This window comes from Ovis aries, chromosome 15, assembly GCF_016772045.2.
Source record: "Ovis aries strain OAR_USU_Benz2616 breed Rambouillet chromosome 15, ARS-UI_Ramb_v3.0, whole genome shotgun sequence".
NCBI classification, from domain to species: Eukaryota; Metazoa; Chordata; class Mammalia; order Artiodactyla; family Bovidae; genus Ovis; species Ovis aries.
Genome location: NC_056068.1, coordinates 81,935,187 through 82,007,275, shown reverse-complemented (window position 1 = coordinate 82,007,275; position 72,089 = coordinate 81,935,187). Strand labels below are relative to the sequence as shown.

The following is a 72,089-nucleotide window of genomic DNA, read 5'->3' as shown; positions in this document are numbered from 1 at the left end:
GTTCAGTCCTGCCCACGACCCACTGGGGCCCCAAGGGCACCAGCAGCGCCTTGGCATCCCTGCACCCAGACGGAGCCCCCCAGACTCTCCCGTGCACAGAGTGAGGGGCCCCGCTGTGAGGTCTGAGGCTCCTGCCTCGCGAAGGTCGCTGTCCGCCCACGGGCGCTCCGTCCGCAGCACAGATGCCCGCACCCGCCCTCTTCCCAGGGCTTTCACCAGAGGGCCAGCCTCAGTTTCCCACGAGGGTGAAAAGGCTGGGACGAAGCGTCACATTAAAAAACTAAGATCGTGGCAAATAGAAGAGGAACACGTGGAAGGCCTGGCAGACTTCTCGGGCCCCAAAATCTCATGGTTGGTGACTGCGGACAATGGCATGACAGACGCTTGCTCCATGGAAGGCGAGCTACGCAAACCTAGACAGCTTATCGAAAAGCAGAGATGCTGTGTTGCCCACAAAGGTCTGTATAGTCAAAGCTATGGCTTCCCAGTAGTCACAGACACGAGAGTCAGACCATAGAGAAAGCTGAGTGGCAAAGAGTCGACTCTCTCAGACTGTGCTGCTGGAGAAGCTCTTGAGAGTCCCTTGGGCTGCACAGAGGTCAAACCAGCTCGCCCTAAAGGAAGTCGACACTGAACAGTCACCATACTTTGAAGAGCTGACTCATTGGGAAAGACCCTGATGCTGGAAAAAATTGAAGGCGAAAGGAGAAGGGGGCGGCAGAGGAGAAGACAGCATCACCAACAGAGTGGACACGAGTCTGAGCAAACTCCGGGAGACTGTGGGGGCCCGAGGAGCCCGGCGTGCTGTAGTCCACGGGGTCGCAAAGGGCCGGGCCCAGTGACTGAACAGCGGACTTTCACAAAAAGTGGACACCTTTTGTGCTTCAAAGGACACAGGCGAGCGAGAGGACAGCTCACTGACCAGAAGAAGATCACACATCTCTGACAAAGGTCTAGGACACAAAATGTAAGAAAACTTGCGATTCAGTGAATTGACAAATAAAATGGACAAAGAATTTGAATAGACCTTTCTCTGAAAAGATACGCCATTAGCCGATTGAGGCGAGGAGAAGGGGATGACAGAGGATGAGATGGTTGGATGGCATCACCGACTCAATGGACATGGGTTTGGATGGACTCCAGGAGTTGGTGATGGACAGGGAGGCCTGGCGTGCTGTGGTTCATGGGGTCGCAAAGAGTCGGACACGACTGAGCGACTGACCTGAACTGAACATGAAAGATGCTCAACAACATTAGTTGTCGGAGAAATGCAAATCAAAACCACGGTGAGGATCCACTCCACATCCCTGAGGAAGACTGGAATGAGATGATGGATAATCACAAGTGTTAGTGAGGATCTGGGGTAGCACACGGCCAAGAGAGAGTAGAATTGCACAGCCACCGTGGGAGACAGTTTGGCGGCTCCTTAAAAAGCTATACCTGTGGTAGCATTAGTTCAGTGGGCGTACTCCTTTCCCAATTTGGAACCCATCTTGGTGGGGTTGTTCCAAGTCTGGTTCTAAGTGTTTCTTCTTAACCTGTATGCAGAGTTCTCAGGAGGCAGGTCAGGTGGTCTGGTATTCCTATCTCTTTAAGAATTTTCCACAGTTTCTTGCGATCCACACAGTCAAAGGCTTTAGTGTAGTCAGGGAGGCAGAAGTAGATATTTCTATGGAACTCTCTTGCTTTTCTGATGATCCAGTGGATGTTGGCAATTTGCTCTCTGGTTCCTCTGCTTTTTCTAAATATAGATTGAACATCTGGGAGTTCTCACTCCAGATACTATTGGAGTCTAGGAGCTAATTGTCTACGTGGAGTTTTACTCCATGATAAACTGAAAAGCAGTTAATGATTGTACTGGGTCTGAATGTTTTATGACCCTCCAGACCAGGGAGGCATTCTTCTGAATGCCTGGAAATTGGTACAAACACAGCTTTAGGCTAGTGGAGCCAAAAACGTTTATGTGAGAGAATTAAAACGGAAACAAGAGAAAAGAACCGAGGCTCTGACTTCTACACTGACTGACAGTCTCACCAGGGCAGCGCAGGGGTAAGCGAGACCCTCACGGTGCTCTGTCTGCCTCGGGGGAGTTGGTCCTAATGGCCCAGGAGCGAGGAGAAGGAGGACAGAGCTGGAAACCGGGTGCAAAGGCCCGGGAGGCCTGCAGCGTCTACTGGACTGAGGTGCAGAGTCCGCTCAGGCCAGCTTTAGTTCCTGATTGCGCACTACCAGACTGGCTCAGATCTTGTCTTTCTCAAGACGCCTGCTGTGTTAATCACCTCCTCCTGAGTGTCCGGGCCGACGCTGATGTGGCCCAGATCTCCTGTGTGCGCCCTTCCCTTCTGGGCTGGAACAGTCAGCAGGCAGCGCTCACGCCTGCCGTCGACCCAGTGTTCCAAGGTCCATGCTTCCCTGACCCCAGTTGTACCCCTTCCGGGTCTGGCCTTGGGGTTTGTAACAAGGAGATTTTTTCTTAATACGTGCTGTTTGTCCAGGTGCTATTTCTGTGGGATTTCTCAAGGCTGTGAAAGTACATTATTAGGAATTCCCACTGCAGGCTATGCTGTTGTTAACAGAGGATTTGATGTTAACCAGAGGGCATTGTCTCTTGAAGTCTTAACTTGATAGACACAGGGGATTGAAACACGCTTTCTCCCTTAAGGCAAGCTAAGCAACTTTCCACGTGTTCCCTGAGGAGTAACCACTCGGAAACATGTATTTAGAATACAACATGTTTAGCACAATCGTTGACCCCACAGAGACTTCTCAAGACTGTGGGGATCTCATGGTTCTGCTTATTTTGCTGTTAACAATGAAATAATGATTTCGAGTCAGGATTTAAAATTTTATCCCATCAACATTATGCTTCCTCCCTGTCTCCATCTTCTTATTATTATGCCTACTTTGAACTTGTCCCTCTCCCTGGGGCCTTTTTCCCCCTTCTTTCCTTTTCCCGTGTGGAAATCAAGCATATTTTATATACTACCCCATAGCCAGGCAAGCCTCAGTGCAGCGATCCCTGTGAGTTGGAAGAACTTTGCTTCTTCACAACTTATTTCTGGCAAACAGAATCAGGGACTGCCGGCTCTAAGTTCTCATTCTGACCTGGTGCTTGCAGCAACCACGGTGTGTGAGCCATCAAAGCATTAATGTTGTTGCCACTTCCCAGGCTGAAGAAAGCCTTTTTTAAGGTCTGTGGCTAAACTGGTGCTGTTTGGCAGTCCACCTGGCCATGAGTGTGTGAGACACTTGGGATCATTAGTGAATCTCTGAACGCTGAGTATTCAATAAAACACAGACTTGGGACTGTTTCCCTCTCCAGAGCAACCCACAAGGGAAAATGAATTCCTGCTCCCCACACGGATTTTCATAACATAGAACAAGAGGAATACTACTTACAAGGCTCTCTTCCTATTGAGAGATCAATGCGTCTCTAAGCCTTGAATCATCTGTATCATGGTTTAAGCACAAATTCTCCACAGCTCAGATTTGCAACATCTAAGACACAATTTTGTTAGTAGATTCTTTGCCTAAAGGGATATGAGGTTTTGCCTCCTGGTTTGGGGAAGGTGTGTGGCAAGACCGATCTGACGGCTGACAGTGTGTATCAGGCTAAGAACACTGGGAGGAGTCAACAAGCTAGAGGCCCAGCAAGCGTAAGATTCACATCAGTATTAAATATGGATGTGCTCAGCATCATCCGAGGGGATGGCTTCAAGGTGGAAGTTTTTATGTTCATTTTTCTCCAGACTGTTACGTTTTCTGTAATGCTATGAAAAGCCTTCATTTCCCTTTCCCCAATATTGAAGTTCAGAAAGCTAGCTCTCGGCCATAGACTAATGTGGATTTAGTTTCCTGTGTAAGAATCTGTGTTGGTTTTCCTCAGGGACATATCTATGTGTATAGAGCCCTCATCTTTCCGCCCGGCACTGCCGCCTGACCTGCGCTCTCACACGTGTTCCCCGGTCAAGGCCACTTGCCAGAGCAAGCTGGGCTTCTGGAGTCTCGTTTGGTGGGTGAAGGATCCACTGAGGGAGGCTCAGTTTTCCCCCTGTATTCTGATCCCCTGGACCTCAGATCTGGAAATGGGGAAGCTCTGATGTCCCCGACTAGCCCCCGGGGTCACGGGAATCTTCGCCAGTTGAGTCCCCCCTTTCTGGGCTTGCTGGGTTCTCCTTCTCCCTTGGGAATCTGGTGGTGTCTTCTAAGTGTATTACTTTGAAATAGGTTTGCTGCTTTTTGCTCTGGGATCTCTGCTTGGGGAGAAGGTCCAGGCTGTGGGTTACTGGGTTTTCTTGGATGAAAGAACTCTTTAACTCAAGATGACCAGATCCAAACTGAGAAAACATTCCATTCAACATTCCCCACAGAGGGTACAAACCGAGTCACCCATTTTAATGCTTTTTTACAGGATGGGGAAAAAGATACAACGAGACAAACTTTATTAAAATGGGTTTTTAGAAAGCCGCTTGCGGGCGTTCTTCATTCGCCTTTAAACTTTTTCCCTCTGGACTGAGGCCCTGATGGTTCTGCTCTTTAGTACGTAATAAAAGGAACTTCTTGTATCAAGGACCTGATAAGCAAAGTGTTAGTGGATTGGTTGTTAATATTAATACATTTTAAAAAGTGGTCTTAATCTAAGTCATTGAATTTTTCTACTAAATAACTTCTCAAGTTCTTCCCAGTTAAATACCTTGTACAGTGATTCAGAGACACAGCACGCAGGGGACCTACAGGGGGGACTCAGTCAGGTCAAGTACATCTAACTCACGTCTGTTCTTGGCTTGCTCTTGACTAAGAACGGCAATTCTCACTTTTGGGCCCTCAGAGACCCTAAGCCTCTTCCTGAGTCATCTCGTCTCTGAACAGATAGGTTCACAAATTGATAAGAGACGACTGTCTGTGTAGGACTACAGGATTTTGGGGGTCACTCTGGAAGGGATGTGGATGGGAACTGCCTCCCCGTTGAAGGTTTCTCCCCTCAGGAACCAACACATTTTGCTTGTGATGTTTTCCTTTTCTTTTAGGTTAGAAGCCAGTGACCATGCTTTATAAACACTAAACCTCTACACCAGACACACAAGGACGTTTATTTTTTCTGGTCAAACAAATCCAATTTAAACTATTAAGAACCTGATGCTCTGCTCCATGGTTACTATGCGGTAAAAGAATGTAGAACCAGTGGAAAGCGAGCAGTTACTCCACTGTAGTCAGCACAAGACTGTACTTTGTCCAGCGGCATCTGTTGTGGTGTAAGCGTAAACAACACACAAAACGTACTTTTACGTTCAGAATTTTCTGGATGACCCTCCCTTGTTCCTCGCATTCCATGGTCTATTGATTCTCTCCTTCCCATAAACCAGCTCTCCACAACAGGGTCAAGACTTAGGGACCCAGGGACTGAAATTAGCTTGCAAACTTTGGCACGGAGCAATGAATACAGACAACAGTATTACATCCTAATCGTCAAACTTAGGAAGAGACTAGATCTTAATTACGCCAGTCACAGAGAGACGGTAATTACGGGGCTGGATAGAGGCGCTAACAGTCACTATAATGGCGATCATATGACAACACACAAATGTTTCAAACCCACATGTTGTTCGGTGTAATCTTACACGAGGCTGTGTGGTGAGACGGTTTCACTTAAAGAAAAGTGGAGCACCTCCATCACCCGTTTGAATGCACATGTGACGGAGCGTGAAATAGAGGACTCCTGTGTTACTGTCTCCAACATCTCTCACTTCCATCTTCCTCTTCCCCACGCCCCGATTCCAGCTTCAGCCGGCGTCGCTCACAGCCTGAGGACCTGGGACCCAGCCCGGCAGCCACTGCTGGGTCCATGCCTCTCACTCCTCTCCATTACTGCATTTCAGCCTCACCAAGCTCCCCGCCCTGGTTAGATTTTTCTTCTCATGAAGGTTTTCAAAGTTAAATGATTTCCGTTCTGAATTAACCTGATACACTGGGTAAATGTATGTAGGGAACTGAAATGATCAGATGTTAACATTTGTTTTCTTGGGTAGGGACTCAGCTATTTCCTTCTTTTCCTTCCTGTTCTGAGGCTATATCTTTATTGATACAGCCCCAGATATATTTTATCTCAGCATGTGGACTGAATTTCATTCCGAAAAATACAGAGCTTAGAGATCTTGGTCTCTTGGTCAGTTCAGTTCAGTTCAGTTGCTCAGTCGTGTCCAACTGTTTATGACCCCATGGACTGCCGCATGCCAGGCCGCCCTGTCCATCACCAACTCCCGGAGTTTACTCAAACTCATGTCCATCGAGTCAGTGATGCCATCCAACCGTCTCATCCTCTGTCGTCCCCTTCTCCTCCTGCCTCAATCTTTCCCAGCATCAGGGTCTTTTCAAATGAGTCCGTTCTTCTCATCAGGTGGCCAAAGTATTGGAGTTTCAGCTTCAACATTGGTCCTTCCAATGAACACCCAGGACTGACCTCCTTTAGGATGGACTGGTTGGATCTCCTTGCCGTCCAAGGGATTCTCAAGAGTCTTCTCCAACACCACAGTTCAAAAACATCAATTCTTCGGCACTCAGCCCTCTTTATAGTCCAACTCTCACATCCACACATGACCACTGGAAAAACCATGGCTTTGACTAGACGGACTTTCGTTGGCAAAGTGACGTCTCTGCTTTTCAATATGCTGTTCAGGTTGCCATAGCTTTCCTTCCAAGGAGTAAGTGTCTTTTAATTTCATGGCTGCAGTCACCATCTGCAGGGATTTTGGAGCCCCCCCAAAAAATAAAGTCTGACACTGTTTCCATTTTTTCTCCATCTATTTGCCATGAAGTGATTGGACTGGATGCCATGATCTTAGTTTTCTGAATGTTGAGTTTTAAGCCAACTTCTTCACTCTCCTCTTTCACTTTCATCAAGAGGCTCTTTAGTTCTTCTTTGCTTTCTGCCATAAGGGTGGTGTCATCTGCATATCTGAGTTTATTGATATTTCTCCTGGCAATCTTGATTCCAGCTTGTGCTTCATCCAGCCTGGCGTTTCAGATGATGAGCTCTGCACATAAGATAAATAAGCAGAGTGACAACATACAGCCTTGACGTCCTCCTTTCCCGATCTGGAGCCAGTCAGCTGTTCCATGTCCAGGTCTCTTGGTAGCTGATGCCTTTAAAGTGTTACCTAAATCTTTAGCCTCACTGGTGATAGGTGTCCAGCCATATGCTAAATATCCTTCCGAGAGGCTTTCCTTTATTTAGGGCTATTTTGAAATGCATCATGCAAATCCCAGCTGTCTGTGAATGTTGACTAGCCGGGGCTTGCGGCTTGCTCCACCCTCAGGTAATTTGAGTTCGTTATTTCCATTCCTTCCCTCCTACCGCAGGCGGACACACTTTCAGTGAGTTGTGAATGAGTCTGAATGCCAAGGCCGCTGTTGGCCGACCCCCAGGAGATACTGGAGCAGACAGGTGAATAATCTGCTATCACTATGTTCCCAGGACCTGCCGTGTTTGATAAAGGGACCTGTCACTACCTACTTCTTCCCTCGTATCTCCCTTCTGCTCCGAGGTGCCTGCCTCCCAGGGATCTAAACTTTACTTGATAATTAGAGACCACACGGCCCGTGGATCACTCTCCTTAGGATTATACTTCAAATAAAACAGACTCCAGGCAGAAAAGGATGCATCTCCTACTCTACTTTCTCATGAAGATACAGACACATACACCTCAATCCTAAAATTTTATCTGAAGAGAACTGTTTATCTTCATTGCTCTATAGACATGGAATCCAGAAAGCTGCAGCTCATATTCACTATTCAGAGACAACACAAAGTCAAACAATTCCTGCTGCAACCTTAATCCTCTTGATAGGTTCATAACAGAAGCCAGTGCTTCCTAATTCACCAGATAAATGAAATACTTACGTAGTACGTATCTGTGGCGATAAAATGCTTCGTTCCCCCATTCGACCACTTTCCTCGCTATGATCAAGTCCATGATGGAGGACATCCACAAACACACAGAAAGATTCACTGCAGTTTTCTAAATACAGAAAATAACTCTATATTCCTCACAGACCTGTACATTTGTAAAACTTTTCGCATCATCAAGGTAACACAAAATTGCAAAATGTTTACACAATAGAGAACTTTACCTGTAATGTTCCACCATCTTAATAAATTATGATGTTTTGACTTGTTTACATGATAATAATTGTAACAACAGACTTTTTGTTTTGGGTTTTGTTTTGTTTTTTTTTTTTTTGAGTACTTACTATATGGCTAGACATTTTTGCTGTGTATTTTATATGCCTTATCATTGAGTTCACTCAACAACCTTTTGTGATTGAAGCATTAGTCTCATCTTAGAGAAAAGTGTGCCTTGAAGGGGTTAAAATGGCACAGTTGGTAGTCCTGCAGGGCGGAGGGACTCAGAGCTGGCTTCCAGGCCCCTTCTCTCCTCACCCCACCCTTGCTGTGGGGTGTCTCCCACCCTAGTTCACATGGCTCCCAGAATCCCGAAGATTTCTGTGTCTCATTTCTGTGTTTCCATAACATTGGTGTAGTTGAAAATGGTATATTATCCATTTTGTTCCATTTAATATCATGCCCTAAACATTATTTTCATTTATATAAAACCTTTATGTTTAGATGCTTAGTATCTATATAATGTTTATAACATTTAAGAATATATGCCAATATCAAACAGCAAAGTCCAATGTTAAACCATAATTACTTTTGTACCAACCTAATATATAGAATGCTCAAACTACCACACAATTGCACTCATCTCACACGCTAGTAAAGTAATGCTCAAAATTCTCCAAGCCAGGCTTCAGCAATATGTGAACCGTGAACTTCCAGATGTTCAAGCTGGTTTTAGAAAAGGCAGAGGAACCAGAGATCAAATTGCCAACATCTGCTGGATCATCGAAAAAGCAAGGGAGTTCCAGAAAAACATCTATTTCTGCTTTACTGACTATGCCAGAGCCTTTGACTGTGTGGATCACAATAAACTGTGGAAAATTCTGAAAAAGATGGGAATAGCAGACCACCTGACCTGCCTCTTGAGAAATCTGTATGCAGGTCAGGAAGCAACAGTTAGAACTGGACATGGAACAACAGACTGGTTCCAAATAGGAAAAGGAGTGCGTCAAGGCTGTATATTGTCACCCTGCTTATGTAACTTCTATGCAGAGTACATCATGAGAAACGCTGGACTGGAAGAAACACAAGCTGGAATCAAGATTGTCGGGAGAAATACCAATAACCTCAGATATGCAGATGACACCACCCTTATGGCAGAAAGTGAAGAGGAGCTAAAAAGCCTCTTGATGAAAGTGGGAGAGGAGAGTGAAGAGGTTGGCTTAAAGCTCAGCATTTAGAAAACGAAGATCATGGCATCCAGTCCCATCACTTCATGGGAAATAGATGGGGAAACAGTGGAAACAATGTCAGACTTTATTTTTGGAGGCTCCAAAATCACTGCAGATGGTGACTGCAGCCATGAAATTAAAAGACACTTACTCCTTGGAAGAAAAGTTATGACCAACCTAGATAGCATATTCAAAAGCAGAGACATTACTTTGCCAACTAAGGTCCGTCTAGTCAAGGCTATGGTTTTTCCTGTGGTCATGTATGGATGTGAGAGTTGGACTATGAAGAAGGCTGAGCACCGAAGAAATGATGCTTTTGAACTGTGGTGTTGGAGAAGACTCTTGAGAGTCCCTTGGACTGCAAGGAGATCCAACCAGTCCATTCTGAAGGAGATCAGCCCTGGGATTTCTCTGGAAGGAATGATGCTAAAGCTGACGCTCCAGTACTTTGGCCACCTCATGCGAAGAGTTGATTCATTGGAAAAGACTCTGATGCTGGGAGGGATTGGGGGCAGGAGAAGAAAGGGACGACAGAGGTTGAGATGGCTGGATGGCATCACGGACTCGACGGACGTGAGTCTGTGTGAACTCCTGGAGATGGTGATGGACAGGGAGGCCTGGCATGCTGCGATTCATGGGGTCGCAAAGAGTCGGACACGACTGAGCGACTGAGCGGAACTGAATATATAGAAATATAATTCATTCAAGTTTGCTACACATTTTTGGCTCAGAGCACTGTTTTCATCTTTTGAGTGATTAAAATGCGTTTCCAGAAAGCCGGCTCATGGTGAGCACCACCAGACTCTTCGGCACCCTGCCCCGTCAGCAGCAGCGTTCAGGAAAACTACTCAGGCCTCTTCCTTCTTTGCAGACTGGAACTAACTGGATTATACTGCATTGTATTTATCACAACTGGCGACATTTATGAATAGGACAGGACTGGGATGAGCAGAAATCGATTTTCTGACAGGTAATAAGGATCTGCTAATCAGCGGCATAAAGCGGCCTATGCATGGTCTCTCTTAGGTCTGAAATGATACCCTAATAACTGGAATACCTTTTGGAAGACATGTAGGCATCCTTTACATGGGGCAGAGGACAGGTGTTCTCCCAAATGCTAAAGACGTTGTTTAATTGCCACGAAGCAAGAGTGCTCTACTCTGATACCTGGTCGCGTGAACGATCACCACTAAGAATATTAGATATCGATTGCTTTTTAAAAATGATTGATTTGGGTAAATGTCCCTCAATTTCACTGTCTTACCTAATAATTTCATACAATTCCTGTGTCCACTTTATTTTTTTTAGCATTATGTGTTGCTGAATGAACACTCTTTAGTTATTTTTGGTTAATTTTGCCACTAATTTTCCCAGTGAGATGACTGGGAAGTTATGATCCTTGAATCTCTTTTTAAAAATAATGTTATTGTTTCCTTAAGCCTGACTTGAGTGATGTGATCCTCCCCTCCAAATTTCAGTCAAAATATTTTTGCACATGATTTGTGGAGTAAAATATTTGAAACTTCATTTATATGCTGGAATGTGGCCTTAAAAAAAGTCTCAGCTATAACTATAGATATTTCAGAGTTAATCAAGGCTCGCCATTCATCTATATGAAAACATTGCTCTTCAAATTCCATTAAAAACCATAAAACTTACTACCATCTTTTCTAATTTTTACAACTTTCAGGCCATTACAAGCATCTTCATGTTTGAGTTGTTCCAGAATAACATATAGCTGAGAAGGGCCTAACAACCCATTCTTATCATTGATCCAAGATTTATTTATGAAATACTTGGAGTACGTAATCTCATTAATGCTCCAGCTCTCCAGGCTTTATCTTTTGATCACTAAGAAGCAGCATTGTTGGTTCACAATTTCTTGGCACTTGATGCAAAAGTTGTGAAAGAGTTCAACACCCAGATAGGAAGACCAGGGGCCCCCAGGCGGCAGGAAGAATAACCTGCTAAGTGGCAGAGGTTCATCTTTACACCAGATTACAGGGGGCTCCTCCAGCCCTGCGTTGCCACGGCAGCACCGGGATAGACCTTGCCTTTGAGGAGCTAATGGCTCGCTAAACGAATGCGCTTTTCTTATGGAAACGTTTTTCCTAAACTATGTTAATGAAACTATGTATTTGCTTTGGAATCTGCTTTTCCTCAAAATCTGTTCTACCTCAGTTCAATTCAGTTCAGTCACTCAACCTTTTCTCAAACCTTGAGCTGATAATGACTCAGCAAACCAGTATGCTTACTCATGGAAATGTTTTTCTTAAACTATGTCAATGAAACTTTGTATTTGCTTGAAAATCTGCCATTCTTCAAGATTCAAGTCAATTGTTTTATGGCCGGATAACATGTCGTGGGAGAGGGCTCTGGTGCAACCCTTTCAGTCTTGAGGCATTTCTTTTATCTGATTAGCAGCTTGCTAACAGATATATAATGCCTTGCGACCCTGTGGACTGTAGCCCGCTGGCTCCTCTGTCCGTGGATTTCCCAGACAAGAATACTGGATTGGGCTGCCATTTCCTTTTCCAGGGGGCTTTCCAACCCAGGGGTCATGACCTGCTTCTCCTGCTTGGCAGGAGGATTCTTTACTGCTAAGCCACCTGGGAAGCCCATTTTCATGGACAGAGAGGGTGGGCTGTGTGTAATGACTGAATTTCATCTTCACGTTGCCATCAGGGAGCTTATAGCGATGGTGACTCAAATTTGAAAATTCATAGGGTCCTAAAACCTACAGATGTACATTATTATTTTCCTAATGATTTCATAAGGAACATACTTCAAACTGCATATGTTGGAATAATTTAATATGTAGGATTGAACCACCCTGAATTAATATTTTTTGTAGATAAGAAATGGTCTAGTATCAGCAATTTTCTTTTGAACTAATATATAAAACCGTACTAGATATTTGTGACAATGGAAGCTAATGAACATTTCCTTAATACTTGCTCATTTTAAATTAATTTCAATTGTGTTATAATTAATTTATAGATATTTAACCTCTTTAAAACTTATGTGGAATAAGATACAATATTAAAAATAATTCATTTATAATATATTACATCTTATATCATGTATACATGCCTCTTTAGTCAACATTTACTATGAAAACAGATTTAGTATAAAAATATGTCGCTGAGTGCCAGTGGAGAAAAAAGAACTGTTTTCATCAAGAAGTTGCTGCGTCTCTTTGCCTGGACAGACTCGGAAAGTCACTCGGCAGACCTTTTCTGACTCTTTCTTGAACACTCAGGGGCTTCCCTGGTGGCTCAGCGGGTAAAGAATCCACCCGCAATGTGGGAGGCCTGGGTTTGATCCCCGGGTTGGGAAGATCCCCTGGAGAAGGGAGAGGCTTCCCCACTCCAGTATTCTGGCCTGGAGAATTCCATGGACTCACAAAGAGTCAGACATGACTGAGCGACTTTCACTTAGAAGAACAGGTACTGAGAGCCTCAACAAAGATGCTCCTTTTGGTGAACAGAACTGGTTTTGACAGAGCTGGTTGGTGGGGATCATGTGGGCAAATCTTCACAGAGAAGCCTCCCGGGAGGAGACAAGCTGAGACCCTGTAATTTCCAAATTGGTATACTGCCAAGAAGAGGCTGCGGTGACAAGCTCCTAGTCTTAGAACCTGCTGTGTCTGATACGCGAGCCCTGAACAACATGTTCGTGGAACTTCAGACCTCCGGCATCTGGGAATGAACCTGTTACGCACAAATGGTGATGCTAGCATCTGGGAACTGACTCACTGGAAAAGACCCTGATGCTGGGAAAGACTGAAGGCGGGAGGAGAAGGGGATGACAGAGGATGAGATGGTTGGATGGCATCACTGACTCAATGCACATCAGTTTGAGCAAACCCTGGGAGTTGGTGATGGACAGGGAGGCCTGGCATGCTGCAGTCCATGGGGTCACAAAAAGTCAGACACGACTGAGCAACTGAACGACAGCAACATATGTGTAACATGTGTGTGTCATACATGTATTGACTGTTGTATTAGTTATCTCATGTGAGGCCCTTATTGAGGCCTTGCAGTTTTGGCAGCCGCAGGTTTCAGGATCTGCTCAGTCATTTGGAGCCACTGTTTGCGCCCACGGCAAGTGGGCATTAACAGTCTCCATCACTTCCACATCAGGGCAGCACCAAAACTCTCAGCTTAGTTTCAAATTTGAAGTCGCTGATTGTAAAAGAAAAAAATATGTACAGATAACACGCACTTACTTCTTGCCAAAAAACTGTTCCTCTTTTAAATAAAACGAGTGTAACTTCAAATCCGATTAGAATCAGACCAAGCGCTGCAAGGAGAAAACTGTTCATGTTCATCCTTATGGCATACTTCAACTGGAACAGACATGAACTGTCAGCTAGTCATACGTAAAAGCAACAAGCTGTGACGAAGTTATCAGTTTCCCTTCCTGGCATACATGTTAAAGTGGATGATTTGTTGTAATATCTGACGTTTCCAGAATCAAAGTTACTCTATGGGTTCCCCAACCTCCAGATTTACCCCAATAGCCTCTCTGGTTTTTTGTTTTGGATGTTGCAGATATGAACTTCATTTACTCCTTTAACAAAAAATTCTTAGATGCTGAAGCATAATAGTGATTTGGAGAAGGCAATGGCACCCCACTCCAGTACTCCTGCCTGGAAAATCCCATGGACGGAGGACCCTGGTAGGCTGCAGTCCATGAAGTCGCCAAGAGTTGGACATGACTGAGCGACTTCACTTTGACTTTTCACTTTCATGCATTGGAGAAGGAAATGGCAACCCACTCCAGTGTTCTTGCCTGGAGAATCCCAGGGACGGGGGAGCCTGGTGGGCTGCCGTCTATGGGGTCGCACAGAGTTGGGCACAACTGAAGCGACTTAGCAGCAGCAGCAGCGCAATAGTGATTGATACTTTAATATCTGCCCAGACAATGCAGAGACCTTAGACCACCTCACTCTATCTCTATTTCAGCCTTCATACTATTGTCGAGTATTTTGGTTTCTTCATATATTTTGAAAATTGCAAAGTATCATCTCTATTATCTCATGGAGTCAATAGTCATTTATATTTAACTACACACCTACCAGTTCCTTTGATTTTTCGTTGCTAAGACATGGCATTCTGAAAACATTAAAGCCATAAACATAAAAAGAAATTTTAGGAATCCTGTAACAATTTCCAACGGCAGCGAGGCGAATTTGGCCTTAAAGAGTATTTCCAACGGCAGCGAGGCGAATTTGGCCTTAAAGAGTATTTCCAACGGCAGCGAGGCGAATTTGGCCTTAAAGAGTATTTCCAACGGCAGCGAGGGGAATCTGGCCTTAAAGAGTATTTCCAACGGCAGCGAGGGGAATCTGGCCTTAAAGAGTATGCACTGGCTGAGCAGTTCTTTTCGTGCAAGTGCAGGTAAAAGCCACGCGTAATTCAGAGTGTGCCGGCTGCCCCCTTTCTGGCTCCCTCACCCAGCACTGCCGGACCCATGCTCGCTGCCGCTCTTCACCTGAGCTTTCGCCTCTTCACTGCTCCACAGCAGAGCGGTGTTTATATGCCACAGTTTAGTAAGTCATAAGCATGCTTCCCTCAGGGAAGGAAGGAGGATAAGTTCAGTTCAGTCGCTCAGTTGTGTCCGGCTCTTTGCGACCCATAGGACTGCAGCACGCCAGGCTTCCCTGTCCATCGCCAACTCCTGGAGTCTACTCAAACTCATCTCCATTGAGTCGGTGATGCCATCCAACCATCTCATCTTCTGTCATCCCCTTCTCCTCCCGCCTTCAGTCTTTCCCAGCATCAGGGTCTTTTCCAATCAGTCAGTTCTTCGCATCAGGTGACCAAAGTATTGGAGCTTCAGCATCAGTCCTTCCAATGAATATTCAGGGACTGATTTCCTTTAGGATGGACTGGTTGGATCTCCTTGCAGTCCAAGGGACTCTCAAGAGTCTTCTCCAACAACACAGTTCAAAAGCATCAATTCTTTGGCGCTCAGCTTCTTTATGGTCCAACTCTCACATCCATAGGTGACTACTGAAAAAACCATGGCCTTAACTAGATGGACCTTTGTCAGCAAAGTAATGTCTCTGCTGTTTAATGTGCTGTCTAGGTTGGTCATAGCTTTTCTTCCAAGGAGCAAGCATCTTTTAATCTCATGGCTGCAGTCACCATCTGCACTGATTTTGGAGCACCCCCAAAAATAAAGTCTGTCACTGTTTCCACTGTTTCCCCATCTACTTGACATGAAGTGATGGGTATGGATGCCACAACCTTAGCTTTCTGAATGTTGAGTTTTAAGCCAGCTTTTTCACTCTCCTCTTTCACTTGTATCAAGAGGCTCTTTAGTTCTTCTTTGCTTTTTGCAATGAGGGTGGTGTCATCTGCATCTCTGAGGTTATTGATATTTTTCCTGGCAATCTTGATTCCAGCTCGTGCTTCATCCATTCTGGCATTTCGCATGACGTATTCTGCATATAAGTTATATAAGCAGGGTGAGGATAGAAGCCTTGACGTCCTCCTTTCCCAGTTTCTTTTTGCTTTGGCTCAGCCTCTTCCTTCTTTCTGGAGCTGTTTCTCCACTCTTCTCCAGCAGCATATTTGGCTCCTACCAACCTGGGGAGTTCGTCTTTCAGTGTTACATCTTTTTGCCTTTTCATACTGTTCGTGGGGTTCTCAAGGGAAAACTACCGAAGTCCCTTCTCCAGTGGCCACAGTTTTTCAAAACTCTCCATCACGACCCTTCTGTCTTGGGTGGCCCTACATGGCATGGCTCATAATTTCGCTGAGAGACAAAGCTGTGATCCAAGTGATTAGTTTGATTAGATTTGAAGACTGGCAGCACTTAATTGTGGCAGCTTCACAGGACTGGGAAAAATAAAGACTTCACTGTAAAGAATCTCACATGCACCAGGATCCATGGCAAAAGCAAGAATTTGCTAGGAGCCTAGGCCAGGCCTCTCTCTGGTCTTGCAGAGTCTCTTGGAGAGGCAGGGGCGGCTGCAGCTCGTTCTGATGACATAGACACTGGTGTCTCACATACCAGGGAACACCCAGCTGTGCAAATGCTGCTGCCCTGCTGGCTCATTGGTGCCAAGAACAGCCCATAGGCGCCAGCGCTGAGATGCCTAAGGCCAAGCAACAAGCAGAGTCAGGACACAGTCATACCCATCACCAGAAGGGCTGCCTAAAGACGGAAAAGCCCACAGGTCAGTTCAGTTCAGTGGCTCAGTCATGTCCAGCTCTTGATATGTCTCCCGGCAATCTTGATTCCAGCTGGTGCTTCCTCCAGCCCAGCGTTTCTCATGATGTACTCTGCATATAAGTTAAATAGGCAGGGTGACAATAGACAGCCTTGACGTACTCCTTTCCCTATTTGTAACCAGTCTGTTGTTCCATGTTCAGTTCTAACTGTTGCTTCCTGACCCGCATACAGATTTCTCAGGAGGCAGGTCAGGTGATCTGGTAATCCCATCTCTTTAAGGATTTTCCACAGTTTGCTGTGATCCACACAGTCAAAGGTTTTGGTGTAGTCAATGAAGGAGAAGGTGATGTTTTTCTGGAACTCTCTTGCTTTCTCTATGATCCAATGAATGTGGGCAATTTGATCTCTGATTCCTCTGACTTCTAAAACCAGCTTGAGCATCTGGAAGTTCTGGGTTCACAGACTGCTGAAGCCTAGCTTGAAGGATTTTGAGCATAATCTTGCTAGCATATGAAATGAGCTCAACTGTACAGTAGTTTGAACATTCTTTGGCGTTTCCCTTCTTTGGGATTGGAATGAAAACTGACTTTCTCCAGTCATGGGACCACTGCTAAGTTTTGCAAACTTGCTGACAAATTGAGTGCAGCACTTTAACAGTAACATGTTTCAGGATTTGAAACAGCTCAGCTGGAATTCCATCACCTCCACTAGCTTTGTTCGTAGTGATGCTTTCTAAGGCCCACTTGACTTCGGGATGTCCGGCTCTAGATGAGTGACTACACCATCAGGATTATATGGTTCATTAAGATCTTTTTTTGTATAGTTCTTCTGTATGTTCTGGCCACCTCTTCTTAATCCCTTCTGCTTCTGTTAGGTCCGTACCATTTCTGTCCTTTATCATGCGATGGGCACGCATGAAATCTTGATATGTCCAATTTCCTTGAAGAGATCTCTAATCTTTCCCATTCTATTGTTTTCTTCTATTTCTTTGCATTGTTCATGTACGAAGGCCTTTTTAGCTCTCTGCGAATCTCTGGAACTCCGCATTCAGTTGGGGGTATCTTTACCTTTCTCCCTTGCCTTTCACTCTTCTTTCCTCAGCTACTTGTAAAGCCTCCTCAGACAATGGCTTTGCCTGCTTGTATTTCTTTTTCTTTGGGATGGTTTTCAACATTGTCCCTTGTGCAGTGTTACAAATCGTGGTCCATAGTTCTTCAGGCACTCCGTCTATCAGGCCTAACCCTTGAACCCATTTGTCACCATCACCGCCTATTCACAGCAGTAGTGGCGGTCACCGCATCACGCAACCCCCTGGACCTTCGTCCACCAGGCTCTCTGTCCATGGGATTTCCAGGAAAGAATACTGGAGTGGGCTGCCATTCCCTTCTCCAGGGATCTTCCCGACACTGGGATTGAACCAGGGTCTCCTGCATTGCAGGCAGATTCTTTACTGTCTGAGCTACTAGGTCATACCTGAATGGTTTAGAGTTTTCCCCTACTTTCTTCAGTTTAAGCCTGGATTTGGCAATAAGGAGTTCAGGATCTGAGCCACAGTCGGCTCCAAGTCTTGTTTTTGCTGACCGTATAGAGCTTCTCCATCTTTGGCAGCAAAGACCATATGGATCTGGTTTCACTATTGACCATCTGGTGATGTCCGTGTGTAGAGTCTTCTCCTGTTTTGTTGAAAGAGGGTGTTTGCTGTGGTCACTGTGTTCTCTTGGCAGAACTCTGTTCGCCTTTTCCCTCCTTCATTTTGTACTCCAAGGCCAAACTTGTCTGTTTTTCCAGTTATATCTTGACTTCCTCCTTTTGCATTCCAGTCCCCTACTATGAAAAGGACAATCTTTCTTGGTGCTAGCTTTAGAATGTCATGTAGGTCTTCACAGAACCAGTCAACTTCAGCTTCTTCAGCATTAGTGGTTGGGCATTGACTTGGATTACTGTGATACTGAATGGTTTGCCTTGGAAAGGAACTGAGGTAATCCTGTCGTTTCTGAGGCTGCACCCAAGCAAATACTGCATTTCAGACTCTTTTGTTGACCGTGAGGGTTACTCCGTTTCTTTGAAGGGAATCTTGCCCACAGTGGTAGATACAAATGGTCATCTGAGTTAGATTCACCCTTTCCGGCCCATTTCAGTTCCAATGATTGCTAAGGTGTAGCTGCTCACTCTTGCCACCTGCTTGACCCCGACCAACTTATTCTGATTCATGGGCCTCACATTCCAGGTTCCTGCGCAGCAGTGTTTACACCGCTGGACTCGACTTTCGCCACCACACATATCCACAACTGAGCATATTTCTGCTTTGTCCCAACTGCTTCATTCTTTCTGGAGCTATTAGTAATTGCCCTCTGCTCTTCCGCAACAGCGCATTTAACACCTGATACGGGGGATTCATATTCTGGTGTCGTATCTTTTTGCCTTTTCATGCTGTTCAGGGGGTTCTCACAGCAAGGACACTGGAGTGGTTCCTCATTCCCTCCTCCGGTGGACGGCGTTTTCTCAGCACTCTCCACTGTGATCTGCCTGTCCTGGGCGGCCCCACACAGCACGGCTTGTAGCTCCATTGAGTACACAAGCCCCTTCGCCATGACAAGGCTGTGATCCATGAAGAGGAAATCAACTCTACCTCAATTTAAAAACCAGATAAAATGGGTAATAATACTACCCGCTCTGATAGCGTGTGTGTGAGAGAGAGAATGTGCAAAAACTCGTCCTGAGGCATCGAGCACATAGAAACTGCTCGATAAATCTTAACTTGATTTGCTGTTACCATGCTATTCACACGTGTCTCCCCCACTGCTTCATATACCCGTGTACACACGTCTTCCATCGTAGCTGACATGTCAACCTGAAAGGATGGCTGCTGCTGCTGAGTCGCTTCACTCGTGTCCCACTCTGTGCGGCCCCACAGACGGCAGCCCACCAGGCTCCCCTGTCCCTGGGATTCTCCAGGCAAGAACACTGGAGTGGGTTGCCATTGCCTTCTCCAAGGATGACATACCTTATTTAAAATTTCACATCTGATTTTCTGGTTTGTTTCATGCATTCTACATTTTAATATTTTGTGAAATTAGCAAAGAATTCTGTTGAATTACATCTATTAAAAATAATTGCAAATATTATGAGACAATATTTTGCATTTTAGTATTTTGGGTCGATATCTACTGTTTAAGATGCTGCGGTATCTCCTCTTTATGATACTCTTGCTTTTTTTTTTATACTCTTGCTTTTGAAAAATTAAATTTAAAAAAATTCCTTCAGTTATTTTGACTCACCAAATTTGGGGAACGCTTCTTCTCTGTTTCTATTGTTAAAACTCCTGATATGATAAACTGAGGATGAAAAGAGGCACACATAAGTATTTTTTCATTATCATCCAAGGAATTCTTCTCACAACTTCAACAACAACCCCTTTTTAGAAAAATTAATAAGTTTAATGAAAAGTCAGTAAAATATAACATCATATCAACTTCATCAATTGCTAAATTTAGAATCCATAACAATTTTATTATATTTGAAAATAGTTTATAAGTTTTTATTTTCACTTAGTGAGGCTGTCCTCATTTCAAACACCAGCTACAAGCTCAGGGAATTCAGACAACCTGTACTTACAACCAAGTGGCTACAAATATCTTGTTCAGTTGCTAAGTCACGTCCAATTCTTTGTGATCCCATGGACTGTAGTCCTCCAGGGTCCTCTGTCCATGGGATTCTCCTGGCAAGAGTACTGGAGTGGGCTACTATTTCCTTCTCAGGGGATCTTCCCAGACCAGGGGTCAAAGCTCAGTCTCCTGTACTGGCAAGCGCTTTACCACTGAGCCTCCAGCGGAGCCCTCAGCAAATGCGTAAGTTCTCACTGCATCTCAGACTTGGTGACTCATAGAGCTCAGGAAGGCAGGGTACTTATGATTATACTTTTATCACAAAGGATACAAATCCGGACCAGCCAAATGAAGAGGGGCATCAGATGACCTCTGGGGTGGTCCTAGGCATGAAACTTCTGTGTTCTCAGCAGGGAACACCCTTGTGGCACATCAATGTATGTCATCAACCAGGAAACTCACCTGTTCAGAGTTTCATTATGGGGTTTCATTATCTACACAAGGTTTGTCTTTCTGGCATGGCCAGCCCCCGAAAACTCAGGTATCATATGAGAGGCCCACCATGAATAACAAAGATATTCTGATCACTTGGGGAATTCCAAGGAATTTAGAGGCTATCTCCAGAAACCAGGGAGTCAAGTTCTTTATTATATATCAGAAAGCCACATATGTCTTACTCACTGAAATAAGTTAGGGCTTTCTTCATTGTATCACAATTATTTTTTCTGGGTTCCCCAAAAGAGTAATCCAACTTTTAATCCCTTTTTAAGTTCTCTCTCTTGAGCAATTTGAACTAATTTCTTTTCTTTTTTGAAGTTTCTTCAAAGGGTAACAGAAGTTTGAGAGGAATTTGCATGAAATACCAAAATTCCTATTGTAGTTCTATAATGGCCCCTGGAAAAATTATTTAGTATTGATAACAAATCCCAAGGTTTTCTTTTACAGAGATGGAGAAAACCGTTACTGGAAACTCAAACAGGAGCTCTGCAGCTTAGTCTTTGAAAAATAAGAATCACGCATTGACTTGCAAAGGAACCTATCCTGAATATTTTATTATTTTCTGAAATTAGTTAAAGACACTTGGTTTTGGTGCATCAAAATAGATAGCTACCAGGAATTTGCTGTGTGGCTCAGGAAACTCAAACAGGGTCTCTGTATCAACCTAGAGGGCTGGGATGGGGCGGGAGATGGGAAGGGGGGTCAGAAGGGAGGGGATATATGTGTACCCATGGCTGATTCATGTTGAGGTTTGGCAGGAAACAGTAAAATTCTGTAAAGCAATTATCCTCCAGTAAAAAACTGATGTTTTTTCCGTTGGTAAAAACTGCATGTATGACGTTAAAAAAAAAAAAAAGACTGTCCACAGTGCAGGAGGCTTCCCCAGATGCATGGGGCCTCTACATATTAGGGTTTCCTGTCATATCGAAGTACGAAGAAAACAGAAAGGCATGATGTGATAGAGGGTACCGCGTGGGGGAATTTTAAGAGGGTGTTCAAAAAGGCCTCTCAGAGAAGCTGCCGTTTAAGCGGAGCCCTGCGCGAGGAGCGTTTGCTGCGAGCGAGCCTCCGGGAGCGGAGCGCGGCGCCGGGTGAGCGGCGGCGGGCGCGGCCGGCAGGGGGCGCCGTGTCCGTCAGGCCGCCGCCCGCGTTCCCCCGACGGCCGGGGCCGCCGCCGCCGGCTGCGAAGCTCCGTCCCCGCGGTGTCCGCCAGGCACTGCCCCTCCGGATGCCCATCGAGTTCCGTCTCTACAAAACCCTTTTCACGGGAAAAATTCAGTTCTCCGGAAGACTGCAAAAGGCACCTGGAACAAATCTTTCCTCAAAAAGATGGAAAGGTTTTGGGAAGATGGAATCATGAAGTTGCGTAAAAAATGGCAGAAGGTAGTGGAAGAAGATGGTGAAGACACTACTCAATAAAGTTCTTGGCGAAAGCGAAAAATGTGTCTTTTATTTTTACTTGAAAACATGAAGGAACTTTTTGGCCAGCCCAGTAGCTCCTCCCCTACAGCGCGGATCTCTCCAACCGGCTCCTCCCAGCTCCTCCTCTCACGCAGAGCCGGCCTCCTCTCCACCCGTCCTCTCTTGGCTCGGTTTGCCCCGACCGCACCGGCCTCCCTGGTGTCCAGTGAGCCCTGCAGGGCGGCTGCCAGTCCAGGCCCTGCTCCCCTCGCACGCTCTGCCCCTGGATATCCCTGGGGCTCACCGGGTCCACTCCTCCTCCAGGTCTTTGCTCAAATGTCTCTTCTCAACGAAGCTTCAATCTGCTGTAAAAAACTGCAACCCGCACTCACCTCATGGCTCCTTACCTTCCCCTAGGTTTTATCCACCCCCAATCCTCTCGATCTAAGGTGCGTAATGACCGAGGCACTTGGAACAGAGCCTGGCCCACATTAGGTGTTTGGCAGATATCTGCCAAGCCAGTGAACTGAAAATGTTTTCGTGAGATAGGGAGATACTACTGAGAAATTTAGGGGGAGGCCAAGAAGACGGACTACTTTACTCTGCTGTAAGACAATCTGCGAGCAATGCACGAGGCGTGGGTTCGACCCTTGGGTTGGGAAGATCCCCTGGAGAAGGAAATGGCAAACCACTCCAGGATTTTGTCCTGGGAGGACAGAGGAGCCCAGCGGGCTATAGCCCAAGGGGTCGCAAAGAGCTGGACATCACTTGGTGTGTAAGCGACAAGACAGCACAAATTCTTCAGTGATCCCTGTGGAATCCTTCCGAATTTCTCGAATGCCAGTAACACCCTGCTTTCTCGTCTCTGCTCTTTTGAGGAACTACTTTTAAAGTCCCTTCTGTTGCCTGAGCAGCTAAAATCTGGCTGTCAGCGTGCCTATTTCATCCACAAACATGAGCCTTGCAGGGAGGCCCAGCCGTCGCCAGCCATTTCCTTCTTGACTAACATGCTCTTTAAGAAACTTACCATTCCTTGGGCTCAACATTCACTTGATTAAACAGAATATTTGTATGCAAGAATTTTATATATAAATGTGTCACTTAAAAACGACTTCAACAGACACAAGAACGAACCGACAGCAGGGACCGCGTGTCTCCACCGATGGTATCTCTCTCGTGTTGCCTGGCCTCAGCAGCAGGCACTGAGTATCTTCAAGAACTGAGTGAATGCTCACCAGTGAGATCGTTTACTTACAAACAAGAACATCCAAGATGGGTATCCTGATAGCAGAGCTGCAGGCTTATACTCTGTTGAAATTTCTCCAAATTGTCTGGTATAAAAAAGTAGCCAGATACGTCCCAGAGCACCGTTGATCAGGCCCATCATTACTTGGACAGCCTACAAGAAAAGAATATCACAATCAATTACCCAGACATAAAATGCCAAGAAAGTTACAAACTGGGTGCTTGGAAGGGCTTAGGGGGGTATAGCTGCCATGTTTCTGAATCATAGGGGTCTCCACTACTATTCTTACTTGGGCTTAGAAATTATCAAAAACTGGGGAGAATCCAAGGGCACGGAGGAAGGTGGCAGCCGTCAAAGCACTTGGAATCTGTCTGCAGCTCAGGGATCAATCACGAGAGTGGTTGGCGACATGGACAAGTGTGGCTGTTTTCAGGCAGATGACGGTGTCGAGGGACTTATTCACAGCCCAGGTCAGAAGGACGCTGGCTGGGGGGCCTTGGGCTCTGAGAGAAGGGGAGGCTCTGTGAGCCCTCTGCCTCTTCCTCCTCTTGCCTGTCTGACGTCGCACGCACCATTCTTAGTGCCGGTTCTTTTCTCTGATACATCTCTGCCATCGCCACGCCCTTCAGCCCGTGGATGGGACAATGCTTTCCTTCTGGTAGCAGTTCTGACTTTCAGCACTACGAGGTGGGGGACCCACTCAAAACCAGACCTGCTGAATCTTAAGATCCCAGCCCCAGTGATCTTAGATGGTTTCCTGAGGTGTGATGTGTCATCTTACAGCCCCGGTTTCTGATCTGACTCAAGGCCCCAGTAACTGGGGTGTGATGAAGACAGACGTAGCATGCTAGGTTCTGCTGGGACAAAGGAGTATAAAGAGTGGCCTAGAAATTCATCTTCCCTGAAATAAATGTACAAGGAATATGTCAAGAACACAGAACTGTGAGGCGATCAGTGTCCACAAAGCCCTGTGGCCCAGCTTATTTCTTGACTGTAACCCCTGACCTCATCATCTCCTCTGAGACCCACAGTCTCACATTTACTTCAAACTCTTTATAAGCATACACGGATAGATAGATAAGAGAAAGTCATAGAGGTGTGACTGCTGCAACTCACCCCATCAACTCTCTTCCGCTGGGGAGCTGAGACAGAGGGCTCACTGTCTCTTTTCTAAAATAGTTGGAACTGGCAATATCACCAGCATTTATCCACTCAAGTAGCATTTAGTCCTTACCCCCAACATTCTGGTTTCTTTTTTCAACACAAGGCGATGTGGTGGCATCTTCTCCAAATCGTAACGTAGGCATTAGAGCGGATGAATGAGGTCTATCTCTAGCAGGAAATGAAAAAACAACAATGATTTTCTTGTGTAAGCCACTTTAAAGTCACTGAGAAATTTATTCTTGCTTTCTCTAGTTTTTCACAATTAAATAACTCCCTGAAATATGCTCTCTTGGACAAAGCTAAAAAGTTTTAATTGTTCTGTTAGACTTTATCCACTTTTTATCAACCTTAAAGACACTTTGAGAGTCCTTAGGAGTCTTAGATGCAGACAACAGAATGTAATCTGACTGGCTTAAGCAAGATAGGCTATTAGGCACCAGTGAGCTCAGAGGGTCACTGGGAGGATAAAACCGGTAGAACAGGGCCCAGAGCCAAAGCACCAACCTAGGCTGAGGAGACTAATACCCCTGTTAAATCCCCCTGCAGGGCTCTGCTGCAGAGGTCGAATCTTCCCTGCTCCCTGGGCCATCATCTGTGCAAGCGGAACTGATGCCCGGAGTGGAGCAGCTTTTGTTTTTCTCTTCCAAATTAGATTTCAGGGCATGAGAAGGTGATTGGAAGAACCTCAGTCAAATGCCTTCACTCTCACTACAGGGGAGGCAGTGGAATTCATTTATTTACTTCTTTGATTCAGCTTTCAGAAAGACAGCTTTCACAATTTAGCAACCAATAGAAAAGATGTTCAAAAGAGGTGGCAGCCACGAATGGCTGATCTCTGATGGACGTCTTTGGGGATATATGGTCCACCCACCGCAGGTTCATCCTCCACATCTGAGGAACTATTCCCTGATCACATCTGATTGGAGGGGGCGGTGGAATCTGCCTCCAGTTGGATCCACCAGTGCCTCTTTCCCAGGAATTGTATACTTAGAACAAAGCTGGTTTGTTCTCAATTTAATCTGGGATTGTCTCTTGATAAGAATATATAAATTCTTAGAGAGCACTGATGTGTTCTGTGGGCTGAAAGGATATCCAGAAGAATCAGAAATGAGGAAAAAGAACAAGGAAACTGATGACTCTCAACTTCCTAATTCCAGTGCTTTCCTGAAACGTAGAGGCCTTTAGGCTCTTGGGTGCTGGATAACATACACATATCCGTAAATACAGTTTCCTTTGTTTTGCTTAAGTTAACATGAGTGTTTCCTGTCACTTGCAATCAAAGTAATTTTTAAATCTGTGCTTTGTCTTTGCTATAGCTATAATCCTATGACTTTGAGAATTCACTTTTTGGTTGTCCAAAATCTGATGGATCTTCATTCTCTCCCCGGTTTAGACTTTTTCCTCAATCTTTTGTCAATAGCCAACTCTGACACCTAAGTTCTTGATTTCAAAATCTTTACTTACATTTATTTCTCTTCCAATTTACATCACCCATCAATTCTCAAGGATAAATTATCAAATAGATGTACCAAAGACATGTGAAACAGAGAAACCGGAATATATTATCGTGGGACAAGGGACACACGTTTGAGCGCACGTCTTGCTTATATCAGGTACTAGTGTGTGCTCAGTGGCTGTTTTGTCCAACTCTTTGCGATCCCACGGGTTGCAGCCTGCCAGGCTGTCCTCTGTCCATAAAATTTTCCAGGTAAGAGTGCTGGAGTGGGCTGCCATTTGAATGGTAGTGGGATCCCCTACTCAAAGGGATTGTCTCAACCCAGGGATTGAACTCGCATCCCTGGTATTGGCAGGCGGCTTCTTTACTGCTGAGCCATCCGGAAAACCCTCATGTCAATTACTAATTGACCCAAATCCTACTCAAATATTTCCGAGAATTAGTTTTCTGATCCCACAGAGTTGGTTTGAGAGGCAAATAATAGGAACTGGCACGTACTTGAAAATCAAAATGAATTCATCGTTAACTATTCTTTCCTATTTCCCTTCGACCTTTCTCCGGTTACTTGAGTGTGAGAGCCCACTCGCCTGTTACAGTTCTGGATGCCTGTTTTGATATCTGTGCTCTATCTTGTTAGAGACAAGTTCATTGATTATTTCATGTAAGTATTTTAAATTATTCCCTCGAACTTAGTATCTGCCGTCATGAATTTACCCCCAGGTTACCACAGCAGCAACCGTAGTGCGCCCCCACATTAATCCAACTCACAAAAAGCCGTCTGTAGACCATACGTCCCATACGACAGCGGCTGCTGCCATGCTTGGTACTCCACGAGGCCGGGAGACTGAGGACCCCCACCTGCGTCTGCCCTACGCCTCCAACAAGGCGCCTCATTGCAACAGCACGGCTTCATGACCCCCAACTGTCTGATGGTCCAAACTGGGTACACCCCCAGTTACAACTCACTGAAGAGCAGGGAAACACAGAGCAATAACGACCCAGTGACTGCAGGGGAGAAACCTGAAGCCTTAAACCCAGCCTCTGGTCTATGACCACACTGACGTTTCTAAACGGGATCAAATGTAGAAATCACTTAAAATCAGTGGCTCCTGGTTCCCTCAGGCCCGGGGGCTCTTTCCACTGTGTGGCTTGGTAGAGCAGGATACGACCTGACCTCAGCTCTCCTCCCTGCATGGCACCCTGTCCATTCCTGACCGTGGACATTTTCACTACCAAGTATTATTACACTCACATTTTTGAGCATCTTCTTGTATACATCTTTGCTGCTGTGAGGCTTCACACAATGCTGCAGGGTCTGGCTTTAGCAATGTATTTGTAAATTGTTTGAATTTGATAATTGCTTGGTAAATCAACCTGACAAATAAAATAAAATTCTGTCTGTTAATCTGCCGGGAGCCAGCATGACGAATCCCACCCATGGCAAAGGTCATGAAGAAGGAGGCTTGACATTACGCAAAGGCGGGATCAAGCCTCAGGGGTCCCCCTGGAGATTCTTGAGCATCTACCCCCAAAACCAGAGTCTGCCTGCCTTACTGCATTATGCTTTCACGTACACTTCTGACATTACGGGGGCTATCCCCCACCACCTCTCTCTGAAAAGGAGTTAACTTAGGACTACAGTTAATAAATCTCCTGGGCATGACAAGAGTGTTTCAGTTCAAAAACTCCTCTGATGGCTCTCTAGCCTGCCTGACAGGTTTATCCAGGCCACTGTGATTGTTTACAGCCTCCCAACCTTGAGAGGCATGGGATGCTTTCAACGTTCTAAAAACAGATTCTTTTGAGAAGTTAGAAAATTATTAGTATAGTATTAGTGAGTTAGTTAGAAATTATGTTGGTGAAGTGTTTCATTGCCACCAGGCCTCCATATCCTTAGGCACCTGGGAGTATGTTAATCGATGTAATTGGAATGTAGAAAAAGAAATATAGTAGTTTTGATGTTAGCAATACTAGACTTTTGAGTTGATGAATTTTCTCTTTGTTATAGATCACTGTACTCCTCTTTCTTTGTTATAAATCACTGTGTCCTTGCTATGTAAGAATGTAACTTTATCACTATCTTAAGACTAAGTAGATCTTAAGGGGAAACAAGTTTTCTGATTGACTAAACCTTTATCAATAGAAAGAAAGATGGGGCCATAAAATGTTAATCGGTCTTCAGACCAGAAGATATTGTAAACAAACGCAAGACCCTTGTAAGAACAAAGATATACTGAGAACACTGTCTTTAGATAAGGGTCGGAGCAGCTGACCCTGCGTGACACTGTTTCTTACATTTATCTCTATGTACAACTAAAAGTATAAAAGCCGACCTGGAAAATAAAGAAACGGACCAGTTCCTGGAAAGACTGGTTTCCCCCGTGTGGTCTTTTCTTGTTCTCTTCTTTTCTGCTGAATTCCCATCTGGAGCGCGGAGGCTCGCCAAGCCTACTAATTTTGCCTGGGCTTCTAAGATCTGAACGGGGGGGGGCGGGCACTTTGTGTCCCTACTCCTTTGGGAGACCGGGAAGGTGCCTGTGGCCTACGTAGGTGGTGCAAACTCCTTGTCTCGGAGTTTCATTGGTTTTTTGCGTAAACCAAGTTATTCAGCCTCTTTTCTCTGCTAATTTTCCTACTACACTGTTCTTTCCTAATCTCTCTTTATATCTCCAATTAAATAGTTCTTTCCTAGACGCTGACTCCATCCCCGCTTCGAATTCCCTGGATCCACCGGGGCTGGACCCCAGCATTAATCCGTTACCACAAGTAGATGGATTTGTTTACACCAGTCATGTAACCGATGTTTGGGAAGGTCACCCCTACAGTGTAGTTTCTCTGGCATTTATTGAATTAAGTTTGGGCGTCCCGGGAGATTACCACAAAGACAAGTACAGCCATTCTCTGGAGCAAGTGAATTCAAGAAAAAAAGAACAGGCTGACCAGGACATACGGCATGTGCTGACATACGGCATGTGCTAAGAGCCTGGGGCTTTGATGTCAAACTGAACGTCTGTGGGCAATTCAGCTGATCGGCACTAAGCACTTTCCAGAAGAGCCGCTTTTCAATTCTCTGTGGCCCACTTACATAGCTAGTGGGAAGTTGCTATATAACACAGGAAGCCCAGCCTGCTGCTCTGTGACCACCTGCAGCGGTGGGTGTGGGTGGGTGGGATATATATGTACACTCATAGCTGATTCCCCATCATCAGCAGAAACAAACATTGTAAAGCCATTATTGTCCAATTAAAGAAACAGAAAAGGTCCTCCCGAACAAGGCTTATGAACTCAGCTAAGAAAGAGCACACAGGGAAAACTCTTCACTTCTTGTGTTTGGAAATCAACCATTCCTATCATCAAGAATATGAGTTTCTGTTCAGGTATTTTTGATTGCAAAATCGAACACCTATCTCCTAAAACCACAAAAAACATGGGAGTGTGGTCCAAAGGCGGAAAGCAAGAGTCACTATTGCCACTCCTTGCCCCATGGCCCTGGGACCCCCAAGTCACTAGACTATTCTGTCAATTAGCCAACTTGCTTGTATCTTTGAGGACGCTGTGTGTGTAAAATGGTTGAGTGACTGAAAACATGCTTTGAAGAGGGGATACTGAAAGGAATAAACAAAAAGTAGCAAATGAACACGTGGGTTCTTCCCAACTGTGGGTGGTCTGGGGAGCACTCTGGCCGTGGGGTTACTGAGAACATCCTGGCCCTCTCCACCCCCGACCCCCGACCCCCACCCCCGAGCCGTGGCAGTTTATTCCCAGCATCAGCCACCCCCCGACCAAGGTTCCCGAAACTCACACGCAGGCCCCCAGCGGCGCGACGCTGCAGGCTGTGCCCGCGGGCCTCGCAGCCGGGTACCTGGGGGGCGCAGCTTCCCCGTCCCTGGCGGGGCCCAGCTCTGTGGTTGCGGCCCGGCTGCGGGGGGCGCTGCGCGAGGGGCCCCCGCGGACTCCAGCGGGCCCGGGCTCCAGGCCGAGGCTGGGGTGGCGGGCGGGCAGCCTCGCGGACCAGGGCACGCGCGGAGGGCACGGGCCGCGTGCTCACCCCGTCGCCAACGGCCGGTCCCCGCGCGCCGCAACTGAGGGTGGGCTGCGCGGGGCTGCGGTGCCCCGGGAAGCCTGTCCGCAGACCGCGCGTTTGACATGATTCAAATAAGGTCCGCTGACGGCACTGGGGCCTCAGTTTATTCTTTTGTGGAGCGGAGATGACAGCCGCGCTGAACCCGCACAGGCCCGTGCGATCAGCTCTGAAGGAGGCAGTTTACATATTCCGCCGCCTTTATACAGTCCGGTACGCGCGCGCGCGCGCACACACGGGCACGCACACACGCACACACGCACACATATGTAAATGAGGGCAGTCAGGAAAGGCACTGCAGAGGACTGTTGACCCAGGCCCAGAGCAGGCAAGGAGAGAATCTCGCCGGCGGGAGGAGAAGACGCGGGGCGTCTGCGGGGGCTCAGGGAGCAGGGCGAGGCTGCAGCAGGGAGTGAGGAGGGCAGCCAGGCCACGCAGGCCTTCCTAGGACTTTGGTTTTACCTGTGAATGGGATGAGGTGCGTTGAAAGTTTTATGTTTAACATGGACCATTTCACACACGCAGGAAAAATACTGTGGATCCCAGGGAGTCATCCCTCAGCCTCAAGGATGGCACTTGGCGACCTTGTTTTATCAATCGTCCCCCTTCTTCATATTTTTCTGGACTGGGCAATACATCATTTCACCTTTAAATGGTTCAGTATGTCTTCTGAAATACACTGTAAAGAGCTCTTGTTTCTTTTAAACAATATCAGTCAGTTCAGTTCAGTCGCTCAGTCATGTCTGACTCTTTGCGACCCCATGAATCGCAGCACGCCAGGCCTCCCTGTCCATCACCATCTCCCAGAGTTCACTCAGACTCATGTCCATCAAGTCGGTGATGCCATCCAGTCATTTCATCCTCTGTCGTCCCCTTCTCCTCCTGCCCCCAATCCCTCCCAGCATCAGAGTCTTTTCCAATGAGTCAACTCTTTGCATGAGGTGGCCAAAGTACAGGAGCTTCAGCTTCAGCATCATTGCTTCCAAAGAACACCCAGGACTGATCTCCTTCAGAATGGACTGGTTGGATCTCCTTGCAGTCCAAGGGACTCTCAAGAGTCTTCTCCAACACCACAGTTCAAAAGCATCAATTCTTTGGCGCTCAACCTTCTTTACAATCCAACTCTCACATCCATACATGACTACAGGAAAAACCATAGCCTTGACTAGACAGACCTTCATTATTTAACCTAATAAAACAGTAGTTTTTTAAAGACTACCTCCTTCCTGGTAGCCCTTAAAACCACCGCCTCAGAAGAATGGTAGCTGTGAAAACCAGCAGCCTGGCCAGTCACTGGAGGGGGGAAGACAGAGCTAAACTCCCCCGAAAGCCTTTCTGCCGGAGAACTTTCACCAGTAAGGCAGCCCCTTGGAAAAGCCCTAACCACAGGGATTATTTTAACGTGATTTGACTCAGAGCTTGTCCAATGACAAAGCCCTAATCCAAGGTATCTGTGGAATCCAGTGGGAGGCTTTTTAAGAATACCGGCTACCAGGTTACTGAGGAAGCAATACCAATAGCAGTATTAACAAAAATGATGCTGGACAAAAAATCTACAGTGAAAATTTAGGGAATAATGTGTTCACAAGTGCCCTGTAGAGTTCTGACGTATTTCTTGAAATCAATTAGCCTCACACACATTCAGGGTTGTGGGTGTGCCAAGGAAAGAGCTGGGAAAGCCCTAATTTCTGGCTGACTTTGAGGCTCTGTGTGAGCAGAAAGTGCAGGCTAAGGCAGAGTTTTAAACTCTCAAAATCCTGAAGGAATGAACCGGCACACTTACACATCTTTTCAGCAATGGGTGGAAAACTTGTAGGTTCAAGCCACTTAAGTACGTCTCATTCCAGCCATCAGCTGACCGGCAAGTTAATCAGGCAGGGACGCCAGTGTTGTCATGTGAGGAAGGGTGCAGACTTTACAACTAGGCCAAAGGGACAGTGAAGTGAAGTTGCTCAGTTGTGTCTGACTCTTTGCGACCCCATGGACTGAAGCCTACCAGGCTCCTCTGTTCATGGGATTTTCCAAGCAAGAATATCGGAGTCGGGTGCCATTTCCTTCTCCAGGTGGGCCACTAAACAAACAGTGAAAAGAAGCATTAGTGATCTAGTGAAAACTCTCAGGATCTGACTTCCAAAGTTGCCTCATTATATTATTCAGAATGTTAAGTTTAAACAAAACAAAAAATGAGACATACAAAAAATTAGGAAAATACAGCCCATACATAGAAAAAAAAGTCATTAACAAAAAGTATCCCTGAGGAAGTTCAGATAGCAATCCTAACAAAGACTTTAAATTAGCTATTAGGAATATATTCAAAGAGCAAAAATAAAATAAAATAAAACTATGAGGAATAAAAGGAAATGTGCAAGAAGTAGAGAAGAAGGTCAGTAGGAGAGTAAACTTAAAAATAGAGCCAAATAGAAACTCTGGAGCTGAAAAGTACAGCGACTGCAATGAAAAACTCACAAGAGGGGCCTCAATAGCAGGTCTGACCTGCTGGAAGGAAGAGTGAGAAATCCTGAAGCCAGGCTGACTGAGATGATGTGGGAAGTGCAGAGAAACAGAAAGGATGGAGGATGAACAGCGCCTCGGAGCTCTCAGGGGCACCACCCGGACCACCAGCACAAGCACAGCAGGGAAGTGAGCAGGGAGAGAGAGGGAGGAGCACGCGGGAGAGCTGCAAAGACAACAGCCACATTTCCCAATTTTGATGAAAACCATTAAGCCAAGAATCTCAACAAATTCTAAGTAGAGTAACTCAAGGAGATTCATATCCAGACACATCAGGTTCAAAATAATGAAAGTTATCTACATCAAAGAAAGAATCTTGAAAATAGGAAGAGAAAAGCAAGTTATGTGTGAGAGATCCGAAATGAGATTAAATAGCTGCTCTCATCACAAACCATGGAGATCAGCAGATACTGGAATGATATCCTCATGGTGCTGAAAGAAAGGGATATAAGCATGAGATTAAATAACTGCTCTCATCACAAACCGTGGGGATCAGAAGATAATGGAATAATATTTTCAAAGTGCTGAAAGAAAGGGAATACAAAAATGAATTTTATATCCAGAAAAAGTAAAAACAGCCCTTAGAAACTGGAGAAATGGCTCAGATGGTAAAGCGTCTGCCTGCAGTGTGGGAGACCCGGGTTCAATTCCTGGGTTGGGAAGATGCCCTGGAGAAGGAAATGGCAATCCACTCCAGCACTCTTGCCTGGAAAATCCCATGGACATAGGAGCCTGATTGATAGGCTACAGTCCATGGGGTCACAAAGAGTCGGACACGACTGAGCAACTTCACTTCACTTCACACACGTAAAAACAGATAATTTATTGTTAGCAGATCTGCCTTAGAAGAAATATTAGAGAGAGCACTTTGTGCAGAAAAAAAATTCTAGACATGAAATTAACTCCATTTGAGGAAATAAAAATCATTTATAAAGGTTATTAGATAAACATAAAAGTCAGTATAAATATATTTTTATTCATAACTTCTTCTCTCATATAATTTTAAAGATAATTTTATTAAGCAATAATTAAGAGGAGGGATAATATTCCCAGAGTAATGAAAATAAAGATAAAAATAAACAAATAAAACTTGACTACACTTAGAAGCTTTTGCACAGCAAAGGAAACCATAAACAAAATGAAAAGATAACCCACAGAATGGGAAAGAATATTTGCAAATAAAGAAACTAACAAGGGATTAACTTCCAAAATATACAAACAGCTCATGCAATTCATATATTTATAAACACATCTTTAAAACCCAATCAAAACTAGGTGGAAGATCTAAATAGGGATTTCTCCAAAGAAGAGATTCCCCAGGCAAGAACTGGAGTGGGTCGCCATCTCCTTCTCCAGTGCATGAAAGGGAAACGTGAAAGTGAAGTCACTCAGTCGTGTCCGACTCCTAGCGACCCCATGGACTGCAGCCCACCAGGCTCCTCTGTCCACGGGATTCGTCAGGCAAGAGCACTGGAGTGGGGTGCCATTGCCTTCTCCGCAAGAAGAGATACAGGTGGTCAAAAATCAGGCGATGTATGTAAGCGCATAACCGAATCACTTGGCTGTGCATCTGAAACTAATCCAACACTGAAAGCCAACTAAATTCCAATGTGAAATTTTTTAAAGAAGTTTGAATGGAGGGGGACTATCGCAACTCATTCTATTGATTTTTGACAAGGTTACTTAGGCAGTTCAATGGGGAAAAGGATAGGCTTTTCAAAAAATGGTGCTGGGGTAGCTGAATATTTATATGCAAAAGAATGAATTTAGATCCCTACCTCACAACATATGAAAAGTTAATACAGAATTGGTTAAGGGCATAAATGGAAGAGCTGAAATTCCAAAATGCCAAAAAAATGTTACTGTTCAGCAACCCTGAACTGATCAACACTAAACTCAGAAGTGACAAGAGAAAAATATAAATCAGACTTCATCAAATTAAAACCTTTTTGTGTAGCAAAGGAAACCGTCAGGAAAGTGAAAAGACAACTCACATAACAGAAAAAAATATTTGCAAATCATACATCAAATAACGGAAGCTCCCCTGATGGCTCAGACAGTGAGGAATCTGCCTGCAATCTCAAAGACTGGGGTTCGATCCCTGGGTTGGGAAGATCCCTTGGAGACGGGAATGGCTACCCACTCCAGTGTTCTTGCCTGGAGAATTCTATGGACAGAGAAGCCTAGAGGGCTACAGTCCGTGGGGTCACAAAAGAGCCGGGCATGACGGAGAGACTAACACACTCAGCTCCAATAAGGGGCTTGTACTGGGAGTATGTAAGGAATTCTTAAATGGAACAATAAAAGCCCCCAAAAGCTAATTAAAAACTTGGTAGAGGCACATTAAAAGGTGCTCAACATCGCTGATCATCAGGGAACTAAAACCTGATGACAATCAAAACCATAATGAGCTATCACTTCACACCTGTTAGAATGGCTGTTACCGAAAATGACAATGTTTTGGGCCCTGTTGGTGGGAATGTAGGCTGCTGCAGCAACTGTGAAAAGCAGTATGGAGGGTCCACGCGACCCAGCGATTCTGCTCCTGAGCATAGAGCCAAAAAGCACCAGATAATTACGTGAAAACAGCCAAGACTTGGGTCGTCCAAGTGTCCAGCAACAGATGGCTGGGTTAGAGCATGTGCTACCCCAGCACCTCTCCACACAGAAAGAGTAGCCATGCTCATCAATTTAGGCTTTTATTAATGGGCGAAAGGAGATGCCGAGGTGAATGTGATTGAAATGTATTTTCCCACCAGCTTCTTGAATAAAGTGCAGTTCTTCATTCGCCACTACGCCCTCCTCCTTGACTCGTCATGATGGTTCTTCAATGTGCAGGTAAAGGGTCCTCTCCTGCCCTGCACCTGAGGCAAGTTAGGTGTTAGGAAATTGACAGTTAATACACTCTAAAATAAAGAACGACAGAATCGGGCATAGAAATTTGGAAAGAGCGCCAACTGGAATATTCTTGACACTGAGATTTTAAAAGGCTGCCATAGTCTTTGGTTTCCTCCCTCCCTCCCTCCCTTCCTTCCCTTTTTTATCTCTAGGTTGAAAGCCAAAGGCCATGAAGTGCAGACAGACAGATTACAGACTGACCCTGTAAGAGCACATATTTTTCTTTTTTTAAATTATGAATGTTCTTAATTTTAAAATATTTTTCATTATGTTTCCAATTCTTTTCCTGTTTAGGTTACTGAAGAATATTGAGCAAGTGTTCCTGTGCTACACAGCAGGTCCACGTTGGCTATCTGTTTAAATATAGCAGTGTGTGCATGTCAGTCCCGAACTCAGAGTCTATCCCTTCTTCCCACACTTCCCTCCTGGGAGCCATAAATTCACTCTCTGAGTCTGTGAGTCTGTGTCTGTTTTGTAGGTCAGCTCATTTGTATCCGTTTTTTAGATCCCGTGTGTAAGTGATAGATCTTTCCTCCTCTGTCTGACTGACTCCATGTGGTATGACAATCTCTAGGTCCATCCATGTTGCTACAGATGGCATTGCTTCCTTTCGTGCGGCTGAGTAATATCTCGCTGTATGCGCGGGCCACGCTCTCTTTACCCGTTTCTCTGCTGACGGGCGTTTAGGTTGCTTCCGCGTCTTGGCTTTTGTACGCAGGGCTGCAATGCATGTTGGGTCGCGTGCACACTTTCACATCTCTGCGGCTGTATGCCCGAGAGTGGCAGTGCTGCGCCATCCAGGAGCTCCAGTTTTCGATTTCTAAGGAAGCTCCACATTGCTCTTCACCGCGGCTGCACCAGTTACATTCCCACCAGCAGCATCGTAGGGTTCTCCTTTCTCCACGCCCTCCCCAGCACTCATTGTTTGTAGACTTTTTGATGGTGGCCATTCTGACTGGTGTGAGGTGGCATCTCATGGTAGTTTTGATTTGCATTTCTCTAAAAATTAGTGATTTTGAACGTCTTTTCATGTGCTTCTTGGCTATCTGTACGTCTTCTTTGGAGAAATGTCTATTTAGGTCTTCTTCCCATTTTTTGACTGTGTTGTTTGTCTTTATGGTACTGAGCCATGTGAGCTGTTTGTAAAGTTTGGAGACTAAGCCTTTGTCATTCACATCATTTGCAAATATTAAGAACATATATTTTTCTACTCAGACTAGATTATTATTTAGCACCGTGTCGCTTATAGATCAGTTCATTTGAGTAGAAAACTACACTCCTCATATGTTCATGGTTTTTTCTCTCTTTTCACGAGACCCTGATCATACAGCACAACATTTATTTCTGAAATAATTCAGCCCAATTTAACTTCTTGACCCTCATTTCCCACCACTCAGCCCCACAGAGATTATAATTTAGCCTCACTAATGTACTTACATTCCATAGCGATGCTCTGTTTACCATCTTAATCTTCAGATTGCCTTGCTTAAATAATCTTTATTTTGAATCAGTCTGATAAAGTTAATTAGAAGTAGAAAAGGGATCATCAGGAAAAAATTTCCCTCGGATTCCAGTTTCTCTTGATGCTCAAGGGCTGCACCTCCATTCGCACTGCAAAAGGCATTTCCTTTTAAGCATGTATGAGCTGGGTGTTACTCCAGGGAAATCCGGGTTTTGAAAGCCTAATACCTCTGGATCACTGCTTGCCTTTCAGTAAATTTTCTATAAAATTTTCCTTCCCATTGCTAGTTTTTGGGATCCTCGAAAGGATGTCATTTGGGGAAGTCTCCCCATATTCTGATATTCTATAATTTCTACCATTATACTCATCATACAGCGACACTTTTGCTTGGGGGAAAACAATCAACGGTGTTGGGTATGACTTCTAGCTTGGAGATTCACCTCCGTTACTCCCACTGCTACATAGCTTAGACCTAGGGTTTCCTTGGCGTTCTTCCATTTCTTCACATTATTTGGGCATTTTGTTCTCATTTCCATTATCCTATCAGAACAGTGGCTGAATTATCCTATCAGAGCAGCGGCTGACTTGATCTCAGATATTTGTGCTTCAGTGTTTAGTTAGCAATGTCTATTCTCAGCAGATGCGTGACGTAGAGGCAAGTATTAACTACGTATCAGTGTATTCACCCAAGCATCCACGGCATCCTAGAACCAGAAACATTTGAGACTAGGATCTGCTTTCCTCTTTTTTCCCTCGACTCTCGCTTTCCTTCTTCCGCTCCAGGACCCCAGGTCCTAGGCATCCCAGCCTCTCGTTATCCCGGATCTCTCCATGTCTCTGTTCTGGGACACACGGGCGAGCCACTGTCTCCTTAATGTTCACTTTGAACTTCTTCTGAGTTGTTCTTATGATTCCATTGATCCTGAAGCTTGGACCTGTGCTTTGGCCACTGGGGAGGAACGGGCAGATGCATCTTCTTTGAAAGCTCTCTGATTCTGTGATGCTGAGGTCAACTGGAGATAAAGTTTGCCCTTTAGATGTAAAGTAGTAGATATGGAGGAAGTAAGAACTTGGCTTTATTTAAAAGTTTTAGTATCTTTCCCAGCTTCCCAGTTATCACCCCCAAATCTTCGTGTCTGAACCACTGAAAATACTAAGGGTCCTGAGCTTTAAGTTCAACTGCTCCAAAATTTTGAGAAGTAAAGTTACGAGCTTCAGCATTTGAATATCCCTATGCCTGATAACAACCTTTATAAAGTTTTTTTTGCTGTTGTTGTTTTTCAGGGGACTATCTATTGAATTAAACAGACCTCAGCCGGAAAATCATGCATCTTGTTCTCTTACGAGATGTGAATATACAAATATCCTGTGATGTAAAACACCTTTGCCACAGAAGGTTATTTACATTTGCACAGAAATCCATGTAGCAAACAACAGTTAGAGCAGAGGATATTCAGTTACCTGCAGTTGCAGCTTAGAGATGACACCATTCACACGTAATTCTGACCAAAACCTTAGTTCCTCAAACAGGATTCGTAACAGAAGACAACATCTTCTGATTCACCAGGGGAGGAATGAGACACCTACCACAGTTTTATCATCGGCTATGTTTTGCTTTGTACAACCAGTTGATCAGTGTCGACGTCACACACAACTCCAGAAGGGTGAATAGGAACAAGTAGTTTGAAAGGATTTTACCAGCTCTCTGTTTTCAGAAAGAAAATGTCATTCTTATATATCTTCATATGTTAACACTTAAGAAAATCAAAGTATAATAAAATTTCAGGAAGATGAAAAAGAGAATAGAAAAACTGCTCATTATATTCTCCCACCCTCAACCACTATAGTTTTATAGATATATATATATATATATATATATATATATATATATATATATAATTACATATAATTATATATGGTTACACATACATATGGTTACATATGTATGCAGGTCAGGAAGCAACAGTTAGAACTGGACATGGAACACCATACTATGGTTACTAGTTAATTAACTAGCTCCACAGCATATATTAGTTTCCATTTTGCTGAATTTTTCTTATTTCTACATAATGAAAATGATTTTGCAGTAATTGGGATATACAGTATACAGTGTATACCACATCAATACATGGTTACATATATGCATGTCTAGTCAAGGCTATGGTTTTTCCAGTGGTCATGTATGGATGTGAGAGTTGGACTATAAAGAAAGCTGAGTGCCAAAGAATTGATGCTTTTGAACTATGGTGTTGGAGAATATCCTTGAAAGTCACTTGGACTGCAAGGAGATCCAACCAGTCCATCCTAAAGGAAATCAGTCCTGGGTTTTCATTGGAAGGACTAATGTTGAAGCTGAAACTCCAATACTTTGGCCACCTGATGCAAAGAGCTGACTCACTAGGAAAGACTCTGATGCCGGGAAAGATTGAAGGTGCGAGGAGAAGGGGATGACGGAGCATGAGATGGTTGGATGGCATCACTGACTCAATGGACACGAGTTTGGGTAGGCTCCGGGAGTTGGTGGACAGGGAGGCCTGGCATGCTGCAGTCCATGGGGTCACAAAGAGTCAGACATGACTGAGCGACTGAACTGAACATATACACATATATATTAATGATAACTGATAACTATTGAGGATGATTTTAAGGTGACTGGTTTCACCACACGAATAATAAGATCATTGTGTTCTCCTCTGTTGGGCATATTGTCAGCACCTTTCCATTGAGTGGACTTCTAGTGGACTTCTGAAGAAGATGGAATTGCGACATTTGAGGTTCAGTGTTACAGAATTTATTTAATGGAGAGATGTTGAAAATCAGGCCTGTTGTTAGAAAAGGGTCATAAGGAGGAGGTCACAGTGAGGGAAGAGGAGGTTTGGATGGGTGACTTAGGCTCAACACAGGGACTCCTGTGTTGGGGGTAGGTGGAGTAGACCCATATCCTTGCAAGATATTTGGGTTGGAAACAAGAATATAGAATCTGCAATTCTGAAAACCAAACCCTGAAGGACCCTTGCAACAAGGCCACCATGGGTTATGGGGATCCGTTTTCAATATTGACACCATTTAATAGCATCTGAACCCATGACTTCAGATGAAGGTAAATTGAAAGTGGTCAAACGGAAGATGGCAAGAATGAACACTGACGTTTTAGGAATCAGTGAACTAGAATGGACCGGAATAGGGGGCAAATTTAACTCAGATGATCATTATATCTACTACTGTGGGCCAGAATCCCTTAGAAGAAATGGAGTAGCCCTCATAGTCAACAAAAGAGTCCAAAATGCAGTGCTTGGGTGCAATCTCAAAAATGACAGAATGATCTCTGTTTGTTTCCAAGGCAAACCATTCAATATCAGAGTAATCCAAGCCTATGCCCCAACCAGTAAAGCTGAAGAAGCTGAAGTTGAATGGTTCTATGAAGACCTACAAGATCTTTTAGAACCATAACCATGAAAAGATGTCATTTTCATCATAGTGGACTAGAACGCAAAACTAGGAAGTCAAGAGATCCCTGGAGTAACAGGCATTTGACCTTGGAGAACAAAATGAAGCAGGGCAAAGGCTAAGAGAGTTTTGCCAAGACAACACACTGGTCACAGCAAACACCATCGTCAGCACAAGAGAAGACTCTACACATGGACATCACCAGATGGCCAATATGGAAATCAGATTGATTATATTCTTTTGCAGTCGAAGATGGAGAAGCTGTATACAGTCAGAAAAACAAGACCAGGAGCTGACTGTGGCTCAGATCATGAACTCCTTATTGCCAAATTCAGACTTAAATTGAAGAAGGTAGGGAAAACCACTAGACCATTCAGGTATGACCTAAAGCAAATCCCTAACAATTTTACAGTGGAAGTGAGAAATAGATTCAAGGGATTAGATCTGATAGAGTGCCTGATGAACTATGGACAGAGGTTTGTGACGTTGTACAGGAGACAGAGACCAAGACCATCCCCAAGAAAAAGAAATACAGTATAAAAGGCTAAATGGCGTCTGATGAAGCCCTACAAATAGCTAAGGAAAGAAGAAATGCAAAAGGCAAAGGGGAAAAGGAAAGATATACCTATTTGAATGCAGAGTTCTAAATAGCAAGGAGAGACAAGAAAGCCTTCCTCAGTGATCAGTGCAAAGAAATAGAGGAAAACAATAGAATGGGAAAGACTAGAGATCTCTTCAAGAAAGACAGAGATACCAAGGAACATTTCATGCAAAGATGGGCACAATAAAGGACAGAAATGGTATAGACCTAACAGAAGCAGAAGAGATTAAGAAGAGATGGGAAGAATACACAGAAGAACTGTACAAAAAAGATCTTCATGACACAGATAACCACGATGATGTGCTCACTCACCTAGAGCCAGACATCCTGGAATGTGAAGTCAAGTGGGCCTTAGGAAGCATCCCTACAGAGTAAGTGGAGGTGAAGGAATTCCAGCTGAGCTCTTTCAAGTCCTAAAAGATGATGCTGTGGAAGTGCTGCACTCAATATGCCAACAATTTTGGAAAACTCAGCAGTGGCCACAGGACTGGAAAAGGTCAGTTTTCATTCCAGTCCCAAAGAAAGGCAATGCCAAAGAATGCTCAAACTACTGCACAATTGCATTCATCTCACACACTAGCAAAGTAATGCTCAAAATTCTCAAAACTAGGTTTCTACAGTATATGCACTGAGAACTTCCAGATGTTCAAGCTGGATTTAGAAAAGGCAGAGGAATCAGAGATCAAATTGCCAACATCTGTTGGATCATAGAAAAAGCAAGAGAGTTCCAGAAGAACGTCTTCTTCTTCATTGACTATGCTAAAGCTTTTGACTGTGCAGATCACAAAAAACTGAGGAAAATCCTTGAAGAGATGGGACTACCAGACCACCTTACCTGCCTCCTGAGAAATCTGTAGGCAGGTCAAGATGCAACAGTTAGAACCAGACATGGAACAACAAACTGGTTCCAAATCGGGAAAGGACAATATTCAAGGCTGAATACTGTCATCCTCCTTATTTAACTTATATGCAGAGTACATTATGCGAAATGCTGGGCTGGATGAAGCACAAGCTGGAATCAGGATTGCTGGGAGAAATGTTAATAACCTCAGATATGCAGATGACACCACCCTTATGGCAGAAAGTAAAGAAGAACTAAAGGGCCTCTTGATGAAAGTGAAAGAGGAGGGTGAAAAAGCTGGCTGAAAACTCAACATTCAGAAAACTAAGATTCATGGCTTCTGGTCCCATCACTTCATGGCAAATAGATGGGGAAACAATGGAAACAGTGACAGATTTCATTTTCTTGGGCTCTAAAATCACTGCAGTTGGTGACTGCAGCTGTGAAATTTAAAGACACTTGCTCCTAGGAAGAAAAGCTTTGACAAACTAGACAGCATATTGAAAAGCAGAGACATTACTTTATTGACAAAGGTCCATATAGTCAAAGGTATGGTTTTCCCAGTAGTCATGTATGGATGTGAGAGTTGGACTATAAAGAAAGCTGAGTGCTGAAGGACTGTTGTGTTGGAGAAGACTCTTAAGAGTTTCTTGGACAGCAAGGAGATCCAACCAGTCGATCCTAAAGCAAATCAGTCCTGAATAGTCATTGGAAGCATTGATGTTGAAGCTGAAGCTGTAATATTTTGGCTACTTGATGTGAAGAGCTGACTCATTGGAAAAGTCCCTGATGGTGGGAAAGATTGAAGGCAGGAGGAGAAGGGGACAACAGAGGATGAGATGGCTGGATGGCCTCACCGACACAATGGACATGAGTTTGAGCAAGCTCCGGGAGTTGGTGATGGACAAGGAAGCCTGGCGTGCTGCAGTCCACGGGGTTGCAAAGAGTCGGACACGACTGAGCGACTGGACTGAACTGAAGCCACGACGGTGGGAATCACAGGTGAGCTGGGAGTCCCCTAAGATGTTCCAGGATTGTGTCGACTAGAGGCACAGAGTCAGTCCTGAACTTAAGGCTCCCAATGTTCTTGAATAAACTGAGAGTAAACAGGGATGGGACCGCAACAAGATCTCAGATTTATGGCTAATATGAACAATGGAGGTTCAAGAGACGAATTGGAAAAATGAAACAGTTAAGGTTGCGACTGTATTCCGATCCAGTAAAACGAACATTCTTATCATGCAAAAATAATCTGGAGCAACTTCCAGAGGTTTACATTTCCCTACAATTTCACTTCAAGTTTTCCTTTAGGGCAAGCGTCGTAAAATATTAACGTCCTGTACACCAATAAGACAGTTCTTTGATGTGCCACTTAATTGTTTCTCTTAAGGGTCAATTTCGTGTAGTGAAATACTTTGGAATTTAAGCCGTCCTGATTAGTTCATCAGGATGGCCACCCTGACAAGTTCAGCAAGGGACCAGCCCTGTGGCCCTTAGCAAGTAGCTTAACATTTCTTAGAGTTGTTTCTTAAAGTGAGTCAGACATAAGTCATTCCCTGAGGAAGTCTGCTATCCCAATTGCTGTAGCCATTTTCATTACGTAGAAATAAGAAAAATTCAGCAAAACGCAAACTAACATCAGCTTTGGAACTAGTTAATTACTCAGCAGTTTGGGATTTTGAAGTAAGGAGAGCGTGCTGAAAAAACAGGCAATATCCAACGGGCTCTATTCAGAAAAGTTGGTTTCTAGGTCTTGGGTGAAGGCCCAGCTGTTTCAGCCTCTGCCAAGCCCTGGGTAGATGGGACAGAGCAGAAGAGGGAATCTACAGAGAAGGCTTCGGTTCCTACACAACTTGCTCAGGACTGACTTCCATCTTCTTTCCCCTCTTAGCTTCTCCTCTGCATAGCAACAAACGTATACAGATAAGAGCGTGTATGTCTGCCCAGCGTCCCACATGCATCGAGACAGATATACACAGATACTGAACTGCAAACACAAACACACTTAAACAGACTCGCTGTTGACAGGCACGAAGCAGGCAATGCAAAAATGTCCAGTCATGTGCACACGGGACTGAGGACACCTGCGCTCCAGGCTGCTTGCATCTACAGAATTTAGCTTTATTCTGTCCATAGACTATACTGACAAAATACATGCAGCCCTGATATTGAACATAAATTCTTGGCTATTACAAGTACATAGGTTATTATTTCCTTCACTGAAGATCAAATCTTGCTATAATTACCTTGCTCTTCTAAGGCCTGAGAAAGTTGGCCTCAGAGATGCAGGTAACTGAGAGGAACTGAACTGCCTGTCATAAAAATACCTTGGTTCCAAGGTGGGGCTGGAATTCAGTATAACGCTAAGTCACTCGCAATATATCTCTTAATGTTTATGACACATTCCCTGTGGTTCCTCGAGGTTTTGGGTGATCTGAGGTTTAGGAATGTGGGTATCCTGGTGGCTCAGTGGTAAACCATCCACTCGCCAGTTCAGGAGATGCAGGTTCAATCCCTGACTGGGACGATCCCCTGGGGAAGAAAATGGCAAGCCACTCAAGTGTTCTTGCCTGGGGAAGCCCATGGACAGGGCAGCAGGGCGAGGCTACAGCTCACAGGGCACAAAAGGGTCAGATGCGACTTAGTGGCTAAACAGCAGCAGCAGGTTTAGGGGCACAGGCAGCTTGAGCTGCGTGGACAGCAGGCACACACGCAGAGTGCACTGACGAGGACCAACCCCTCCACATCTTGCCAAGGGCTTACTTTGGTAAATCACTAAAGGATTTAAAATGTAACTGTAGATTTGTGATGAAATTCTCATAGAAACCCGGTACTTACGTGCGGCCAAATAGATTTTTTAGCTAAAGCATAGGCTAAAAATTCCAGACATAGTAAAAGCAGACCAATCACGGCACTGCAGGCACTCAAGATGTTCAGTGCTATAGAGCAGGTCATCTGAAAGAGAGAGGAAGCGTCACTCGGCCACTGGAAGTGAAGTGCACTCCGGTAGAAGATTTATATGAATTCTGATCTTTCCCAGATGGCAAGGTCATTAAAAGGACAGTCAGAACTGCAGACTTTTCAGAATATCAGTGAGACTGAAATTTGATGAGAAAGTGGAAGTCGTTCAGTCCTGTCTGACTCTTTGCAGCCCCATGGACTAGAGCCCGCCAGGCTCCTCTGTCCATGGAATTCTCCAGGCAAGAACACTGGAGAGGGTAGCCTTTCCCTTCTCCAGGGGATCTTCCCAACCCAGGGATCAAATCCAGGCCTCCTGCATTGCAGGCGGATTCTTTACTGTCTGAGCCACCAGGGAAGCCCAAGACAACTGGAGTGGGTTGCCGGTCTCTTCCCCAGGGGATCTTCCCAAGCCAGGAATCAAACCAGGGGCTCCTGCACTGCAGGCAGATTTTGTAGTGTTTATATATTTATTCCTTCAAGGACAAATAACTATTGAACGTCTTATCTGCACCATGCAAACTGTGCTCTTCATGAATAAAGAGGTAGAAAAGACATGGTCTCTGAACTCAAGGAGCTTTCAGACTACTGAGGAAGAGAAACAAGTGCATGTTAAATGTGAATAGAATATTAGAAAGAGGTTAACTCTACAAGCAAATCCAGAGTGCCTCCAAGGGCCAGATTACCGGAGAGTTAATATTCCAGGAGGTGGGTCAAGAAGGATCTTGCTGGGATTTATGTCAAAGAGTGTTCTGCCTATAAAGCATAGGCAGCATAAAACTCTCTAAGAGTTTGAGAGTAGCTGGTCTTACGTTTAGGTCTTTAACCCATTTCGAGTTACCTGTGTGTATGGTGTTAGGTAGTGTTCGAATTGCATTTTTTACATGCAGCTGCGCAGTTTTCCCAGCACTTCGCATTGAAGAGGCCGTCTGTTCTCCATTGTATACTCTTGACTCCTTTGGCATAGATCAGGCGGGAGTGTGTGGGTTTATCACTGGGCATTCGGTCCTGTTATGCTGATCTGTATTTCTGTTTTTGTGCCAGTGCCATACTGCCTTGATTAATGTAGCTTTGTGGTATAGCCTGAAGTCAGGGAGCCCAAATTCTCCAGCTCTTTTTATCTTTATCAAGATTACTTTGGCTACTCGGGGTCTTGTTTCCACACAAACTAAACTTTTTTGTTCTAATTCTGTGAAAGTGCCAGTGGTTATTTTTTATATATATAATTTATTTTGTAATTGGAGGATAATTGCTTTATAGGATTTTGTTGTTTTCTGTCAAACCTCAACATGAATCAGCCATGGGTACACATATATCCCCCCTTTTGAACCTCCTCCCTTCCCCTCCCCACCCCACCTCTCCAGGTGACACAGAGCCCCTGTTTCAGTTTCCTGAGCCATAGAATATAGACGCCTGGGCATCAGGAGAGGGTGAGATGCACGGAGAGAGCAACATGGAAACTTACATTACCACACGCAAAATAGACAGCCAAAGGAGATCTGCTGCATCAGTTCAGTTCAGCTCAGTCGCTCAGTCGTGTCTGACTCTTTGCGACCCCATGAATCGCAGCATGCCAGGCCTCCCTGTCCATCACCAACTCCCGGAGCTCACTCAGACCCACGTCCATTGAGTCCGTGATGCCATCTAGCCATCTCATCCTCAGTTGTCCCCTTCTCCTCCTGCCCTCAATCCCTCCCAGCATCAGAGTCTTTTCCAATGAGTCAACTCGTCTCATGTGTTGGCCAAAGTACTGGAGTTTCAGCTTCAGCATCATTCCTTCCAAAGAAATCCCAGGGCTGATCTCCTTTAGAATGGGCTGGTTGGATCTCCTTGCAGTCCAAGGGACTCGCAAGAGTCTTCTCCAACACCACAGTTCAAAAGCATCAATTCTTTGGCGCTCAGCCTTCTTCACAGTCCAACTCTCACATCCATACATGACCACAGGAAAAACCATAGCCTTGACTAGACGGACCTTAGTCGGCAAAGTAATGTCTCTGCTTTTGAATATACTATCTAGGTTGGTCATAACTTTTCTTCCAAGGAGTAAGCGTCTTTTAATTTCATGGCTGCAGTCACCATCTGCAGGGATTTTGGAGCCCCAAAAAATAAAGTCTGACACTGTTTCCACTGTTTCCCCATCTATTTCCCATGAAGTGATAGGACCAGATGCCATGATCTTCGTTTTCTGAATGTTGAGTTTTAAGCCAACGTTTTCACTCTCCACTTTCACTTTCATCAAGAGGCTTTTTAGTTCCTCTTCACTTTCTGCCATAAGGGTGTTGTCATCTGCATATCTGAGGTTATTGATATTTCTCCCAGCAATCTTGATTCCAGCTTGTGTTTCTTCCAGTCCAGCATTTCTCATGATGTACTCTGCATAGAAGTTAAATAAGCTGGGTGACAATATACAGCCTTGATGTATTCCTTTTCCTATTTGAAACCAGTCTGTTGTTCCATGTCCAGTTCTAACTGTGGCTTCCTGACCTGCATATAGATTTCTCAAGAGGCAGGTCAGGTGGTCTGTATTCCCATCTCTTTCAGAATTTTCCACAGTTTATTGTGATCCACACAGTCAAAGGCTTTGGTATAGTCAATAACTTGCTGTATAGCCATTGGTTATTTGATAGAGACTGCACTTAATTTGTAGATTGCTTTGGGTAGTATAGTCATTTTTCTAATAATCATTTTTCCAATCCAGAACATGGTATAATCTTTCCATCCTTCTGTTTCATATTTGATTTCCTTCATCATCATCTGATAGTTTTCTGGGTGTGAGTCTTGCCATCTCAGGTAGGTCCATCATAGTCATTTTACTCTTCTTGTTGCAGTGGTAAGTGGGATTGTCTTCCTAATTTCTCTTTCTGATATTTTGTTTACAGTGTATAGGAATGCAAGAGGTTTCTCTGTTAATTTTATATCCCGCAGAATCACTAAACTTTTACTTTGCTAAATTCATTGACTGGCTCTAGCAGTTTCCTGGTGGCCTCTTCAGGGTCTTCTATATATAGCGTCATGTCATCTGCAGAGTGACAGTCTTACTTGTTTTCCAATTGGATTACTTTATTTCTTTTTCTTCTCTGACTGCCATAGCTAGGACTTCCAAAACTATGTTGAATAGCAGTGGCAAGAGTGGACAGACACCCTTGTCTTATTCCTGATCTTACAGGAAATGCTTTCAGTTTTTCACCATAGAAGAAGGACGCTTGCCATGGGTTTGTCATATTTGGTCTTTATTATGTCAAGGTAGGTTCCCTCTTTGCCCGCTTTTCTGGAGACTTTTTATCATAAATGGGTACTGAATTGTGTCAAAAGCTTTTTCTGCATCTATTGAGATGATCACATGGTTTTTACTTTTCAGCCTATTAATATGGCGTATCACATTGATTGATCTATGTATCTTCAAAATCCTTGCACTCCTTAGGATAAATCCAACTTGGTGTATGATCCTTTTAATGTGCTGTTGGGTTCAGTTTGCTAGTGCTTTGCTGAGTGTTTTTGCATTTGTGCTCATCAATAATATCACCCTGTAATTTTCTTTTTGTGTAATGTCTTTGGTTTTGGCAGCAGGCTGACGGCGGCTTCGTGGAATGAATCTGGGAGTGCTCTTGAGTCTGTAATCTCTTTGAAGAGTTCAAGAAGGATAGGTGTAAGCTCTTCTGTAAATGTTTGATCGAATTTTGTGAACCCAGGTGGTCCCGGACCTTTGTTTGTTGGAAGATTTTTAATCACAGTTTCAATTCCATTGCTTGTGACTGCTCTGCTCATATTCTCTTTTTCTTCCTGATTCAGTCTTTAGAAGGTTGCACTTTTCTAAGAGTGTGTCCATTTCTCCCAGGTTGTCCCTTCGTGGGCACACAGTTGCTTGTAGTAGTCTCCTACGATCCTTTATACTTCTGTGGTGTCAGTTGTTAAGCTTCTTTTTTCCTTTCTCATTTTATTGACTTTCCTTTCTAATTTTCTTTCCCTCTCCACTTTTTTCTTGCATCTGGCTAAATGCTTATCAATGGTGTTTATCTTTTCAAAGAACCAGCTTTTCATTTCATTGATCTTTTCCATTGTTTTCTTAGCCTCTGTTGCGTTTATTTTTGCTCTGGTGTGTATGATTTCCACCTGCATTGAAATGCAACGCCACACCTTGTCCCAGTCCCTCATTTTCACTCTGTATGTGTCCCTAGGCCTGAAGTGGGTCTCTTGTAGACAGCAAATAAATGGGTCTTATTCTTGTATCCACTGCGCCAATCCGTCTTTTGGTTGGAACATTTAATCCATTCAAGGCAATTATCAGCATGCATGTTCCTATTAGAATTTTCTCAGCTGTTTTGGGTTTGTTCTTGTAGGTCTTTTCCTTCTCTCTGCTTCCCACCTAGAGAAGCTCCTTTAGCATTTGTTGGGAAGCTGGCTCGGTGGTGCTGAATTCTCTTAGCTGTTGCTTATCTGTAAAGCTTTTGCTTTCTCCATTGAATATGAAAGAGCTCCTTGCTGGGTAATCTGGGTTGTAGATTTTCCCCTTTCATCACTTTAAATATATCATGCCAGCCCCTCTGGTCTGCAGAGTCTCTGCTGAAAAATCAGCTGATAACCACGGGGAGTCCCTTGTATGGTATTTGTTGCTCTTCCGTGGCTGCTTTTAATATTTTTCATTGTATTTAATTTTTGTTTGTTTGATTAATATTTGCCTCAATGTGCTTCTCCTTGGGTTTATCCTATATGGGACTCTCTGCACTTCCAGGACTTGGGTTGACTGTTTCCTTTGCCATGTTAGGGAAGTTTTAGACTGGAACCACTTCAAGTGCTTTCTCAGACCATTTCTCTCTCTCTTCTCCTTCTGGGACCCCGTAATTCTAATGCTGGTGCAGTTAACGTCATCCCAGAGTCTCTGAGACTGTCCTCATTCCTGCCCATTTTGCTCTGCTCCATCATCATGTCTTGCAGCTCACTTATCCATTATCTTCACCCAAGTTATTCTGCTGCTGGCCCTTCTCGTGTACTTTCCATTTCAGTCACCGGGCTGTACATCACGGTTTGTTTGCTCTTTAGTTCTTCCAGGTCCCAGTTAAACATTTCTTGTTTCATCTCAGTCTGTGCCTCCATTGTACTTCTGAGATCTTGGGTCATCTTTACTAATATTACTCTGAATTCTTTTCCTGGTAGATTGCCTATTTCCTCTTCATTTATTTGCTCTTGTGGGTTTTTACCTTGCAACTCCATCTGCAACGTACTTCTCTGTCCTCTCATTTTGTCTAAATTACTGTCTGTGGTCAGTTTCTCTTGCTTCGGTTGTCTGCTCCCTCTTGGGTAAGATTGGTCCAGGAGCTTGTGGAGTCTTCCGAGTGGGAGGGACTGGTGCCCGCAGCCTGGCAGGTGGTGCTGAGGCTTTTCCCTCTGATAGGCAGGGCCACAACAGGTGTGTGTTTTTGGATGTCTGTGAGCTTCGTATGGCTTTAGGCAGCCTCTCTGCTGACAGGCGGGGCTGTGTTCCGGTCTTGCTGTTTGGGGTGAGGTGTCCAGCAATGGAGCCTGAAGGCAGTGGGTAGAGCCAGGTTTTGGCATCATGATGGATACTCGCTCAAGACAGGTTTGGGTACAGTGGCCACAACTGAGGTGTGTGCGTGAAGTGCCCGTGGTGCCAGAGACCAGCAAAAACTCGCAACAAACTCTCATCTTGTCTAATATTATTGATCCACAATATTCTTTGCATGCGTAAATTGTCTCCAGGAAGATGACCTCTCTCAATTTCACATTAATACATTGGAGACCTCAGGAAACAAAGGGGGGGGGGTGTCAGAGGTTCCAAAAGTCAGTCATCTGAAGTGGTCCTGGATTCATCCTTCAGTGACAGCATCCAGAAGGAAGGCAGTAGAAAGGACTGGGGATCTTTATGACAGGTCAGAAGCTCTCGCCTAAAGGCAAGCAATTCAGAAGCGCCATCATCCTGCAAGAGCTCAGGAATCTTCAAGGTCTCCTCTCTTTGGTGCAGACTTATGTTAACTGCCCCCCGCAAATTATGGTGGGCACCCCCCTGCATGCCAGTGCAAGGACTGAGAAAGGAAGAGATGAAGGGAGAAGAGGTGGTGGTAGGAAGCTACTCTCCCCTTTAGTTTTGAAGGACAGTTGCCTGGATGAAGATTCTTTGACATTTCCCTGACTCCTCCAAACATGGAAAATGGCACCCTACTACCTCAGCTGTCTACGATTTCTGATAAAGCCAGCTATGTTATTGAGGACCTCTTGTACACTATAAATCATCTTTTCATTTGCTGCTTTTGAGATTTTTCTCTTTACTCTTGAGTTTCATCAGTTCAGTTTTGGTAAGACTATATGTGGATTTTTTCAAGCTTATTCCACTTGGGATCTGTTGATCATCTTTAACATTTAGATTATTCTTTTTTCATCAAGCTGGAAATTTTTCTGCCATTATTTCTTCAAATATTCTTTTTCTCCCTTTTACTTTCTCTTCTCTTTGGGGGAATCTCTGTTATAGTGAGCTTCCCAGGTGTCTCAGTGGTAAGAATTCACTTGCCAAGGCAGGAGCTGCAGGTTTGATTCCTGGGGAGGGAAGATCCCTTGGAGTAGGAAATGGCAACCCACCTCAGCATTCTTGCCAGGAGAATTCTATGGAGAGAGGAGCTGGAGAGTACAGGCCACGAGGTCACAAAGAGCTGGACGTGACAGAGCAACTGAGCAGGCACGTGGCTGATGGTGTCCAGTGGTTTCCTGAGTCCGTGTGCGTCTTTGTTCACTTCTCCATCTTTATGCCCCTCTTGTGAAGTGATCTTTGCCGACCCGTCTGCAAGGTTTCTGACCCTGTTTCCTGTCGGCTCTAGCCTGCTCTCTGCCTCCTTTAGTGAACTCCTCGTTTATGCGGTGCTTGCCCTTTTTGATTGCAGAGCATCTGGTTGTTTTTAGCAGTTTCTGTCTCGTTATTGGTATCTATTTGGTGAGACATCACTTTTATCCTTTCTTTTACTTCTTTAAACATCATTTTCTTTAGTTCTTTGAACATGTTTTTAACAGATGATTTAGTATCATTGACTATAAGGTTCAAAGTCTGTGCCTCATCAGGGACATTGTCTGTTGGTTGCTTTTTTTTTTTCCCTCGAATATGTGGAATAGATTTCAGAGTCTTTGCATGCTTTCTATTTTTTTTTTTTAGTTTTTTATTTTTTAAATTTTAAAATCTTTAATTCTTACATGTGTTTCTCACATGCTTTCTATTTTAAATGGACATTTAACATCATATATTGTGACAAATTTGGCATTAGCGTCCTCCTTTCCCATCCAGAATTCATTATCTTTGCTGTATTTTTGGTTTTGTTTTCTTGTTCTTGCTTACTTGTTTAGTGACTTTCCTAAATTCATTTCCCAAAGTTTTGATTTGGGGTCTCTAATAGAATTCTCTATTTTTGGAAGAAGTTCCTTTAAAAAATCCCTATATGTATATGTATAATTGATTCACTTCACTGTATACCTGAAATTAACTCAACATTGTAAATCAACTACACTGCAAAACAAGACAAACAAACTGGCTTCCCAGGGGTTACCTCTGGGTCAGTACAATTTAATGCCTCTACCGAGGGGAACCTGTGTGAAAATACACACTTTAAAATTTCAGTAAGTTTAGAACACAGTCTTAGCTTCCACGTTTTGCCTGCCCAGGGTTTCAGAGCCAGCCAGAATGGGTATTTCTCCTTTCCCAAGTCTTTCCTCTTAGACATGGATAGTCTTCCACATGTATACAGTATTTTTGATCTCTAAGAATATGCTGAGGCTTCTTAAAGCTCCCTGTGGTTTTCTAGTTATCGAAGACTTTCTTTTAAATTTCTGACCAAGCTTTGGCTCATTGCAGCTGAACTCACAGCTTTATGCAGCTGCACGGTAGTCAGTACGCTGATACTATTCCAGCACTTTCCTTGTGACAGGACCTTGTTTTCACTTTGTATCTACACAAATAGCCACAACAGCCTGGGAACAGAGATTTTCCAGGTGGCTGGAAGTTAAGGCAATATCGACTGTGCCCAGAGAACGATGATTTGAAGAGAGCACCAGAGGATGTCAGTCCGCTCAGCTGGGTGCAAGACGAGGCTTTTAAAACATCACCGATCTCTGTTTCTTGACACTCAGCGTGCCACCTGGATAGACAGTTTTCAGTGTTCACTTTGAGTTTGGTTAACGCCCACCCCAGGTGGCGCTAGTGGTAAAGAACCCGCCTGCCAATGCAGGAGGATGAGAGCCGCGGGCTTGACCCCTGGATCGGGAAGAGCCCCTGGAGGAGGGCATGGCACCCACTCCAGGATTCCTGCCTGGAGAATCGCACGGACAGAGGGGCTCAGTCCCTGGGGTCACAAAGAGCCGGACACGACTGAAGTGACTTTGCAGGCACATGCACGCACTTGAAACTATTAATTTTAGGGTCTTTCTTTTTTTTTGCTGACATTTTCCTTGTTTTGGGGGAGACTCAGGGACCTTAACTTGGAGGCATGTGGTTCCAGGTGGGAGGGTGAAAGCTGAGCTGTGGTTCAGACCACAGCCCATGACCGGGGGTGGGGGGAGGTGGGGGGAGAGCAGAATGGAACAACAACATCATAGAGTTGCTTGTGCTAGCATCCCAGAGGTCAGTCTGCCAGCACGAATATTTATAGTGACTCCAGCTTCTTATCTTTCCATTTCACTACCCATGGACATAAAACTAAGTACTACAGGATGCCGACATATTCCAGACTCTCTGCAATATCTCAGACATACTTTCCATCATACAATCAAACGTTCCTAGAAATATGAAAAAGAAGAAAGGAACAGGCAATAACAGACACTGGATCATTTCAAGAAATCCAAATTCAAGTGTGATACGCAGCGTCTCAATTTACATTAAATGATTTATCATAACAGAAATTTAATTCCATGACTAACTTCATACATCTTGAATTATTTTTATGGCTAATGAAATGTAACAAAGATTTCAGTAATTAGAGTATATCCTTTTCCTTTTGATAAAGATTCAGTAGAAAATTAAAGTTCTTATATCTTAACAATCTACCCTCCAAAACTTGGGGTAGGTTTCTAGTGATTCACAGACAATGCCACTTCCTTACGGACTCTCATTCTGTCAAGTAAAATCATTTTTAGAGTTGCTACAAACATTCTGACTTACCAAAGACCTTGAACGCCTCCTCTCAAACAATACTGTAAAGATTCCTGACAGCAAAAACTGGAAACAAAAATCACACTTATTAATACCCTGTCATTACATCTCTATGTAATAAACTTAAAAAGCAAGAGAATTCTGGAATGCCATAACATGAGGAGTTTCATATCCACTCTTTTGTGGGACCATTGAGAAAATCATGGACCCCTTGAGGTGACTTTATGTGGCAAAAAGACTGTCAAATTTTACTTAGATTTTTTCTCAATCACAGTTTATTGAGCCTGTGAGGTGAATTACAAGAAAATGCATCTACTTGATGAACTTATTACTAAATAATGCTATACCTTAGTGATGCCACATGCAAGTGCTTTAAGTATAATGCTGAAATATTTTATTAATAGAAAACATCACATGTGCAAAGTATTTGATTCATTATATATATTTAAACGTAAGAATTACATAATGTCTTCAATGAGTAGCTTGTTCTGTGACCGTCCATCAATCTTAAAACTTGTTAGAAAGATGGCAGTTATGGTGCATCGGAAATTTATTTTTCCACTGGTGCAACTTTACTGTATGCATGGAAACTTTCAACAGCATTTCAAGAGTGACTATTCAGTTAGTAGTGAAGGAAAAGGAATGTTCTTTCCCCCCAAATGGCACCACTAACACGCCAGTGCATGCGCGGGCACTCAGGCACTCAGTCGGGTCGGACTCAGTCGGGTCTGACCACAGACTCTAGTCTGCCGGGCTTCTCTGTCCACGGACTTCGCCAGCAATAACACTGGAGGGGGCTGCCAGCTCCTACTCCATGGGATCTTCCTGCCCCAGGGAGCAAATCCACGTCTCCGGTGCCCCCCGCACTGGCAGCTGGATTCTTTACCAGTGAGTCGCCTGGGAAGCCCAACATGCCAGTCCTAAAAAGCATTTTGGGGTCAGAAGGATATGAGTTTGAACTCTTTGAACTGTGCTTTCTATGACACTCAAGAGAAATTATGTGGCTTGTCATTGAGGTTTTCCTTTTTCATTGGTAGAGTGAGAATAACATTTTCCAACGTGTGCTACTAAGTGGTTTTTGTAACGGTTATATATGAAGTAATTTGCCGAATTATTCATAGTCAGCTTGGTCCTACAGTTTTCACCACTGACTCAGAACTACATTTTCCAGAATTACTCTCTGTTATTTTCAGTTACAGTAGCGTAGGAGAAAATCTCAAGCAATGTTTGGCGGGTAGAAGGGAAGCAGAAACTGTAACTCTCAGAAGATCATAGTGATCAGACACGGCAGCCATGGCCTCCTCTTTCTCCCTCTCCTCTGTTATATTTTCACGTTATCTTCCAGAGAAAACAATTTCTAGATCTATCCATGATCTTCCCTTTGCAACCCCTTTCTGGTTCGAGATTTAATTACAGAGCTTCAAGATTTAATTACGTGCAACCTGCCTGCAATCCAAGAGACCCTGGCTCGATTCCTGGGTGGGGAAGATCCGTTGGAGAAGGGATAGGCTACCCACTCCAGTATTCTTAGGCTTCCCTGGTGGCTCAGATGGTAGAGAATCCACCTGCAATGCGGGAGATCTGGGTTCAGTCCCTGGGCTGGGACGATTCCATGGAGAAGGGAACGGCTACCCACTCCAGTATTCTGGCCTGGAGAATTCCATGGACTATACAGTCCATGGGGTTGCAAACAGTTGGACACGACTGAGTGACTTTCACTTTCAACTTGTCCATTCATGCTGGTGCCTTGTGAAAGCGAGTGTTAGTTGCTCAGCTGTGTCTGACTCTGTGACCCCAGGGACTGTAGCCCGCCAGGCTCCTCTGTGCACGGAATTCTCCAGGCAAGAATACTGGAGTGGGTTGCCATTTCCTTCTCCAGGGAATCTTCTCAACCAGGGATCAAGCCCAGGTCTTCTGCATTGGAGGAAGATTCTTTACTGTCTGAGCCACCAGAGGAGCTGGCGCCTTGGGCAGGAGCAGTTAGTGATCTTTTTTACGATCCTCTAACCTTTCTTCCCATATCCCGTCTGCAGGAGCTCCCACATTTTCAAAGGCTCCAATTCTTATTCCAGTTTCTATATTCCCATACATATTATGGTAGCCCATTTTTCTTTACAAAACCCTGCACTGAAATAAGTACTTTATCATAAGCCCCCACATTTGGACAAATGGCAGATAGTATTAATTTTTCTTTCTTTCTGTTACATTTCTACGTCCACATACCTTCCTCAGGATTCTTTCTAGTATTTTGAAATGGGTGCTACCTTTGTCTTCCAGCTACTCATCTTAGCCATTTTACACACAGCAAGAGAACACTCTGTCCTCAGCATCCTGGGCTTCCTCCATTTAAGGTGCTCATTCCAGTGTCTCCCAGAAAATCAAAACATACAATAAAGTCATCAAAAAAGAAAACAACCACTAGAGCAGTGTTTTCTTTTTTAGTCTCCAGCAAAAGCAGACTCATAAAGGAAATTATTGTAGCTGTTTATCACATGTTGCCGAGGCTGCTCCTGAAGGACTGGAGCATGTATGTGTGTTCTCTCTCGTAGCTCTATTTCTGATCAATGAGAAATTAAGATATCAAAAGGGTATATGAGCAATAGTGATTGCCAACTGATTTACAAGTAGATAATCAACTGCCTCAAAGGCGTTGGTTCCCAGCTTAGTGGGGCTCTGAAGGAGGGCTCAGGGCATGGAGACCAGTTAACGGGATGCGCTATGGCAACAGGAAAACCTTGATTTTATGGGGTGTAATTGATTGTGGCATTTCTGTTTCCTCTGTGAGTACCTTTGCCAGGTAAGCACTAGTGACATGTAGGAGAATAGTGGGGGATACCTTAAATAGATGGGCTTAGGAAGGTCTCTTGAAAGAGAGACATCGAAGCTGAGATAAGAGTAACCTGAAGTCTTGAAGACTAGAGGAGCTTTCCAGGGAGAGGAAATAAAAACACTTACCGAGGAGAAATCTCTACTGGTTTAAGGAACAGAACAAAGACCAGTATGCCTGGAACATAAGGAGGACCATCACTCCTATGAGACTGCTCTAGGATCAACTGTTATCTTGCAGAAAGTATGCTGTTTATTTTCTTTCTAACACTAACATTGAGAGATTTTAAAATAATTGCTTTCTTGTTAACTTTTGTCTCCTCAACTGAGAGAGTGAGATCTATGAAAGTGTTGTTGTTGTTTTTTTGCCAAGTCTTGACCAACTCTTTGTGACCCCATGAAATACAGCACACCAGGCTCCTCTGTCTTTCACCGTCTCCTGGAGCTTGCTCAAACTCATGCCCATCGAGTCGGTGACGCCACCAACCATCTCATCCTCTGACATCCCTTCTCTTCCCACCTTCAATCTTTCCCAGCATCAGGGTCTTTTCCAATAAGTCATCTCTTCACATCAGGTGGCCAAAGTATTGGAGCTTTAGCTTCAGCATCAGTCCTTCCAGTGAATATTCAGGGTTGATTTCCTTTAGGATTGAGTGGTTTAATCTCCTTGTAGTCCAAGGAACTCTCAAGAGTCTTCTCCAGCACCACAGTTCAAAAGCATCAATTCTCTGGTGCTCTGCCTTCTTTATGGTCCAACTCTCACATCCGTACACGACCACTGGAAAAACCATAGCTTTGAGTGTACGGACCTTTGTCAGCAAAGCAATATCTGTGTGTTTTGGTATGCTGTCCGGGTCTGTCATAGCTTTCTTTTCAAGGAGCAAGCATCTTTTAATTTCATGGCTGCCATCAGCGTCCACAGTGATTTTGGAGCCCAAGAAAATAAAATCTGCCACTGTTTCCACTTTTTCCCCATCTATTTGCCATGGACTGATGGGGTTAGATGCCCTGATCTTAGTATTTTGAGTGCTGAGTTTCAAGCCAGCTTTTTCACTCTCCTCTTTCATCATCCTCAGGAGGCTTTTTAGTTCCTCTTCACTTTCTGCCATTAGGGTGGTATCCTTGACAGCTCAGTGGGTAAAGAATCCGCCTGTGATGCAGGAGACCCTGGTTTGATTCCTGGGGTGGGAAGATCTCCTGGAGAAGGGAAAGGCTACCCACTCCAGTGTTCCGGCCGGGAGCACTCCATGGGCTGCACATAGTCCGTGGGGGCAACTCCCACTTTCACTTTCCCCGTGAAAGCAGAGGTGCTTCTCGCCTCACTTCAGCTTTCGTGTGTGCCCCATTCAGGGCTCCATTCAAGTCCCTAGAGTAGTCCTCACAAATCGTGGCTGTCCAGTATGTCTCTTTACTGAATGAATGAAAACATGATTTAAACAATGTGATTCATTTTAAAAATGAAGCCAGTCAAGTGAAAAGCCCTGTCAATAGATGCCATGTCTTCTGATTCACTCTTCAGAGTCCATCTTCAACTAGTTCCCAGATGACAGAGACCCTGAAACATAGCATCCTGTGAAATACTAATCAAGACCCCTTCAGTTTATTTGGTGTGTGTGTAGATTACAAACTGATTCCAAAATCTATACGGTGAGGTGATGCAAGGGCAGCCAAGATAATCTTGAAGAAGAACAAGATGACCTATGCTGATATTACAACTTACTTAAAGGCAGTGTAGTGAAGACACTGTGATATCATCACAATTATAGAAAAATAGGTTCAGAAATGGAGGCAGCCCTATCTGGACATTTGATTTATAGAAGCAAAACAATCTTCTTCCCAATAAATGAAACTTTTGAAAATTCATATTCTCAAAAATAAAATTTGATCCCTAATGTATATCATAAACAAAAATAAACTCAAGGTACACTGGAAGTCCAAATGTAAGAAGGTAAAACAGTTTAGATTCTAGTACATAATGTAAAAATAACTTCTAAATCTAAAAGCAGAAAAAATTTATTAAATTAGGTATAAAAAGTACTACCTATATAGAGGGAAAATTATCATAGTGGGTAACACTGAAATTAATAAATTATTTAATTGAAAGACATCCTTAAGCCACAGAGTGGAAATGACAATTAGAATACATAAACTGATAAAGAGTTTGTGTCCAGAATATATAAAGAATTCTAGCAAATAAGTACAAGACAGAAAATCCAATTAAAAAATGTGAAGAAACCTGTATAGGTACTTTTAAAAGAGAATGTCAAAATAGACAATAAAAAACTCCTCTACCTCATTGGTTAGCAATGCAAGCTAAAACTACAAGGTCAAAAGCACTAACCAGAATGGATAAAATCAGGAAAACTGACAATGCAAAGTGCTGCTGAGGGTGCGGGCGCCTGTGTGCTCAGCAGCTCAATCGCATCCACTCAGTGCGACCCTATGGGCTGCGGCCTCCCAGGTGCCTTTGTCCCCGGAAATCTCCAGGCAAGGATCCTGGAGTGGGTTGCTGTCTCCTCCTCCAGGGGATCCTCCTGACCCAGGGATCAAACCCGCGTCTCCTGCACTGCGGGTGGGTTCTTCACCACGGGGTCATGGAGGGAAGCCCTGAGACTCTCTGAGGAAGCCCGCGGAGGACACAGAACGACAGTAGTTTCCTGCCTGCTAAAAAGGACGTAAACTGGTAAAACCGCCTGGGAACAGCTTAGCATTAAACACTGAAGTTGAGTATGTGTGTAAACCTAAGACGTTGCGATTTTGCTTTTGTATATACACCTCCAAGTGATAGCTGCACGTGTCAAAGGCATGTACAAGGTTACTAATGGCCCGCATGGGAAGTTCTGTAATACTGCAAACTGGAGGCGACCTAAATGCCCGTTCATTAGATTATATAAGCTACAGTAGACGAATACAATGCAATATTAACCAGCAATAATACGAATGACCTGCAGCTATATCACAGCTGCATCAATAGCAGGGGTGGGTCTCACATCATAAGCTAAGCAAAGCAGCCAAAGACAAAACAATGCGTACCGTCTGATTCTACTTAGATAAAGTTTAAAAGCACAGAAGAGTGATGTATGATATGAGAAGTCAGGGTAATGGTGAAGATAGGAGGGAGAGGTTATTGATCGGAAGGGACATGAGAGGAATGTCCAAAGTGCTGGAATTTGTTTCATCTGACCTGGGTGTGAAAGTGGAAAGTGAAGTGAGTAAAGCTACAGAGCTAAAAAGAAAGAAAGAAAGAGGCCGGGGAGGGTGAGACAGAATGGAATCCCGGCACCAGAGGGAAATGGGTTACTGCTTTACACCGAATGGTTCAAGTAGGCCTCATTGAGAAAGTTACTGTCGATAATCGATTATCATAGTGGGTTGGCCAAAAAGTTCATTTGGGTTTTTCCGTAAGACCTGGTGAACGCTTTGTCTCAGCCTACACAACATTTTCTTTCTTTCCTTCTAAAGCTTCATTATCTTCTAACATTTGACTCCTGGCTAGAATAAAGCTCTGAAAGGGCTGGGATCTTTGCTTTGTTTACTGATGTACTTCATACACCTAGAACAGATATGTGGTACATAGTATTGTATTGGCTGAATGACCAAATTTCAAATGTATTATTATTGTCACTCAGCATTTTGTGGGGATAATAGCATATCACTCACCATACTATCAGACATAAAAAAATTTACTTTAGAAACTTCTGTTCAATTCTACTAAAGGCTTCCTGGATAGTAAAACAAAAGATTTCATTTGTATTTCCTTGTACAAATTCTATTTATTCTACTATTTCCACGGCAATAATGTTCTCTCATCTTGTTTGCCCCACTGGAAAAAATAAATGCCCTGTGAGCGGTGGAACAATCACTACCATTTCCTGTTTTCCCAAAATGTCCCTTGTGCATCTTACCACTATTTCCCCCTGCTGCTAGGTCGCTTCAGTCGTGTCCAACTCTGTGCGACCCCATAGACGGCAGCCCACCAGGCTTCCCCGTCCTTGGGATTCTCCAGGCAAGAACACTGGAGTGGGTTGCCCGTTCCTTCTCCAATGCATGAAGTGAAAAGTGAAAGTGAAGTCGCTTAGTCGTGTCTGACCCTCAGCGACCCCGTGGACTGCAGCCTTCCAGGCTCCCTTGTCCATGGGATTTTCCAGGCAAGAGCACTGGAGTGGGGTGCCATTGCCTTCTCCATTTCCCCCTATTCAAGAGCATGTAAAAAGCGGCTCTTTAACAAAACAGAGTTTCATTATAGACTAAGTATGATCTAAGTTTTCATTTTTTTTCATATTGATATATGCCTTCCAACTCGATATAAGAATAAATCCCTTGAAAACAGATCTTTTCAGTGTAGCATACTGTCTCCGGTATGCTACACAGCTCAGAAACAATCATCAAATGAATAAATTAATAAAGAGCAATAAAGGAGTAGATTATTTACTCACAAAAGCTGCTGCCCAAAACGGGAATCCCGACAGTATTGCAAAAGGAAGATATACTTTTTGAAATGCTAGAATTTGTGAGACTAACAAATATGTCCAGAGCAGTCCCAGGGTGTGAACAAACAGACCAGTCATTATTTGCACGGCCTGAGAGAAAAGAACATCATTAATTACTTACTTCTATTCCAGTTCAACCTTTGAAAGGAACACACATCAAGAAAACGCCAAGGTGGAGGGGGAAAGTGATAACCTAACATAATTTTAGGATTTTCAACGTTTAACTCAAATGAGGAGGGTTTGTTAATATTTCAGAGTAGTTTGCGGATATAGTGACTATATACATGTCCAGTAAAATTGTACTAAGAGCCTGTTTATCTGCTGCATTCGAGAGGCTGCAGGGCACGAGCCTTGGAGCCCTGAACTCAACACTCCTCAGCGCCTGCATGTGGTCAGCGGTCCTCACCTGCAGAGGCCGCTTGTTGGTTTTACAGGCTGTTATTCCTGGCATTGCTGACCTTACCTGCCTTTCGCACATGGTCCCAAAACTGGGCCTTGGACTTTGATTCCGTTTTGCCCACCCATCATGCCCGCTTTTGACGGTGGTTGTCAGAGTCCTGGGTCCTGTATAAAGAAGAGCTTAAGAAAGAGCGAGCCCTTGAGTTACCTGGTTTTCTCCAGCTCTTCCAGGGGCCTGTTACCTGGCGTGTGGATTGTGGATGATTTCTGCCCACTAAAGTCAGCCTAAGTACGACAGCTTCAGAGCCACAGAAGGGCAATTCTAAGCTCGCTATGTAGAGCCCCCCGACATCTCGCTGTAGGGCCTTTCAGTTTGTTTTCAGAGATGTTTCTCAGCTGTGCCTGCTTCTGCCACAGCTGAACAAGCCACTCCTCCCTGCTCCTGTTCATCCACCAAACACAGGAATTCAGCTTGAAAAAAAACCAAACCAAAGGAGTCATACTGGCATTCAGAACCTAAACTCTCTTGCCTTACTGTATCTCATATTTTAAAAAATAATTTAATTTCTTTCTTTTTTTTTTTGGCCACACCTGTGGGGCATGAAGAATCTTAGTTCTCCAGCCAGGGACCAAACCTGCGCCCTGTGCAGTGGAGGAACACAGAGGCTGAAGCACTTGACCGCCAGGAAAGTCTGTGCAACTCATATTTCCAGAATGTCTGGGTAAACTGATATCCTTTTCCTCAAAAAACATATCCTCTTAAGCAGGATCACTTCCTCTTGAAGTCTGCAGCAGGCTTCCGTTCTGGTCATGTGATGATGAGCGGAGCTAAGAAGGGCTAGTTGGGGCGATCCCCCCTCACCTGGAGAGTACTCTGACAGCCCCCGGGCACGAGCTCTGCATCGAGCGGCGCCTGCGGCAGGCTGCGGCGGAAGGAAGGGGCCAGCGGACGCCGCATTCGACAGGGCTTTTCCCACTACTGCGGCGGCGCGGAGTTTTAGCTCCTTGCTGAAGCTGGAATACACTGACGTTTTCTAAAGTCTGAGTTTAGAAGATCGAAGGGTTAAAAAAAATTTTCATTTCCAAATAATTATAGATTGCAAAAATAGTACAGAGAGGTCCAGTGTCTCCTGAACCTGGAGGCTCCGAGTGGTTTCACGACCGCATCGCGGCGCCGGGATGCGGAGACGGAGCTCGGTGGGCGCGGGCTCATCGCGCTGCGCCATTTCCTCGCGCCTCTTCCTGTCTCCCACCACCATAATCAAGAAACAGAACTTTTAAATTACTACAAAGGGATCGTTCATCGCACACCTCTCTAATCACTCTCCTTCCAACTTCCTTAATGTCTGGAAATCACTGTTTTCCATCTCTACGCTTGTGTCACTCTGAGAATGTCATATAAATTGAATAATTCAGCATGTAACTTTTGAGACGGACTTTTCCCACTCAGCTCAATGCCCTTGAAACCCATCTAAGTTGTCGTGGGTCTCAATGCATCTTCTTTCATGCGCGATGTGGATGCCCATAGTTATCAGTTATTCACCTACTGAGGCGATTTCCACTTCGATGGTTTCCACCCTGGGGGCTGTTACGAATCAACTGCTGTCTCCTCCTGCGCTCTTCGGTTGTAGCAGCAGAGCGATACCGGCCTCTTCAGGCCATTCAAGCGGTGCTCCCTCCTCTGTTTTCTGGAAAAGATTACGAAGAACTGGTGCTGCTAAGCATTCTTAGAATATTTGGCAGAATTCTTTGGTGAAATATCCAGGCCCGGCCATTTCTTTTTCAGGAGTTTTTAAATTACAAATTCAAGAGCATTTTGTATCTTTCCATTTCTCTGTGCCATTTTCAATTTCTTTTACCAACATTTCACAGTTTTCAGAGTACAGGCCTTTCAACTGCTTCAAGTTCATTCCTTGATATTCTTTTTGATGTAATTTCTTTTTTTTTGATAGTTCATCATTAATGCACAAAAAGAAGTAGATTTCTGTATATTAATCTTGTATCCTGCAACTTTACTGAAATCGTTTAGTATTTTTAATAGTTTTTGGGTGCAGATTTAGGGTTTTCTCCATACAGCGTCATGCCATCTGCAAATAGTGAGTTTTGCTTCTTCCTTTCCAACTTGGGTTCATTTTCTTTCTTTTTCTTGACTGATTTCTGTGGCTAGGACCTCTAATACCATGTTAAGTAGAAGTGGTAAAAATGGATATCCTTGTCTTATTCCTGATTTTAGAGGATAAGCTTTTAGCTTTTCACCATCATGCATGATGTTAGCTGTGGATTTGTCCAAAATGGCCCTTATTATGTTCAGTCCCGTTCCCTGTAACCACTCCAGTACTCCTGCCTGGAAAATCCCACGGACGGAGGAGCCTGCTGGGCTGCAGTCCACGGGGTTGCTAAGAGTCTGCACGACTAAGCGACTTCACTTTCGCTTTTCACTTTCATGCATTGGAGAAGGAAATGGCAACCCACTCCAGTGATCTTGCCTGGAGAATCCCATGGACGGAGGAGCCTGGTAGGCTGCAGTCCACGGGGTCGCCAAGAGTCGGGCTGAGCAGCTTCACTTTCACTTTTCACTTTCATGCATTGGAGAAGGAAATGGCAACCCACTCCAGTGTTCTTGCCTGGAGAATCCCAGAGACAGTGGGCCCCTGTCTATGGGGTCGCACAGAGTCGGACACAACTGAAGCGACTTAGCAGCAGCAGCAGCAGCATGTTCCATTTATACTCATTTTGATAATTTTTTTAAAAATCATGAATGGGTGTTAAATGTTGTTAAATGCTTCTTCTGTGTATACTGAAATGATCATGTGATTTTTATCCCTTTTAAAATTGCGGTGTATCATATTGGTTGATTTGCAGATATTGAACCATCCTGGCCTCCCTGGAGTACATCCTACTTCATCCCAGGGTATGATCCTCCCACAGCTGCGCTCTCTCCTTGGCAGCAGCAGCCTTTGCCCTGGAGTGGAGCAGCGCAAGAGGGCTCAGAGTGAGGTGCTCGGCTTAGATCAGCATGTACACTCGGGTAGTTGTGGGATATGCCAGTCAGGGTCGCAGGCAGCTTCAACAGGCTTGGTCTGCCTTGCTTCGTGATTGAGTGAGCATGTGAACACCCCTTACGAGCAGAGTAGAGCTTTTTCACCGCTCCACTGTCCATCTGGAGCTGGTTTTCAAGCGTGTTAAGGGAGCGTGCCCTCCCTGTGTTGGACCCCAGGTGTGGAGTGCCCAGTCTTCATTTCCCAGAGAGGATCTCTGAGACTGTGTGATCCTCTCTCTGCGTCGGCCTCCTAGAGACACGGATCCTGACCTGACCTCTTCTCCTCCCTTCAAGCCTGACTTTGTGTGGTTCTTCCTATAGCGCTGGCTATGTAAGAGTTTTCTGCCAGCTTCAGTCTGCCTTCTGTGAGGAGCACTCCACATGCAGATGTGTTTTGATGTGCTTGTTGGGGGCCAAGAGCTGTGTCTGCTTCTGCTCTGCCCTCTGGATCTCCTCTCACATGGAATAATTTTTATAGTCATACTTAAAGTTGACTGATTCTTTTCTCTGCCCTGTCCATACCCTCGTTGAACTCATCTGGTGAGTTTTTTTCCAGTTATTGCATTTTTCAGTTATAAAATTTCCATTTGGTTTTCTCTATTTCTTCTATTTCTTTTCTTTGAATTTTTATCTGTAAATGTGTTTTGAGTATGTTCATGATTGCTCGTTGTTACATTTTACTTAAAAATTCTTATCAGATAATTCTAACAACAGTGTAGTTCTGGTATTGGCATCTACTCACTGTCTTTTCTCATGCAGTTGAGATTTTCCTGGTTATTTTTTGGATGAGTGATTTTCACTTGTACCGTGGACACCACTTTGCAAATAAAGGTCTATACAGTCAAAGTTGTGGTTTTTCTAGTAGTCATGTACGGATGGGAGTTGGACTATAAAGAAGGCTGAGCACTGAAGAATTGATGCTTTTAAACTGTGGTGTTGGAGAAGACTCTTGAGAGTCCCTTGGACTGCAAGGAGATCAAACCATTCAATCTTAAAGGAAATCACCCCTGAATATTCATTGGAAGGATTGATGCTGAAGTTGAAGGTCCAATACTTTGGCCACCTGATGTGAAGCGATGACTAACTGGAAAAGACCCTGATGCTGGGAAAGACTGAAGGCAAAAGGAGAAGGGAGTAGCAGAGGATGAGATGATTAGATGGCATCACTGACTCAATGGACATGAATTTGAGCAAACTCCAGGAGATAGTGGAGGACAGTGGAGCCTGGTGTGCTGCAGTCCATGGGGTTGCAAACAGTCAGACACAGCTTAGCAACTGAACAACAACCTGGCTGAGAAAATAGGCTTTCCTCGTTGTTGTTTTTTTTTCTTGTGCTTAATGGTGTTTTTGGGTTACAGGCTTCTTGAGCACCCAGTTCTGGAGATTTGAAGAAAAGTAAACAAAATACCCCAGGAAACCCACCACCATGTCATTCTTTGGATTTCAAGGTCCCTAGCTCTTCTGCCTCCTGTGAATCTTTCAGTCTTCCTTGTCCCAAGTTTTAGCTGTAACTCGTGGCAGGAATAGAGAAAAGTCTATCTACTTCACCTTGTCTGAAACTGGAAAGTAGAATTAAATGCGATCTAAACTCTTAGATAATGGTAGCTCTCATTAGCAGGACAGTAACGTGACCAGTAACAGATGTATTCTCAGAAACACTTTATTCCTTCTCAATAACCATATCAGATCAGTGGAAAAGGAGGGTAGGGATCTAGATCTTACCATCATAAAACTGGGAATGAGGAGTGGAAACTTGGGTTCATAGTCTGCTTTGCAGAAGGCTTTTGGTACAATTCTTGTTGAGGTCAGGTAGATCTTCAGTAAGGGAAGGCAATAAAAGAACTGAGGTGTCAGAAACATTCCTGGACCAAGCTTTAACCCTGTTGGTTTAATTCCCAGTCTGGATCCATCATCCAAAAATGTGGGTGGCTAATGAAAAAGGATGTAACCTGCTATATTTGACAAGCCAATTGGGAAAACAGTGCCATGTCTGCAGGGTGATTTCAAGAACATAGTGCCATTACAATCACGGTCCCCAATGCTGGACGGTCTGCAGATTTTCCTGAATATTGTTCCCACAATCTGACCATTTCATTTGGGACCACTGTCATCATCAGCTCAGCTTAAGATAATTTATAGATGCCAAAAAGGGATTTTTATACATAGTTCCAGACTCAGAGTATATTTCTTGGGAGTATGACTAGGTTGCAGTGGTTTGAGGTTATTTAAATATAGTTGATAGATTCATAATTTTTGCTTTATTTAACTTTAATATAGTTGATTGGAAGAGGGTGTTTGCTATGACCAGTGCATTCTCTTGGCAAAACTCTATTAGTCTTCGCCCTGCTTCATTCTGTATTCCAAGGCCAAATTTGCCTGTTACTCCAGGTGTTTCTTGACTTCCTACTTTTGCATTCCAGTCCTCTATAATGAAAAGGACATCTTTTTTGGGTGTTAGTTCTAAAAGGTCTTGTAGGTCTTCATAGAACCATTCAACCTCAGCTTCTTCAGTGTTACTGGTTGGGGCATAGACTTGGATTACCATGATATTGAATGGTTTGCCTTGGAAACGAACAGAGATCATTCCATTGTTTTTGAGATTGCATCCAAGTACTGCATTTCGGACTCTTTTGTTGACCATGATGGCTACTCCATTTCTTCTGAGGGATTCCTGCCTGCAGTAGTAGATATAATGGTCATCTGAGTTAAATTCACCCATTCCAGTCCATTTTAATTCTCTGATTCCTAGAATGTCGACATTCATTCTTGCCATCTCTTGTTTGACCACTGCCTTGATTCATGGACCTAACATTCCAGGTTCCTATGCAATATTGCTCTTTACAGCATCGGACCTTGCTTCTATCACCAGTCACATCCACAGCTGGGTATTGTTTTTGCTTTGGCTCCATCCCTTCATTCTTTCTGGAGTTATTTCTCCACTGATCTCCAGTAGCATATTGGGCACCTACTGACCTGGGGAGTTCCTCTTTCAGTATCCTGAAACATCATATCCTGGACATCACCAGATGGTCAACACCAAAATCAGATTGATTACATTCTTTGCAGCCAAAGATGAAGAAACTCTATACAGTCAACAAAAACAGACCAGGAGCTGACTGTGGCTCAGATCATGAACTCCTTATTGCCAAATTCAGACTTAAATTGAAGAAAGTAAGGAAAACCACTCGACCATTCAGGTATGACCTAAATCAAATCCCTTATGATTATACAGTGGAAGTGAGAAATAGATTTAACGGCCTAGATCTGACAGATAGAGTGCCTGATGAACTATGGAATGAGGTTCATGACATTGTACAGGAGACAGGGATCAAGACCATCCCCATGGAAAAGAAATGCAAAAAAGCAAAATGTTTGTCTGAGGAGGCCTTACAAATAGCTGTGAAAAGAAGAGAAGTGAAAAGCAAAGGAGAAAAGGAAAGATATAAGCATCCGAATGCAGAGTTCCAAAGAATAGCAAGAAGAGATAAGAAAACCTTCTTCAGCGATCAATGCAAAGAAATAGAGGAAAAGAACAGAATGGGAAAGACTAGAGATCTCTTCAAGAAAATTAGAGATACCAAGGGAACATTTCATGCAAAGATGGGCTCGATAAAGGACAGAAATGGTATGGACTTAACAGAAGCGGAAGATATTAAGAAGAGGTGGCAAGAATACACAGAAGAACTGTACAAAAAAGATCTTCATGACCCGGATAATCACTATGGTGTGATAACTCACCTAGAGCCAGACATCCTAGAATGTGAAGTCAAGTGGGCCTTAGAAAGCATCATTACGAACAAAGCTAGTGGAGGTGATGGAATTCCAGTTGAGCTGTTTCAAATCCTGAAAGATGATTCTGTGAAAGTGCTGCACTCAATATGGCAGCAAATTTGGAAAGCTCAGCAGTGTCCATGGGACTGGAAAAGGTCAGTTTTCATTCCAATCCCTAAGAAAGGCAATGACAAAGAATGCTCAAACTACCACACAATTGCACTCATCTCACATGCTAGTAAAGTAATGCTCAAAATTCTCCAATCCAGGCTTCAGCAATACAGGAACCATGAACTTCCTGATGTTCAAGCTGGTTTTAGAAAAGGCAGAGGAACCAGAGATCAAATTGCCAACATCTGCTGGATCATGGAAAAAGCAAGAGAGTTCCAGAAAAACATCGATTTCTGCTTTATTGACTATGCCAAAGCTTTTGACTGTGTGGATCACAATAAACTGTGGAAAATTCTGAAAGAGATGGGAATACCAGACCACCTGACCTGCCTCTTGAGAAATCTGTATGCACGTCAGGAAGCAAGTTAGAACTGGACATGGAACAACAAACTGGTTCCAAATAGGAAAAGGAGTACATCAAGGCTGTATATTGTCACCCTGCTTATTTAACTTCTATGCGGAGTACATCATGAGAAACGCTGGACTGGAAGAAGCACAAGCTGGAATCAAGATTGCTGGGAGAAACATCAATAACCTCAGATATGCAGATGACAACACCCTTACGGCAGAAAGTGAAGAGGAGCTAAAAAGCCTCTTGATGAAAGTGAAAGAGGAGAGTGAAAATGTTGGCTTAAAGCTCAATATTCAGAAAATGAAGATCATGGCATCTGGCCCCATCACTTCATGGCAAATAGATGGGGAAAGAGTGGAAACAGTGTCAGACTTTCTTTTGGGGGGCTCCAAAATCACTGCAGATGGTGACTGCAGCCATGAAATTAAAACACACTTACTCCTTGGAAGAAAAGTTATGACCAACCTAGACAGCATATTGAAAAGCAGAGACATTACTTTGCCGACTAAGGTCCGTCTAGTCGAGGCTATGGTTTTTCCAGTACTCGTGTAAGGATGTGAGAGTTGGACTGTGAAGAAGGCTGAGCGCCGAAGAATTGATGCTTTTGAACTGTGGTGTTGGAGAAGACTCTTGAGAGTCCCTTGGACTGCAAGGAGATCCAACCAGGCCATTCTGAAGGAGATCAGCCCTGGGATTTCTTTGGAAGAAATGATGCTGAAGCCGAAACTCCAGTACTTTGGCCACCGCATGCAAAGAGTTGACTCATTGGAAAAGACTCTGATGCTGGGAGGGATTGGGGGCAGGAGGAGAAGGAGACAACAGAGGATGAGATGCTGGATGGCATCACGGACTCGATGGACGTGAGTCTGAGTGAACTCCGGGAGTTGGTGACGGACAGGGAGGCCTGGTGTGCTGCCATTCATGGGGTCGCAAAGAGTCAGACATGACTGAGCAACTGAACTGAACTGATACTGATGTTTGACAGAAAACAACAATTCTATAAAGCAATTATCCTTCAATTAAAAAATAAATAAATTTTAAAAAGAAATTGCAACATTTTAGTAATTTTCTTAAGTAGCCTTTAGTTCTTACCCCTAACAGTCTTGCTTCCTGTCTTATCCACACAGGATTTCGCGGCATTTTTCACTAGGATAAAAGAGAGAAATGAGAAGATAAATGCTTTTTTTCTATAGGAAAATACGGAGACAAATAAGTACTAATTATGTCCTTGAGTAAGATGCTTAAAATTGAGGGAAATTTAATTCTACAGCTGTTCATTTTTCACTGTTTTATAATTCCCTGCGAGATGTTTTTCATCAAACCAATATCACTACCTTGAAAAATCCAGTAATTAGTTCTCAAATACTTTTGTTCATTTAACAACCTTTTGTTCATTTAACAACCTTCTATCGGACTCTCTGTGTGTGTGTTAGTTGTCTAGTTGTGTCCAACTCTTTGCAACGCTATGGACTGTGGCCCACCAGGCTCCTCTGTCCGTGGAATCTCCAGGCAAGAATATTGGAGTGAGCTCCCATTCCCTTCTCCTGGGGATCTTGCCAACTCAGGGATTGAACCCATGTCTCCTGTGTTGCTGGCAGATTCTTCACAGTGTGAGCCACCAGGGAAACCCAAGGAGGACTGTAAAAAACAGTTTATGGTGGTTGCTCCAACCCGTCAGTCCCTCTTGATATGACCCATGTCCCCACAGGGTCAAAAAAGTTGGATTTTTTGTCTTGCTGAGTTTCTCATGGCACCTGGTTCATTTCTTGCCTTTAGATTATGTAATCATATCTGTTCATACAATACAATAAATGTACACATGTACCTTTGTTTTGCTAATGCTAGTAAGAGATGTTTTTTTTTTTTTTCTTGCAAGCAAATTGTCTTTTTTTAAAAAAATCACCTTGTCCTCTAATTTTTCTCACATGGCAATCTACTCTCACAATGTAATCTCCCGAATCTCCAAAGTCTGGCACCTTTTCTCCCCCTTCAAGCTCTTTATTTTATAGCCGTATCAGAAATATGAGACTTTGTCTTTAAATTCTTCACTAATAAACTTTTCCTTCCATTTACACGAACTCTCAAGGTTTGAGTTCTCTCAGCTGGCCTGCTGAAGTCTGAAAGAGGTAGAAAAGTATAGCAGAAAGAGCCAAATTTGAGTTCAAATCTTGTCCTTACCCATATCCTTTAATCTTTCACAGGGTGATTCCTCAGCAGCAAAACCCCTCTAGGATTGTGCAGGGGGCCAAATAAGACTAACTGGTAGAAAACGGAAACAACACCTTGCGTCGGGAATGCCGGCCTTTGGCATGGTCTACGCCAACCGTGGGTCCCTGCTCACCGCATCAGAGGGCGAGCCAGGGGGCCCCGATCTCGCAGGAGGAGCCTTCGTTCCGGACCCCGCAGCCGGGGCGGCAGCACTGGCCGAGCCGGTCCTGCCTCCTCGGCTGGGCCCCGCATCCCGCTCGCGGCTCCAGCGCAGCAGTTGCGGCCGAGAGGGCGGCTTCCGGCGGCTGCGCGAGGGCCCCCGGGGACGCGTGCGCGGTGCGGCCTCGCCGCGCTGCCCAGCCTGCAGGTTCCCGGGACAGGATAAGCATGAGCTGGAGGGGCAGAGGACAGGGCAATGGCAGCCCACTCCAGGCCCCTTGCCTGGAGACCCCCGTGGACGGAGGAGCCTGGCGGGCCGTGGCCCATGGGGTCGCAGAGAGTCGGGCACTGCTGAAGTGACTGAGCACGCTCGCAGGCGGTTAGCAGAGACAAAGCCTCTGCTGCCTGTGTCGGCGTGGCTCTGCGTCTGTGAGCATCACAGTCTGGGCCACGCCCGATCATTCCCTGGCTGCTTCAACAGAGACACCGCCATCAAACACACGATCTCCTCCCCCTCTTCCGCCGGGGTTGTATTGGCAACAGTCTGTCTGCGTTTAATCCTCACAAGCTGTACCGGGAAGAGAGCTGCTCAGCAAAGCTGGGTTCCAGGTTTTATCAGATGCTTGGTGCTCCAGCGAAATACTTATCTTTCCTGTACCTTTGGTGGTTTTCCTGTACAATGGAATAATATATTTTCACTAAGTTACTCTCAGAACTGGGTTATACAAGTTTAAAATTGCTGTAAACAGGTCCCAACAACTAATATATTAGAATCCTAGCTTGAGAGCCATCTCCATGATGCGTGATACTTGGTACTATCAGTTCAGTT

General features: G+C 44.3%; 1 long non-coding RNA gene across 1 annotated transcript; it reads right to left on the bottom strand.

Moving 5' to 3' along the window:
* Window positions 1-35,181: 35,181 nt before the first annotated feature.
* LOC114118340 (uncharacterized) lies at window positions 35,182-71,410 on the bottom strand. Its single transcript, XR_003591747.3, has 6 exons — window positions 71,072-71,410; window positions 69,986-70,039; window positions 53,854-53,910; window positions 44,586-44,702; window positions 38,446-38,563; window positions 35,182-35,362 (listed from the first exon to the last, which is right to left on the bottom strand). It is a non-coding gene; the product is annotated as an uncharacterized LOC114118340 (long non-coding RNA).
* Window positions 71,411-72,089: the final 679 nt, after the last annotated feature.